Source organism: Taudactylus pleione, unplaced genomic scaffold (assembly GCF_031769625.1).
Source record: "Taudactylus pleione unplaced genomic scaffold, aTauple2 ptg000041l, whole genome shotgun sequence".
NCBI lineage: Eukaryota > Metazoa > Chordata > Amphibia > Anura > Myobatrachidae > Taudactylus > Taudactylus pleione.
In genome coordinates, this window is record NW_028284443.1 from 9,653,151 (window position 1) to 9,725,239 (window position 72,089).

Consider the following 72,089-nt stretch of genomic DNA (forward strand, 5'->3'; position numbering starts at 1 on the left):
CCAGTTTGAAAGGTGCATTTTGTTCTTGGCTCTCTCTTTGATAGACCTAGTCTGGACTTTTGTATTCTTAAACAAGGCATATAGGCAGACAGAGTTACTCTTTAAAGGGGATTTTAAAAGATAATAGTCAATGCAAATAATGGCATGAGAATAGCACTGTTCTGCTGCTCTTTAGAACACAAAACAATCAACTTATAAGAGCTTTGGATTTAAATAGCAAAAATGTTGCACCGTTCTGATTAAACACTAAGTAACCACAATAATGTTTAATATAACAGCACTAACATTATATTCCTCTTTTAATTATGTGTGATTCCTCAATGTGTAAAAACTTCAGTCATTGTCTATTCACTTGTACTGCAGCTGTTAATCCTTTTCTGAGGACTATAGCCAGTGAATTAGAAATTATATAGATTATGTCTTAAAGGTATTTTATAATGTCAGTATCAAAGTAATTACCCAAAAACTTATAAAAGTAAAATATCCACACACTTTTTGATTATATAGCAACTTGCTTTTGCCTACTGTATGTCTTCATTTCAAGGTATGTTCATTTTCAGGCCTCCATCCACTTTAGTAGTGCCACACTGTGAAGAATTTAGACACGGATCATGGAAGACTCATTGAAAATGTTCAATGTAGGTTGAGCTTCTTTGGCACTGAAATAAATTGCCACCTTCACTACACACCAATTGTTTGCAGTTGTGTGAATGGTTCCCGCAGATGGTCTTCCAGGAAGGGGGTATTAAGAGAGGAGGGCGCCCGTGTGCATTCCCCGTCTGGGGCCCCCTACTCTCTCCCCAGCGGCTGGCAGCACACTGACTGTAGAGTAGACTCTGGGCTCTAGTCTGTGTCCAGAGTCTACTTCGCATGCCCAGGTCATGAGAAAATGGCGTGCCCGCCATTTTCGCAGTGATTTCCCTACTACGCATGCACAAAACGATGGGAAAATGGCCGCACGACCATTTTCCAGGAATTTTGTGGAGTTCTGCCACAGCCGATGCGGGACTTCGGAGAGGTAAGTATTAAAAACTATGGGTGCACCGCACACCCTGCACCTATTATAGATAAACCCCTGCTTCCAGGCTACAGATCAAAAGACCTTGGCCTTTCTACAAATAGTGGGCACTAGAGGCAATTTGTAGTTCCAGGGAAGGTACTTATACCTAGTTGCTGCACAAGGAGCCACTGCCGGATTAAGCCTGCCCCAGAATTATAGCACTTGTAGAACCACAAATAGCACCATGCTTGAACATTAAGAGCCTGCTGGCACTTGTAAAAATAAAATTAAAATAAATACATAGACACAGAGTATTGTAATTTTTATTACAAAAAATCCTCCCCCACACAGTCCTTTCCATTCTATCTTAAAGTGTGCTTTCTCAGTTGTTTTGCAGTGGTTTTCGGCAAATAGCAAGACCCTCACCGAACCACCAGGATTTAGAAAATGTTGCTTAGTAACTTTTGCCCTAAGAATCTTCTCTGGAGTGCTGCTTTTTTTCATCAGGTGAAGAGAGTTATGAGGTATGGAGAAAGAATGCAGTGCAACAATTGGAAAAGTGGCAATGATACAGAGGGCCTCATTTATCAACAAGTTTTATCATTCACACAAGTGATAAAACTTGTTTTGTATGATAATGGTGCTCTAGCCAATCAGCTCCTGTCATCTGTTTGAAAAATAACAGTTAGGAGCTGATTGGCTTGAGCACCATTTATCATATGCAACACGTTTTATCACTTGTTTTGAATGACAAAACTCGTCGATAAATGAGGCCAAGAGGTTGGCGGAGAGTTTAAAGAGACCCGCATATAAAGTTGTAAAAGCCACTAGATGAGGAAACTCTGATGCCACTTCTCAAGACTATTTAATGGCCTTGGATTTGGAATATGGTAACCTTGAAGATGACCTTATGTATAAATTACACCATATTTATCAGAAGATAGGTGAGTGACTGTCCACTTCTCTCTCAATTAGATAAGCTCATCTATACTATTGTTTATAAAAGGGGGAATTAAGCCAAGTTTTGTTGATAGTCAACGTATGATGCACCTGCTTTGATGGGCTTTGGATTTGGATCAGTAGCACAAAGCCTGTGGTTCACTGAAGTGAGTGAGGTGTGAATCTCTGTTATTTCAACAATTAATGATAGAGGTGAAGGTGGAAGAGGTTCTGGTAGAAGCACATGATGGAAAAATTAAGAAGATCAATATTGCTATTCCCAAAGTTGATGTGTCTATCTCCATAGAGGCATTGACCAAGTCATTAGGAGAGCTGAGCAAAAAATTGGGGCAGCTGGAAGCTAACCGTAAAATGAGAGGAAAAGATACCCTTAGATATATTAGATACCCTTTGATGCAGACTGGACGAGGATGGAAAAGGAACATTCGATCCCAATAATGTTCTTGGTGTAGAAGACTGGGTCATAGAGCGTTCGAGTGCAGACAGCCACTGAATGTTTCATATTCCAATACTGAGCAGTTTTGTAGAACTTCGGAAAGGTCAGAAAATAGGAGAGGGAGACCAGTGAAGCCCAATCTGGTGCCCTTGAAAACTAAACACCCAAATCTAAGTCACACACAATGCTGAGACTCATGGAGTTGTGATTTTTTGCTACTGCGCATGTGCATCCCTAAAAACTCCTACAGCTCATGCATTCCACTGTGTGTACGTAGAGTCACAGTACCAATTAAAATGCATGGTCTCAGAAATGTATTGAAAATCTACTGGGAGAAGTGACTGGGAGGTAGCCACTTAGATGCACAGAGATGGTCTATCTCATGGCCGTGTTATGGGAGTGTAGCCAGCGTGTTGCTAATTTGTTTGCATACACAAGTGGATGCAAGTGTTCATGGTGCAATCGATGGTGACGTCTAAAGATGCACTATTACAGTGTCTATAGACACTCAAAGTGGGTATCTTAGCCCATGCACATTCATACACATGGATGTACACAATGGAAGGGCTTTGGGCCTGATTCAGACCCAGTCGCTCTGACAGAGCGCTCGCTCTGAATCAGGGCCGGGGTTTTTTTTAGAACGGTCTCCTGGCCGCTCACATAGCTGTGGGTGACCACCCACAGCTACAGCGAGCGGCCATGATGATGGTCGCGATGGTCAAGACCATCGCGACCATCGGGCTTGCAACGAGAACTGTGTGGTAGGGTCTCATGGCCGCAAGCCCCAGAGAGATTTCGGCTCTAACTGACAGGCCTCCATTTGGGCAGCCACCCCCCGGCCCGCCCACCAAAGGGGCGAGCTGTCACTCAACATTGACAGCTCGCCCCCTTTGTTGCAAGACCCGGAGCGATGGAGTGCCCGTCGCTAGCCGGGTTTTGCGCATGCGCACGACGCAGCCGGCTCCGTCGTTCGCATGCGCTGTTGGCCACCATCGACCCGGTTGCGAGCGCTCAGCGCTTGCCACCGGGTCTGAATCAGGCCCTTTGTATTGGAAGGTTTAATGGGACCAGCTCCTTCAGTATCAGCTTCCATTCATGGTAAGTCATGCATTCTTGATAACAGGTCTCAGGTGACCATTCTATTCGAGAACTGGTAACAAAAAATCTGTCTGGTGTTCCCATTTCTTAGTAATTTGGGACATCAGTACCCAAAACTGTCCTATCTTGGTTACATTGAATTCTCTGTCATTTTCTCACAGCAGGTGGCAGGAATAGAGATGCAGATTGCTACCATGGCCCTGATTTGTCCCGAGTCAGGAATTATTATTATCATTTATACGGCGCCAAAAGAGATCCACAGTGCTTTACAAAGTACAGGAACAAAACAAGAAAAGAGTGACTAACCAAACAAAACATAGCAGAACATGGACAAGGTTTATAAACAGTGCTGCAGCAGCATTCATAATACCCAAATAAGCAGCAGGGCGTCCAAACGCAAAGGTTTGGTGCTGTTTTTGGCCTTGAACATGAGATGATGGTACAAGTGAGGGAAGGAAAAGCACATGCGAGGGATGCACTGGTTATAATGGGAACCAATGCAAATTTATTCAAAACCTTAGCACACAAGTGTCAGCAAGTTAAGGAGAGCAACTGTCTTAAAGTATAACAATGCCTTACCTGTGTTGGCTGTTTATTTACAGAGGAAAAGTCACCCTCTACTGATTTGTCTGAGGATGAGTTCCAATTGTGTTTTAGGGTAGTGATATAACTAGGGGTGAGCGGGTTCGGATTTCTGAAATCCGAACCCCCCCGAGCCCCCCCGATCCGAGTCCGATCCGAGTCAGGCTCGACTTTTCCCGCCTGACTCGGATCTGAAATCGAGGCAAAACGTCATCTTCCCGCCTTCCGAGTCTCGCGGGTTTTGGATCCTATATAAGGTACACACGTCGGCGCCATTTTCTCACTCGGCTGTGGACAGTGAAGAGGGAGGGTGGGAGTTAGGGCTGTGTAGTGTAGTGTAGTGTAGTGCTGCTGTTGTCCACTACTTCAAAGTCCATAGGGGCTGGCTGTGTTGTGCTGTGCTGCTGTTGTTAATAGGGGCTGTGTCCACTACTTCAAAGTCCATAGGGGCTGGCTGGACTGTGTTGTGCAGTCAGTTCTCCATAGGGGCTGTGTCCACTCCAAAGTCCTGTGCAGTGTCCCAGTCCTAAAGGAGTGCTGTAGTGTTGTCCAGGGGGTGCTCTGTCCATCAGGGGTGCTCCCCCCAAGTGCTAAAAAAATAATATATTTTCTGTGTTTGTGAATTGTGTGCGCAGTAGTCGCACGTGCATCAACAAAGTAGTGCCAAGCGTGCGCCTGTGTCATAAGTAAAGGGCCGGCTGGCTTGACCGTTAAAGGGTGCTGTAACCCCCAAGTACACTCCAGTCCAAACCAAAAAAAAAATTATTTTCTGTGTTTGTGAATTGTGTGCGCAGTAGCCGCACGTGCATCAACAAAGTAGTGCCAAGCGTGCGCCTGTGTCATAAGTAAAGGGCCGGCTGGCTTGACCGTTAAGGGTGCTGTAACCCCCGAAAGTACACTCCAGTCCAAACCAAAAAAAAAATTATTTTCTGTGTTTGTGAATTGTGTGCGCAGTAGCCGCACGTGCATCAACAAAGTAGTGCCAAGCGTGCGCCTGTGTCATAAGTAAAGGGCCGGCTGGCTTGACCGTTAAAGGGTGCTGTAACCCCCGAAAGTACACTCCAGTCCTAACCAAAAAAAAATTATTTTCTGTGTTTGTGAATTGTGTGCGCAGTAGCCGCACGTGCATCAACAAAGTAGTGCCAAGAGTGCGCCTGTGTCATAAGTAAAGGGCCGGCTGGCTTGACCGTTAAGGGTGCTGTAACCCCCGAAAGTACACTCCAGTCCAAACCAAAAAAAAAATTATTTTCTGTGTTTGTGAATTGTGTGCGCAGTAGCCGCACGTGCATCAACAAAGTAGTGCCAAGCGTGCGCCTGTGTCATAAGTAAAGGGCCGGCTGGCTTGACCGTTAAGGGTGCTGTAACCCCCGAAAGTACACTCCAGTCCAAACCAAAAAAAAATTATTTTCTGTGTTTGTGAATTGTGTGCGCAGTAGCCGCACGTGCATCAACAAAGTAGTGCCAAGCGTGCGCCTGTGTCATAAGTAAAGGGCCGGCTGGCTTGACCGTTAAGGGTGCTGTAACCCCCGAAAGTACACTCCAGTCCAAACCAAAAAAAATATTATTTTCTGTGTTTGTGAATTGTGTGCGCAGTAGTCGCACGTGCATCAACAAAGTAGTGCCAAGCGTGCGCCTGTGTCATAAGTAAAGGGCCGGCTGGCTTGACCGTTAAAGGGTGCTGTAACCCCCAAGTACACTCCAGTCCAAACCAAAAAAAAAATTATTTTCTGTGTTTGTGAATTGTGTGCGCAGTAGCCGCACGTGCATCAACAAAGTAGTGCCAAGCGTGCGCCTGTGTCATAAGTAAAGGGCCGGCTGGCTTGACCGTTAAGGGTGCTGTAACCCCCGAAAGTACACTCCAGTCCAAACCAAAAAAAAAATTATTTTCTGTGTTTGTGAATTGTGTGCGCAGTAGCCGCACGTGCATCAACAAAGTAGTGCCAAGCGTGCGCCTGTGTCATAAGTAAAGGGCCGGCTGGCTTGACCGTTAAGGGTGCTGTAACCCCCGAAAGTACACTCCAGTCCAAACCAAAAAAAAAATTATTTTCTGTGTTTGTGAATTGTGTGCGCAGTAGCCGCACGTGCATCAACAAAGTAGTGCCAAGCGTGCGCCTGTGTCATAAGTAAAGGGCCGGCTGGCTTGACCGTTAAGGGTGCTGTAACCCCCGAAAGTACACTCCAGTCCAAACCAAAAAAAATATTATTTTCTGTGTTTGTGAATTGTGTGCGCAGTAGTCGCACGTGCATCAACAAAGTAGTGCCAAGCGTGCGCCTGTGTCATAAGTAAAGGGCCGGCTGGCTTGACCGTTAAGGGTGCTGTAACCCCCGAAAGTACACTCCAGTCCAAACCAAAAAAAAAATTATTTTCTGTGTTTGTGAATTGTGTGCGCAGTAGCCGCACGTGCATCAACAAAGTAGTGCCAAGCGTGCGCCTGTGTCATAAGTAAAGGGCCGGCTGGCTTGACCGTTAAAGGGTGCTGTAACCCCCGAAAGTACACTCCAGTCCTAACCAAAAAAAAATTATTTTCTGTGTTTGTGAATTGTGTGCGCAGTAGCCGCACGTGCATCAACAAAGTAGTGCCAAGAGTGCGCCTGTGTCATAAGTAAAGGGCCGGCTGGCTTGACCGTTAAGGGTGCTGTAACCCCCGAAAGTACACTCCAGTCCAAACCAAAAAAAAAATTATTTTCTGTGTTTGTGAATTGTGTGCGCAGTAGCCGCACGTGCATCAACAAAGTAGTGCCAAGCGTGCGCCTGTGTCATAAGTAAAGGGCCGGCTGGCTTGACCGTTAAGGGTGCTGTAACCCCCGAAAGTACACTCCAGTCCAAACCAAAAAAAAATTATTTTCTGTGTTTGTGAATTGTGTGCGCAGTAGCCGCACGTGCATCAACAAAGTAGTGCCAAGCGTGCGCCTGTGTCATAAGTAAAGGGCCGGCTGGCTTGACCGTTAAGGGTGCTGTAACCCCCGAAAGTACACTCCAGTCCAAACCAAAAAAAATATTATTTTCTGTGTTTGTGAATTGTGTGCGCAGTAGTCGCACGTGCATCAACAAAGTAGTGCCAAGCGTGCGCCTGTGTCATAAGTAAAGGGCCGGCTGGCTTGACCGTTAAAGGGTGCTGTAACCCCCAAGTACACTCCAGTCCAAACCAAAAAAAAAATTATTTTCTGTGTTTGTGAATTGTGTGCGCAGTAGCCGCACGTGCATCAACAAAGTAGTGCCAAGCGTGCGCCTGTGTCATAAGTAAAGGGCCGGCTGGCTTGACCGTTAAGGGTGCTGTAACCCCCGAAAGTACACTCCAGTCCAAACCAAAAAAAAAATTATTTTCTGTGTTTGTGAATTGTGTGCGCAGTAGCCGCACGTGCATCAACAAAGTAGTGCCAAGCGTGCGCCTGTGTCATAAGTAAAGGGCCGGCTGGCTTGACCGTTAAAGGGTGCTGTAACCCCCGAAAGTACACTCCAGTCCTAACCAAAAAAAAATTATTTTCTGTGTTTGTGAATTGTGTGCGCAGTAGCCGCACGTGCATCAACAAAGTAGTGCCAAGAGTGCGCCTGTGTCATAAGTAAAGGGCCGGCTGGCTTGACCGTTAAGGGTGCTGTAACCCCCGAAAGTACACTCCAGTCCAAACCAAAAAAAAATAATTTTCTGTGTTTGTGAATTGTGTGCGCAGTAGCCGCACGTGCATCAACAAAGTAGTGCCAAGCGTGCGCCTGTGTCATAAGTAAAGGGCCGGCTGGCTTGACCGTTAAGGGTGCTGTAACCCCCGAAAGTACACTCCAGTCCAAACCAAAAAAAATATTATTTTCTGTGTTTGTGAATTGTGTGCGCAGTAGTCGCACGTGCATCAACAAAGTAGTGCCAAGCGTGCGCCTGTGTCATAAGTAAAGGGCCGGCTGGCTTGACCGTTAAAGGGTGCTGTAACCCCCAAGTACACTCCAGTCCAAACCAAAAAAAAAATTATTTTCTGTGTTTGTGAATTGTGTGCGCAGTAGCCGCACGTGCATCAACAAAGTAGTGCCAAGCGTGCGCCTGTGTCATAAGTAAAGGGCCGGCTGGCTTGACCGTTAAAGGGTGCTGTAACCCCCGAAAGTACACTCCAGGCCAAACCAAAAAAAAATTATTTTCTGTGTTTGTGAATTGTGTGCGCAGTAGCCGCACGTGCATCAACAAAGTAGTGCCAAGAGTGCGCCTGTGTCATAAGTAAAGGGCCGGCTGGCTTGACCGTTAAAGGGTGCTGTAACCCACAAAGTACACTCCAGTCCAAACCAAAAAAAAAATTATTTTCTGTGTTTAGCCGCACGTATATATCAAATCGATATAACATAAATGGAGGACCAAACTTTCTCCGATAAAAATAAAATAGAGAAAGATCAAGAACCACTTCCTCCTAGTGCTGAAGCTGCTGCCACTAGTCATGACATAGACGATAACATGCCATCAACGTCGTCTGCCAAGGCCGATGCCCAATGTCATAGTAGAGGGCACATACAATCCCAAATGGCAAAGTTCAGGAAAATGACCTTGAAAAAGACATTTAAATCAGCTGAAGAGAAACGTAAACTTGCCAATATGCCATTTACGACACGGAGTGGCAAGGAACGGCTAAGGTCGATCCCTAGTATGTTCATGACTAGTGGTTCAGCTTCACATGACGATGGAAGCCCTCCTCCCACTAAAAAAATCAAAAGAGTTAAGCTGGCAAAAGCACAGCGAAGAACTGTGCTTTCTAAGAAGATATCACAAATCCCCAAGGAGAGTCCAAGTGTGGTGGTGGTTGCGATGCCTGACCTTCCCAGCACTGGACGGGAAGAGGTGGCTCTTTCCACCATTTGCATGCCCCCTGCAAGTGCTGAAAGGAGCACCCACAGTCCACTTGCTGATATGCAAATTGAAGATGTCACTGTTGAAGTACAACAGGATGAGGATACTGGTGTAGCTGGCGCTGAGGAGGAAGTTGGCGAGGAGGATTCTGATGGTGATGTGGTTTGTTTAAATCAGGCTCCGGGGGAGACAGTTGTTGTCCGTGGGATGAAAAAGCCCATCACGGTCATGCCTGGGCAGAAGACCAAACATTCCACCTCTTTGGTCTGGCAATATTTCTATCCAAATCCGGACAACAACTGTCTTGCCATATGTACCATATGTAAAGGTGAAATAAGTAGGGGTAGGGACGTCAACCACCTAGGAACATCCTCCCTTATACGGCACCTGCAGCGCGTTCATAAAAAGTTACTGTCAAGTTCAGAAACTTTGGCTAAGACCGTAAGCAGTCCAGGGACACCTAAATCCCGTTGTCCTGTTGTATCCAAGCGCCTGCAAACCACACCGTCAACTCCCTCCTCGTCAATTTCCTCCTTAGTCAGGATCGGAAGTAGTCCTGCAGGCCATGTCACTGGCATGACTGACTCTCCTATCCGGGATTCCTCTGGAGGATCCTGCATTGCTACGCCTACTGCTGCCGCTGCTGCTGTTGCTGCTGCTGGGAGTCGTTCATCATCCCAGAGAGGAAGTAGGAACACCACTACTTTTACTAAACAATTGACCCTCCAACAGTCCTTAGCGAGGAGGATGAAGTACGACAGCAGTCATCCTGAAGCAAAACGTATAACTGAGGCCTTGACTGCTATGTTGGTGTTAGACGTGCGTCCGGTATCCGCCATTAGTGCAGTGGGATTTAGACAATTGATGGAGGTAGTGTGTCCCCGGTTCCAAATACCGTCTAGATTCCACTTCACTAGGCAGGCGATACCGAGACTGTACAGAAACGTCAGAAAAAGTGTCCTCAGTGTCCTGAAAAATGCCGTTGTACACAATGTCCACTTAACCACGGACATGTGGACAAGTGGAACAGGGCAGACTAAGGACTATATGACTGTGACAGCCCACTGGGTAGATGTATCACCTTACGCAGCAACAGCAGCAGCGTCACCAGTAGCAGCATCTCAGAAACGCCAGCTCGTTACAAGGCAGGCTACGCTGTGTATCACCGGTTTCAGTAAGAGGCACACCGCCGACAACCTCTTAGAGAAACTGAGGGAAATCATCGCCCAGTGGCTTACCCCACTTAGACTCTCCTGGGGATTTGTGATATCTGACAACGCCACCAATATTGTGCGGGCATTACATCTGGGCAAATTCCAGCACGTCCCATGTTTTGCTCACACAATAAACTTGGTGGTGCAGAATTTTCTGAAAAGCGACAGGGGCGTGCAGGAGACGCTTTGGGTGGCCCGAAAAATTTCTGGCCACTTTCGCCATTCAGCGACTGCGTGCCGAAGACTGGAGCGCCAGCAAACACTCTTGAACCTGCCCCGCCATCACCTGAAGCAAGAGGTTGTGACACGGTGGAACTCAACCCTCTATATGCTTCAGAGGATGGAGGAGCAGCAAAAGGCCATACAAGCCTATACATCCACCTATGACATAGGCAAAGGAGGGGGTATGCACCTGACTCAAGCGCAGTGGAGAATGATTTCCGTGTTGTGCAAGGTTCTCCAGCCCTTCGAACTTGCCACACGTGAAGTCAGTTCAGACACTGCCAGCTTGAGTCAGGTCATTCCCCTCATCAGGCTTTTGCAGAAGCAGCTGGAGAAAGTGAAGGAGGAGCTAAGACGGAGCGATTCCGCTCGGCATGTGGGACTTGTGGATGAAGCCCTTCATTCGCTTTGCCAGGATTCCAGGGTGGTCAATCTGTTGAAATCAGACCACTACATTTTGGCCACCGTGCTCGATCCTAGGTTTAAAGCCTATGTGGTGTCTCTCTTTCCGGCCGACACAAGCCTGCAGAGGTGCAAAGACCTGCTGGTGAACACACTGTCAGCTGAAGCGGAACGTGACACGTCAACAGCTCCTTCTTCATTTTCTCCTGCAACTGGGGCTGCCAGGAAAAAACTTAGGTATCCTAAGCAACCCGCTGGCGGTGATGCAGGACAGGCAGGACCAAGTTTGGACATCTGGTCCGGACTGAAGGACCTGGCAACAATTTCTGACATGTCTACTGTCACTGCATATGATACTGTCACCATTGACAGAATGGTGGAGGATTACATCGGTGACAGCATCCAAGTAGGCATGGCAGACAGTCCATACCTGTACTGGCAGGAAAAAGAGGCAATTTGGAGGCCCCTGTACAAACTGGCTCTATTTTACCTGAGTTGCCCCCCCTCCAGTGTGTACTCCGAAAGAGTGTTTAGTGCAGCCGGGAACCTTGTCAGCGAAAGGTGTAGGAGGTTGCTTCCACAGAATGTGGAGAAGATGATGTTCATCAAAATGAATTATCAGCTCTTCCAGGGAGACCAGCCTCCAGAAGGTACAGAGGGACCTGTGGTGGTGGATTCAAGTGGGGACGAGTTAATACTTTGTGAGGATGAGGATGTACACACTGAAGAGGGTGAGGAATCGGTGGATGAGGAGGATGAGGATGACATCTTGCCTCCATAGAGCCAGTTTGTGCAGGGACACATTAATTGCCAGCTTGTTTTGTGGGGGCCCAAACGAACCAATCATTTCAGCCACAGTTGTGTGGCAGACCCTGGCGCTGAAATGATTGGTTTGTTAAAGTGTGCATGTCCTGTTTATACAACATAAGGGTGGGTGGGAGGGCCCAAGGACAATTCCATCTTGCACCTCTTTTTTTTCTTTGCATTATGTACAGTTTGGGGCCTAGTTTTTCAAACTGCCATCCTGTCTGCCACTGCAGTTTCACGCCTAGATGGGTCACGTGTTTGTGCCGCCCACTCGTGTCGCTTAGCATAGTCATCCAGCTACCTCGGTGCAACGTTTTGGACATAAAAACACTATTGTGAGGTGTGAGGTGTTCAGAATAGACTGGAAATGAGTGGAAATTAAGGTTATTGAGGTTAATAATAGCATAGGAGCAGAAAAACCTACAAATTCTGTGATTTTAGCTGTTTTTATGCTTTTTAAAAAAAAAATACAGATCCAAAACACAAAACCCAGAACCCAAAACACGGAAGGGTGGTTTTGGCAAAACCAATCCAGATCCAAAACACGAAGAAAGATCCAGATCCAAAACCAAAACACAAAACACGAAAAGTGGCCGGTGCACACCCCTAGATATAACTAATACTGCTAAATGTAAGTTGATTATCAATTTGAAAGAACAAAAATCAATTTTCTTCCTCATTGAGGGGGTGATTCAGCAAGGATTGCAATTGCAAAGTTGCGTGCAGACAGCTTTGCAATTGTGATCCTTGCAATAATGCAAATGAGGCAGGAGGTGTATGACACCCCGTGCTGCACTTGCGATCCCAGCACTGCAACAGAGGTTGCAGGCTGGGATCACCATCACAAGCTTCGCGACCATCGGTGGTCGATGGTCACGATGGTGGACGGCGCCGGGCGGCCGGACAGCTGAGTATGCCTCAGCTTACTCAAGCTGGCTGGCTTGCGTACGTCCATGCAGTCTCTGGGCTGGCCACGCTGGGAAATATGGGTGGACATGCCCTGTTTCCGGGAACGCCGGCCGCCCCCGTGCCTGCACTGCCCCTTAACTGCCTCTGAATCTGGCGCTGGTCACGTCTCTCCATGACTGCCTGCCAGTGCACCAGCTGTAATCGGCTGGCAGGCTGGCACCAAATCAACATCACTGACACCAGGGCCTCCTTTGGTAGCCACCTTGGGTGCCTAATTGGGTGCAGGGGGAGCAGTGGGCCATAGAAGCAGCTTGGGCACCATAGCAGCCGCACCCCTTGCACCCACAGTATTTATGCCACTGTTTGCATGCATGTTAGCAAACAATGGGGTCTTTTTCCTGGTCAATGGAATAGGGTTATAGACGAGGACAATGTAAACACATAAAGGCTGCAGGTGTACTTCAGGGTCCCGTCTTCAACCCAGGCTTCACTGGGTATCCCAACTAGTGTTCAATATATGAAATCTCATGAAAATAAGCAACCCATGCTATACAACTAGGGCAGAATCAGAAAGCTCTACATGTGCTAGGTTACAGACAACAATTAAGAGACAATGGGCTAAATGTAATGTTCATTTGGGAAAAATATGTAGGTGAGAGATGCAGATTTCAAGATAACTCTGAAATTCAGCAATATGCTAAACATTCAGAGAGACTAGACAAGTGTGCATGAGCATATATTGTGTGTGTGTGTGTGTGTAATATAACATAGCAAATAAGTTCCCATATGTACTGTATTATGGCTACAACTGCACTATGCCAACAACTAACATAGGCCCTCATTCAGAGCCGCTCGTTAGCGGCAGTACGCTCGTTCCGAGCGATGTTTGCACATCTGCGCATGCGTACGGTTTTTAGTACGCATGCGCGAACCAGTCAGTGCGGCCGAAAATCGTTGGTACGCAATATAGCGAGTGCCTGCTATTTTGAGTGACAGAATGAGGCGTATGTGGGTGGTAACAGGGGAAGGTGCTTGAAAATGGGGAGTGGAGATCCGAACGCAGGCGTGCTTAAAGGTCAAAACGGGCGTTTTATGGGTGTGCATATTTAAAACAGCAGCGTCAGTGACCACGTCACTGGGTTATTTTATAGCCAGAACTGCTCGCAAATTTGTGGTAGCAAACACCAACCACAAGAATAGCGAGCAGTTCATACGCTGGTCGATGTACTCGATTAATCTAATAAATAGCGGACATGACGTAGGATGCGAGCGGCCAGGGGGCGTTTTTAACAAATAAACGAGCGTATGTTTTGCTCGCTCGTTCAGACTTAGAGGTGTGAACAGACTGCAATGTGCGTACGGATCATTTGAATAGCCACCCCTTGTTTTTAAACGAGCGACCACAAATAGCGAACGGCTCTGAATGAGGGCCATAGTGCCTTATTCACTACTGATCGCAATAGCGATTATGCACACAGTTCAACTGCAATAGTATGCTAATCCATTGCGATCGCTATGCTGCCGCAGCACTACATAAGGACGCCCACTTTACCTAACACAGATCTGTAATGTTTAGAAAGACTACAAAACCATCTGTAACATCGAGTACCATCGCAGCCTTGCGCACACTTGCACAAGGTCTGACCTTACTCAGAAATTGATAACTTCAGAGCACACTATGAGTGCTCAGGCTGTGTAGGGCATAGCAGTGGATCATTTCTGCACACCCCTGCAACGGCATTCAAGTGTAATGGCACGCTTGCGTTTCCCTGACCACTCCCCCATCACCACCCACAAACGGCACTTCCTGTCAATCACTCTCCGATGGGTTTGTATGGTCACTGCGATCACAGTCCCAATTTCAGTGGCCGCTTCCGCACTGCGATGCATGTCCATGCGCAGAACGCAACAATCGGCCGATTGCATGCGTATTAGCAACTGCGATCCAAGCTGAATCAGGCCCATAATGCAGTGTAATCCCTCTGTGCACATACATATACATTAACTGTCTACTTGTAACTCAATACAGATAGGTAATAGAGTGAGCAGGTGCATTTTGCATTACAGTAAGTGTGTTTTACAAAATTGTATTTTCTTATTTTTATTGCTGTTTGTATGGAGTACACTTTCAGTCAACAGGTGTCAGCCTTGCAATGTATGTTAATATTTGCACTTATTTTTTCAGTCTGTCTGAAGATTAATAATAAAGTGGATTTAATTAAAAAGTATTCAACCTCTTATATTTCATTTTTCAACATCTTAGACATATTTTGTAGACTGTGATAAATTTAATTATTTTATATCATCTTAAATGTAGTTATAACCAAGAAAATAAAAAGGAAAGTTGTCTCATAATTAATTGGCAAATTAAATTTCCACCATGATTAAAAACATTGAAAGGTCAAATTTTACATACCTACCCTATATTAGTCTGAACAAATTCCCTTAATACGGAAGCATTTTAATTAGCCTTTTCTGCTTTTAGTTATAAAGGATCACTACTGGGCTCCCCAGGTCTACATTTATTATGACTTATTTTTGGAATACTATAAGTATATTAATGTTACAGCTCTATACCTGCGTGGACGGGAGCCACAGGGCACGTGAACAAAGCACACCAAACAGTGCAATTATTGAATTTATTTTTAGGATGACGCAGCTCTATTCCTGCATGGACTGGAGCCACAGGGCCAGGGGCATAGCGAGGGCGGTTCCGGTCGAGCATATGCTCTGGGCACCAGAGTGAACAGGGGGCGCCATCCAGGGTACCGGAATTCGTAGGGGCTGTGTTGAATGGCGGCCGCTTCTTAGTTTAACTGTTTGCTCTATATCCTACATAATGGATCAGAGATCTGCTTCTTTCTACCCTCCATGCTCCCTTTAGCTGCCTCCCCTCTAGTCCAGATTGCCTCCCCATTGGTCCTCCCTCCTCTGTGATCATTTCCTTTCACTTCCCCTTTCCTTTCGGATTGGTTCCATTCACTTCTCTCCACTTTGATTCCCTCCCCTCTCCACCCTGTGATCTACTCTTTGCCCCTCCCCTCTCCTTTCTTATTGGCTTCATACACCTCCCCTCTCCTGTTCGATATCCTCCCCTTCTGCCTTCTCTCTTCATTCATTGTGCTTCAATGGACATGTGACCCATCTGAGGTAAAGTACTAAACTATATGCAACTTCAATTATAAGTTATGATATTAAATAAAAATGTTACTGATATGCTATTTAAACTAAGGAGGTGGTCCCAGGCATTACCACAAAGTGTTATTTGGAGGCTGTGAAACAGACCATTACATACTGTAATAGTGGTGGTGTCACGGCTGCCGACACTTGAGACTCCTGGGAGGAGGCAGGCCTACTAGGCACAATAAACTGGGGTGGCTTTAGGAATGACCTTTTCATGAAATCTCGATAGCACGGAATAAAAGTAAATAGAAGTTATTCACAGGAGAAATATAATAGCAACGTCTCACATAAAGTCTCAACAACACTGAGGTTCACATAAGCAATAACGAGTATGGGAGAAAAACCCCCATATAGTCTTTAAGACAGAAAAGTTTATATGGTAGGGAACCCCGAGTCCAGTATGAGGCTAACACCTCGGGATGGTATAGAGGAGCTTCACCTGGGTGGAACCCTGTAGTGATGGAGATCCGGGACAGGGTTGAGCCCTGTGATGCGATGAGGTCAGAGCAGGGTTGAGCCGTGTGATGCGGTGAGGTCGGAGCAGGGTTGAGCCCTGTGATGCAGTGAGGTCGGAGCAGGGTTGAGCCCTGTGATGCGGTGAGATCGGAGCAGGGTTGAGCCCTGTGGAGCGGTGTGGTTCTGGAACAGGGTTGAGCCCTGCGGTGTGACTAGAATCCGGAACGGGGTTGAGCTCCGCAATGCGGTGATGATAATTGTAACGGTGCAGTTGACAACTGTAACGAAGATGGATTTGATGTCCACAGGAGTGAGAGGCAACAGGCAAAGTAAATAGTGCAGCAAAAGGTGAAACCACAGCAGTGGAGCAGAAAGCAATACTTAGGCAATGGCTATGCTGAGCTCTGTAGTGCGGCTGGTAACTGGCATCAGAAGTTAAGCTGGAACATGAGCGGAGATATAGCAAAGTCCACAGCAACCCACAGGCACAGCAGGGTTCTGGCAGGAGTCCAAGAAAGACCTGAAAGTAACGTTGCACAGACACTGAGACACAGTTAGTAATAGGCTTTATACTAGACATCTGTGATCCATAGGAAGTTCAGAACAAGTGACCCAAATGGAATCAGGTTTGCAATAATGAGAAATCTAGGAATCCCACAACCTGACAACACCTTGGAAACAGATGATCACTTTAACTCTCTATTCCCTGTATGTGAAGAACGCCAGCAAGCAGGATAGCTCCTCCAATGACCACAAAGGAACTTTGGAAAAAGTAATCTATCTTTATGTACTGAAATAGTCGCAATCCTGACAGGTGGGTTAGTATTAGGAGGCAGATAGTGTTTTGGGGAAGAGGCTCAGAGAAAGAAAATAACATAGTATTATAGGTTAATATTAGGAGACAGATAATTTTGGGTTAAAAACTGTAATAGAGATAATTACATAGGGGTATATGTATCAAGCTTTTTTTCATAAAATTACTTAGACACTGCAGTTTCTGCATAATTTTATGAATTATCGCTATGTACTAATCGCCTAATGCAATAGATTTCATAGAAATCTCCGATAAAGTGCCAATTAGCGCTACATATAGCAGTTCCCATCATTATCAATGGGGACTACGATCTGACCCCTATATACCCCTTAGGCATGCGCAGTGTTAGCTTCCCCCGTAGAAGTCTTTCACAAGACTTCTACAAAATGCTGGGGATATAGCTCACAGCAATCACTGGGCCTGATTCAGAGCTGAACTCTCTGACCAGACCACTCGCTCTGAATCAGGGCCCTCCTCCCTGTAAATGGAGTGGCCTCTTGGACGCTCGCATAGCTGTGGGTTACCACCCACAGCTTATGCGAGCATCCATGATGATGACCATCGGGCTTGCGACGAGACCCTGCGGTAGGGTCTCACTGCCGCAAGCCCGGAGTGATTTTAGCTCTATCAGAGCCAAAATCACTCCCACTGACATCACTAGTGATGTCAGTGGGGCCGGCTTTAGACAGTAGGCGTTCCCATGGGAACGCCTCCGTCTGGCAGGCACGCCCACCAAAGGGGGCATGCTGTCAATCAACATCGACAGCACGCCCCCTTTGGTGCGAGACCCAGAGCGATGGAGAGCCCGTCGCTCGCCGGGTCTCGCGCATGTGCACGACGGAGCTCCCTCTGTCGTGCGCATGCACAGTGGGGGAACATTGACCCGCTTGCGAGCATACTGCCGCTCACAAGCGGGTCTGAATGACCCCCACTGTCCCTGCGAGTTTCCCTTAGTTCATAGCGGAGAAACGGATCCTTAATAATCGTGGCATCCTTAATAATCGTGGCAGTTCCATGATTATTAGTACATAAGCCCCATAGTGTGGTGGGTTAGTATTAGGAGACCTAATGATAAAGGTTTGGATGCAGGGAGAGACAGTGACATAGGGGCATATTTATTTATTATCAGGTTCTAGACCCTATAAATATACTGTAACTTGTTGCAGCAGTAAGAAATTAAGTAACGCCCAAATGTATTAATAATCATACGCAGGTATAGGGGCTCCAACAGGCCCCCCATCAGGGGCTGGCTGGCAACTTTTAGCCTGGGGGGCAAATGCATGCAGGCGGCCCTGGCAGCGGAGTAGCGTGTAGCCAGGATGCCCAAAGAACGTGCGTGCTACGGCGGCGCCCCCCCTCAAGTGTTTCAGGGAGGAGGCGGGTCCATATGGGATTAATGTAAGGTAAAAATAAAGATTAGGAGCAGCCCCCTATCGTAGTGCCCATATGCAGTGCCCCCGTGTGCCACAGGAGAGATCACCCTTATGCAGGCCTCCAGTAGTGCCCCCAGTAGTGATCCCCCCTATGCAGTGCCCCTTGTGCCCCCAGTAGTAAGCCCCTTATATAGTGCCCCCAGTAGTGGTCCCCCCTGTGCAGTGCCCCTTGTGCCCCCAGTAGTAAGCCCCTTATATAGTGCCCCCAATAGTGGTACCCCCTATGCAGTGCCCCCAGTAGCAGTCCACCCCCCATGCAGTGCCCCCAATAGTGGTAACCCTTATGCAATGCCCCTTAAATAGTGGCCCCAGTTGTAGTCTCCCCCCTATGCAGTACCCCCAGTATTGCCCTTTATATAGAGCCCCCAGCAGTGGTCCCTCGATGCAGTGCCCCCAGTGGTAGTCCCCTCCCCCTATGTAGTGCCCCTAGTAGTCCCCTCCCCCTTTTACAGTGCCCCTAGTAGTAGTCCCCTCCCCTTGTAGTGCCCCTAGTAGTAGTCCCCCCCTTGTAGTGCCCCCAGTAGTAGTAGTACCCCCTTGTAGTGCCCCCAGTAGTAGCCCCCCTTGTAGTGCCCCCAGTAGTAGTAGTCCCCCCTTTGTAGTGCCCCCAGTAGTAGTAGTCCCCCCCCTTGTAGTGCCCCCAGTAGTAGTAGTCCCCCCTTGTAGTTCCCCCAGTAGTAGTAGTCCCCCCCTTGTAGTGCCCCCAGTAGTAATCCACCCCCCTGGTAGTGCCCCCAGTAGTAATCCCCCCCTGGTAGTGCCCCCATAGTAATCCCCCCCTGGTAGTGCCCCCAGTAGTCCCCCCCAGTAGAGAGAGACTTAATTAAAAAAAAAAACACTTACCTGAAACTCCCGCTCCTGGTCCCGACGCTTCTACCGGCTCCTCCGGCCACTTTGCATCATTGGAGAGACGTCGTCATGACGACGTCTCTCCCATTACCCACTGCGGGAGCCGGAAGATGGCTCCCGCAGTGGGAGCAGCAGCAGCCGATGAGAGTCTGACAGACTCTCAGCGGCTGCTGATTACAGCAAACACACAGCTGCCGGCTCCGGCGGCTGTGTGTTTGTGCTGTGTAGCGCTGACCGAACTCCATCCGGTCAGCGCTACACACGCGGTGCAGTCTTTGTCACAGTGACACAGACTGCCCGCGGCCCGCATTACGCTGCGGCCCGGGGGGCACAAGGCACCCTGCCACCCGGCCCAGCCCACCACTGCCCCCCATCCCTGCAGTGTGTTAAAAGTGAAGTCATCGCTAGTGCTATCACTTCACTTCTTACAGGACCTGAGTGCCATTCTGCAAATGCACTGTCTGTTGACTGCACATATGCGAGTGGAGAATGCCGGGGAGGGACCTGTAATGCTGTGTACAATATCCATCTGCAGATGGTATTAGTTACCGGGGACAAACTCCTGAATGCTTTGCATCCCAGAGCTTGGTAAATTCAGCACTAAAGGAGCCTCCATAGAAACCTATGGGGATCCCATTTGCAATTGAAAACTGGGAGCTGCATATCTGCTGTGGTCCCCTGTACATACATCACGGGGACACTTAATATTGTGGATACTCCCTGAAAATGGATGTTTTCAGTGGATATCCTGCAAATATTACTTTAAAAATCAGCCCCATATTGTGGTTGGTTAGTATTAGGATGCAGATAATGTTTTGGACGAGGAGGGACAATTACATATTATGATGAGCCTGTATTAGGAGGCAGACAGTTTTTGGTTGGAGACAGGGGCGTCGAGAGTGGGGCAGGTACTAATTACCCGGGCCCTGGCTTGCTGGAGGGGCCCGGTGGGGGCCCGGGTCCGATGTTGCTCCACCCTCCTCCCTGTCAGCTGAGCATCCCAGGACACGCTGCTGTGTGCTGGGCTGAAGAGGGAGACTGCTTGCTGCTGCAGAGCAGCAGCAGTCTCCTCTGCCTGTGGGGGAGAGGGATCATTCTGATCGCAACCTCCCTGGATTTGCAGTGGGCTGAGGGGTTCACATAGCCCCCCTCCCCAGCACGCTCTGCGCCGCTTTTCGGCACTGCAACTGTGTATATTTTTTCTTAAGGGGGCGTGGCCATGCCTCCCACGATTAGGTCACGCCCCCTTCACCCAGGCCCGGCCTGGCTCTTGGCAGCCCTGGTTGGAGGTTGGGAGAGTGACAGTGACAGCATGAAAGGTTAATGTAAGGGGGAAGTAGTCACTGAGTTGACATTAATGCTGTCTGCAGTCAAAATGTTGCCAGCATTATGTAGATGGGCCTGTGCTGTGTACTTACCCCCAGCATAGAATTTGAGAGCCATTCATTGTTGCATAAATGCTGTCTTCACTGTGTGCTTTAATGTCTTATTTGGGCTGGCCACACATCCTCTTGCGGCTGGATATCATCCTTCAGTGGCAGCGCACACATACTGTTTTGTGGGCCCCTACCGTTCCATTCCCACCAAAGGGCCATCCATGCCCATGTGTGGTACTGCCACTGTTTCTGTTTTTTACTTCAAAATTCTCCCACATGCTGGCCATGCCCCACTGGCACAGTTCAGTACAAGAGGAAGTTGGGAGCCATGGCTTCACGCTATGCACAGGGATTATATATGCACATGAACAAAGCGCACCAAACAGTACAAACAATACAATTATTAAATTTTTTGATTGCACTCCCCCTATACACATTCACTAAGCAGCAGGGGCGCCGAGAGGGGGGAGGAGCGGGTACAGATTACCCGGGCCCGGGCTTCCTGAGGGGCCCGGGTCCGACGCCGCCCCCCCTCCCTCACAGCAGTCCAGCACACAGCGTGTGCTGAGCTGCAGTTGGAGACTGCTCGTGGCTGCTGAGCAGCAGCCACAGCAGTCTCCTATGCCCAGGGGCTGGCTGGCAACTTTTAGCCTGGGGGGAAAATGCATGCAGGCGGCCCTGGCAAAGGAGTAGCGTGTAGCCAGGGTGTCCGAAGAATATGCGTGCTACGGAGCCACCCCCCTCAAGTGTTCCAGGGAGGAGGCGGGTCCATATGGGATTAATGTAAGGTAAAAATAAAGATTAGGGCAGCCCCCTGTCGTAGTGCCCATATGCAGTGCACCCGTGTGCCACAGGAGAGAACACCCTTATGCAGGCCTCCAGTAGTGCCCCCAGTAGTAGTCCCCCCCCTTGTAGTGGCCCCAGTAGTAGTAGTCCCCCCCCTTTGTAGTGCCCCCAGTAGTAGTAGTCCCCCCCTTTGTAGTGCCCCCATTAGTAGTAGTCCCCCCCTTGTAGTGCCCCCAGTAGTAGTAGTCCCCCTCCTGTAGTGCCCCCAGTAGTAGTCCCCCCTTGTAGTGTCCCCAGTAGTAGTAGTCCCCTCCTTGTAGTGTCCCCAGTAATAGTAGCCCCCAGTAGTAGTAGTCCCCAACCCCCCTTGTAGTGCCCCCAGTAGTAGTAGTAGTCCCCTTATAGTGCCCCCAGTAGTAGTAGTCCCCAGTAGTAGTAGTCCCCTCCCCCTTGTAGTGCCCCCAGTAGTAGTAGTCCCCCCTTGTAGTGTCCCCAGTAGTAGTAGTCCCCCACCCCCCTTGTAGTGCCCCCAGTAGTAGTAGTAGTCTCCTTATAGTGCCCCCAGTAGTAGTAGTCCCCAGTAGTAGTAGTCCCCTCCCCCTTGTAGTGCCCCCAGTAGTAGTCACCACTTGTAGTGCCCCCAGTAGTAGTAGTCCCCCCTTGTAGTGCCCCCAGTAGTTGAATTTCTCCTACCCCCCTTGTAATGCCCCCAGTAGTGCCAGACCCCCCCCAGTAGACACACATAATATAAAAAACAAAATAAAAAGAACACTTACCTGAATCCCCGCTTCCGCCGCCGCCGCCATCTGCTCCTCCGTCTGTCCTCCCGGGCCGGGCCACTCTGCATTATGGGAGAGACATCATATGACATCATGACGTCTCTCCCATTGCCCACTGCGGGAGCCGGAAGATGGAGCGGCTCCCACAGTGGGCGCAGCAGCAGCAGCTAATGAGAGTCTGACAGACACTCATTGGCTGCTGCTTACAACAAACACACAGCTGCCGGAGCCGGCGGCTGTGTGTTTGTCAGTGTAGCGCTGACCAAACTCCGTCCTGTCAGCGCTACACACACGGTGCAGTCTGTGTCACAGTGATACAGACTGCACCGGCCCGCGGCCCGCATGATGCTGCGGCCCGGGGGGCACATGGCACCCTGCCCCCCGGCCCAGCCCGCCACTGCCTATGCCTGTGCGGGGGAGCGATCACACTGATCGCGCCCCCCCTGGCTTTGCGCCGGGCTGAGGGGGCTCAGAGCGCCCCCCTCCCTGGTGCGCTGCGCCACTTTGTGGCGCTGTAAATCTTTTTTGTTTGTTTTTTTCCGGCAAGGGGGCGTGGCCACGTCTGCCGAGATTAGGCCACGCCCCCTATTACCGGGGCCCGCCTTGGCTCTTGGCGGCCCTGCTAGGCAGCACAGGCACTTGTGAGTCTGGACACAGCACAGCCTATACAGCAGAGTTAAGTGAAGCATACATCAGTGTGCCTGATAAAGAAATGGCACTGAGTCTCGTCCGTGGTGCCTTATATAGAATCCAAGACCAGCAAAAAGCGGGTACCGCAAGGATGACATTTTGCCTTGAAGTGGAATCCGAGTCAGGCTGGAAAACGTGAGCCGCTACTTGGATTGACTTGGATTCCCAATGTTCGGGCGAGTTCGGATTCCAAGGATCCGAACCTCTCAACAAAGGTTCTATTAAATATTTTATAAAAAAAGACTGTATGATGTGATTCAGGTATGCAAGAGATGTTTTTTTTTTTACCTATGTCACAGTGTAGTTTTAAAGGCTATAAATTTTTTTTACTTCTATTTTTTAAAAAAATGTCCATCTGTCACTTTTATTGAAGTGTTAAGTTAAATTATGCTTCTCTTTTAGTTCAAATTTACTTTTTATTCTTAACCTTTTCTTTTAATGAATAAGTCCTTGGGGCCTAGCAAGGAATGCAGCAGAGTATCAGTTAATCATTTGAAAAAGAAAAGAGAACCAAGGAGGAAAACTAAAGTATTAATATGAGATGCCTCTAAAACATTTCTCTTTAGGCCCTAAATGCAGTCTATAAATTGGTGAATTCTTGGTTATCCAAGTACTTAATTACTTAAAACAGGAATAATCTTACCAATTTTGAGTTAGCTTCAGAAACCTGCTGTGAACACCAATTGTTGTAAATCTCTAATAAATAATTTACATGTGTATTGTCTATAAGGCTTCATAGTAAATCTATAGAAAGCATGGGTACCATACTTGACAACATTCTGTGCCTGCAGTGCATTAGATGCAGAGGGCCAGGGGCATAACAAGAAATTACTGGTTCCCATAGCAACATTTCTAATGCTTCTAGAGAGAGCCCTCTCCACAGTGTTTGTTCATTTTATGAGCCATAGTAGTGTCCTAGGCTAATTTTGTTCCCCATAATAGTGCCCCCACTTCATATTAGGCCACATTGTAATGCCTCAATTTATCACTGTTTTAACCAGTCTACTAAATGAGTTATCACTGATAAAGCATAGATTTCTGCATTCCCCCTAAAAGAAATTAGGTGAACTGCATTCCCTTTAACAGTGGAAAGTCTAGTTTTACAAAGATGACACTGGCACAAAAAATGAGAAACCACATCAATAACAGTGTGCATTTCACTATTTACTTCTGACACATGATTGATTATACAGTCATTTCCAGTCAACTTTGACAACCTCACCGCTCACAATATTGTTTTCACTAGTATTGGCCAAAGGCTGCAGCGAGCTGGCCAGCTAAACTAAGTGACAGAGCAACGGCACAAACATATGGCAGTTTAAAAGAACATAGTACATCTGTGAAAAATAATTGTAATTAAGTGCAGCTTACTTCAAGTTCACATTTAACAAACATGATACACAAGAGCCTGTTTGCACTGGATTACAGGTGCTACTTACCTACCCTCCAATATGACCCATTCCATTAGATTAGTTGAAAAAAGTAAAAATGTGTGAGACTCATGGGTGCACTCTTGGGTGATTAAGGGAAAAAGCTGGGCTCCATCTATGGGCCTGATACAGAGCCGCTCGTAAGCGGCCGCTCGTTTGTTCCGAGCGATGTTTGCACAACTGCGCATGCGTATGGATCGTAATACGCATGCGCGAACCAGTCAGTGCGGCCGAAAATCGTTTGTTCACTAAATAGCGAATGCCTGCTATTTTGAGTGACAGGAGGAGGCGTATGTGGGTGGTAACAGGGGAAGGTGCTTGAAAACGGGGAGTGGCGATCCGAACGCAGGCGTGCTTAAAGGTCAAAACGGGCGTTTTATGGGTGTGCATAATTAATACAGCAGCGTAATTGACCACGTCACTGGGTTATTTTATAGTCAGAACTGCTCACAAGATTGCGGTAGGAAAAACCAACCACAAGAATAGCGAGCAGTTCATACGCTGGTCGATGTACTCGATTAATCTAATAAATAGCAGACATGACGTAGGATGCGAGCGGCCAGGGGGCGTAGTTTTAAAACAAACGACCGCATGTTTTGTACGCTCGTTCAGACCTAGAGGCGTGAACAGACCGCAAAGAGCGAATGGTTCATTTGAATAGCCACCCCATTTTTCTGAACGAGCGAGCGCAAATAGCGTCCGGCTCTGAATGAGGTCCTATGTTCGTATCACAATAGCATCATAATTTATAAAAAATAACTTATTAATTCATTTAAAAATCAAAACACATAACATATCATAGTTAATTACAATTAAATAAGTGGTATGTAAAGTAAGAAAGGTGTTTGATTAAAAAGTTCCTGATAAGACCGCTGGGTCACTCACTTGTAATCTGAATAAATGTTCTGCATTGAATTAAACACAGGGTATGTATATCCGCTTACTTATTCTAAAGATTAGGTATTAAGGTGCATACACACACATCGATTTTTTGAGCGATTATCGTTAAACGATATCGTTTAACAATAATTGTTTGAAAAAATCGTTCACTTTCTGAGTCAAACGATGAACGATTATTGTTCATGCGCGTTCACGTTTGTAGTTTGTAGTTCAGTCAGACTTGTCAACTCAACGATTTTCATTAAGTTAATATGCAAAAATCGTTTGTAGTTCATAAAAATCGTTCATTACATTTAAATGAACATAGTAAATGAACAACTTTAGTAAACGATTTTAGTTCATTTTTTCAAGATAGAAAATCGTTTACTAAAATCGTTCATTAACTAAATCATTGTGTGTGTATGCACGTTTACTGTTTAGTGGAGCAGAGCTAAGTGACTGTATCATGAGTCAGTGGCAACAATTGTTGCAAACAGTTAACACTGGGCCTCATTCAGAGCCGCTCGTAAGCGGCCGCTCGTTCGCTCCGAGCGATGTTCGCACATCTGCGCATGCGTATGGGTCGTAATGCGCATGCGCCAACCAGTCATTGCGGTCGGAAATCGAGCGCTCGCAAAATAGCGAGTGCCTGCTAATTTGAGTGACAGGATGAGGCGTTTGTGGGTGGTAACAGGGGAAGGTGCTTGAAAACGGGGAGTGGAGATCCGAACGCAGGCGTGCCAAACGGTCAAAACGGGCGTTTTAAGGGTGTGCATAATTAACAAAGCAGCGTCATCGACCACGTCACTTGGTTGTTTCTTAGCCTGAACTGTTCGCATGATTGCGGTAGGAAAATCCAACCACAAGCACTGCGAGCAGTTCAGACGCCTTTCGATGTACTCGATTAATCTAATAAATAGCAGAGATGACGTAGGATGCGAGCGGCCAGGGGGCGTCTTTACAAAATAGCGAGCGCATATTTCGTTCACTCGCTCAGACATAGAGGCATCAACAGACCGCAAAAAGCGAGCGCTCAAATTAAATAGCCGGCCCCTTTTTCTGAACGACCGAGCGCAAATAGAGCCCGGCTCTGAATCAGGCCCACTGTTCCCTGTTGTTCTGTTTTATTCACTGCTGCTGATAACAATACACAGTTAACCCTGTGTAGAATATATTGGCTTGTGGTTAATCTATATTACTAAAAAATATAAACTTAGCGTAATTCTTAATTCATAGCTCCCTTATAGTCCGTTAAATATGCATGTAATTTTGATATTAAATTGAAGCACTGTATTTGCTGTGTCATCTGGTATATTATTCAAGTGTGTTACAGGGCGGTGGCATTCTGTTTCTGTTATCTGTGATTTATACAGAATATTTGTCGCCACAATATTAATCATATATATCCCGCATTAATCATACTGCAGTTGAGATGAAGCTGTGCCTGTATCTCTTATTTCTGTCTGTTGTACTATTCGTTGTGCAGTTCAATTGGTAATTCTCTGCTAGTATATTAATACAGACATGTAGCGGACCTTTATTGATTAAATAGGCGCAACAAGATGCTTTTATCATACAGTGTGCAGTTTCTACACCTAATTTTGTCACCGTAGTGTTAATTATGTGTACTCAACGTTAATCATATATAGTTGGAATAAGGCTGAGCCTGTGTCTCTAGTATCTGTCTGTGAAACCGATCGTTGTGCAGGCTGATTCCTAACTCTCTATTATTGCATAATTACAGATATATAACAGATCTATATTAGCACAACTCGGTTTTGGACTGTAGACAGTGTCGGACTGGGGCATGAAGGGTCCACGGGGAATGCAGTGGAAGGGGCCCATGCTTAAGGGATGTGGTTATCCAGAGGGGGTGTTGCCAGTCACCCAAAATGCTTGGCTAATCAATAAGTCTGGTGTAGATTCTATAGAAGGGAACCAATCACCCATAGTGGTATGGCTCCATCAGATAACTGACCATCTAATAGAGTAACAATGTATAATTTGAGGTCTGGAACCTGACACCTTGAAGAGGGAGTGGGCCCTTAGGCAGTGGGGCCCACCGGGGATTTCCCCTGTACCCCTGTGGGCCAGTCCAACCCTGACTGTAGATATCAGCAATTAATTAGTATAAATCAGTGCTTTAGGCACTTGTATCATGCAATGTTAATTGGACATATATTTTCCTGAATCACTGGTGGTCTCAGGAATTTTTATAAACGGTGTTTATTGCCGAGGCTTTATTGCAGCTTACTCCCTGAGTTTATATCAGTGCAGTGTTTCAACGTATGATGGATCTATTTTATGACATTTAATTAGAGCATCTCAGAGTGGACATATACGTCCTTCTGACCCAGCGGTCTCAGGTACCAATGTGCATTTCGCCAGATGTCCGGCTTACTCAGGGCAAGCTGAGCTCTTAGCCTCATTCAGTTTAAGTAGCTGTTCCTAGACAACCGTTGTTAAGGGGCATGTTTGCCCTGTCTTCAATAATCCTAGCAAAAGTATGTAACATTTTGGCTTAAGTTTGAGGTATAGTCATGTTATTATTAGGGGTGAGCGGGTTCGGATTTCTGAAATCCGAACCCCCCCGAGCCCCCCCGATCCGAGTCCGATCCGAGTCAGGCTCGACTTTTCCCGCCTGACTCGGATCTGACATCGAGGCAAAACGTCATCATCCCGCCTTCCGAGTCTCGCGGGTTTTGGATCCTATATAAGGTACCCGCGTCGGCGCCATTTTCTCACTCGGCTGTGGACAGTGAAGAGGGAGGGTGGGAGTTAGTGCTGTGTAGTGTAGTGTAGTGTAGTGCTGCTGTTGTCCACTACTTCAAAGTCCATAGGGGCTGGCTGTGTTGTGCTGTGCTGCTGTTGTTAATAGGGGCTGTGTCCACTACTTCAAAGTCCATAGGGGCTGGCTGGACTGTGTTGTGCAGTCAGTTCTCCATAGGGGCTGTGTCCACTCCAAAGTCCTGTGCAGTGTCCCAGTCCTAAAGGGGTGCTGTAGTGTTGTCCAGGGGGTGCTCTGTCCATCAGGGGTGCTCCCCCCAAGTGCTAAAAAAATAATATATTTTCTGTGTTTGTGAATTGTGTGCGCAGTAGCCGCACGTGCATCAACAAAGTAGTGCCAAGCGTGCGCCTGTGTCATAAGTAAAGGGCCGGCTGGCTTGACCGTTAAAGGGTGCTGTAACCCCCGAAAGTACACTCCAGTCCAAACCAAAAAAAAATTATTTTCTGTGTTTGTGAATTGTGTGCGCAGTAGCCGCACGTGCATCAACAAAGTAGTGCCAAGCGTGCGCCTGTGTCATAAGTAAAGGGCCGGCTGGCTTGATCGTTAAGGGTGCTGTAACCCCCGAAAGTACACTCCAGTCCAAACCAAAAAAAAAATTATTTTCTGTGTTTGTGAATTGTGTGCGCAGTAGCCGCACGTGCATCAACAAAGTAGTGCCAAACGTGCGCCTGTGTCATAAGTAAAGGGCCGGCTGGCTTGACCGTTAAGGGTGCTGTAACCCCCGAAAGTACACTCCAGTCCAAACCAAAAAAAAAATTATTTTCTGTGTTTGTGAATTGTGTGCGCAGTAGCCGCACGTGCATCAACAAAGTAGTGCCAAACGTGCGCCTGTGTCATAAGTAAAGGGCCGGCTGGCTTGACCGTTAAGGGTGCTGTAACCCCCGAAAGTACACTCCAGTCCAAACCCCCAAAAAAATTATTTTCTGTGTTTGTGAATTGTGTGCGCAGTAGCCGCACGTGCATCAACAAAGTAGTGCCAAGCGTGCGCCTGTGTCATAAGTAAAGGGCCGGCTGGCTTGACCGTTAAGGGTGCTGTAACCCCCGAAAGTACACTCCAGTCCAAACCAAAAAAAAAAATTATTTTCTGTGTTTGTGAATTGTGTGCGCAGTAGCCGCACGTGCATCAACAAAGTAGTGCCAAGCGTGCGCCTGTGTCATAAGTAAAGGGCCGGCTGGCTTGACCGTTAAGGGTGCTGTAACCCCCGAAAGTACACTCCAGTCCAAACCTAAAAAAAAATTATTTTCTGTGTTTGTGAATTGTGTGCGCAGTAGCCGCATGTGCATCAACAAAGTAGTGCCAAGCGTGCGCCTGTGTCATAAGTAAAGGGCCAGCTGGCTTGACCGTTAAAGGGTGCTGTAACCCCCGAAAGTACACTCCAGTCCAAACCAAAAAAAAATTATTTTCTGTGTTTGTGAATTGTGTGCGCAGTAGCCGCACGTGCATCAACAAAGTAGTGCCAAGCGTGCGCCTGTGTCATAAGTAAAGGGCCGGCTGGCTTGACCGTTAAGGGTGCTGTAACCCCTGAAAGTACACTCCAGTCCAAACCTAAAAAAAAATTATTTTCTGTGTTTGTGAATTGTGTGCGCAGTAGCCGCACGTGCATCAACAAAGTAGTGCCAAGCGTGCGCCTGTGTCATAAGTAAAGGGCCGGCTGGCTTGACCGTTAAAGGGTGCTGTAACCCCCGAAAGTACACTCCAGTCCAAACCAAAAAAAAATTATTTTCTGTGTTTGTGAATTGTGTGCGCAGTAGCCGCACGTGCATCAACAAAGTAGTGCCAAGCGTGCGCCTGTGTCATAAGTAAAGGGCCGGCTGGCTTGACCGTTAAAGGGTGCTGTAACCCCCGAAAGTACACTCCAGTCCAAACCAAAAAAAAATTATTTTCTGTGTTTGTGAATTGTGTGCGCAGTAGCCGCACGTGCATCAACAAAGTAGTGCCAAGCGTGCGCCTGTGTCATAAGTAAAGGGCCGGCTGGCTTGACCGTTAAAGGGTGCTGTAACCCCCGAAAGTACACTCCAGTCCAAACCAAAAAAAAAATTATTTTCTGTGTTTGTGAATTGTGTGCGCAGTAGCCGCACGTGCATCAACAAAGTAGTGCCAAGCGTGCGCCTGTGTCATAAGTAAAGGGCCGGCTGGCTTGACCGTTAAGGGTGCTGTAACCCCCGAAAGTACACTCCAGTCCAAACCTAAAAAAAAATTATTTTCTGTGTTTGTGAATTGTGTGCGCAGTAGCCGCACGTGCATCAACAAAGTAGTGCCAAGCGTGCGCCTGTGTCATAAGTAAAGGGCCGGCTGGCTTGACCGTTAAAGGGTGCTGTAACCCCCGAAAGTACACTCCAGTCCAAACCAAAAAAAAATTATTTTCTGTGTTTGTGAATTGTGTGCGCAGTAGCCGCACGTGCATCAACAAAGTAGTGCCAAGCGTGCGCCTGTGTCATAAGTAAAGGGCCGGCTGGCTTGACCGTTAAAGGGTGCTGTAACCCCCGAAAGTACACTCCAGTCCAAACCAAAAAAAAATTATTTTCTGTGTTTGTGAATTGTGTGCGCAGTAGCCGCACGTGCATCAACAAAGTAGTGCCAAGCGTGCGCCTGTGTCATAAGTAAAGGGCCGGCTGGCTTGACCGTTAAAGGGTGCTGTAACCCCCGAAAGTACACTCCAGTCCAAACCAAAAAAAAATTATTTTCTGTGTTTGTGAATTGTGTGCGCAGTAGCCGCACGTGCATCAACAAAGTAGTGCCAAGCGTGCGCCTGTGTCATAAGTAAAGGGCCGGCTGGCTTGACCGTTAAAGGGTGCTGTAACCCCCGAAAGTACACTCCAGTCCAAACCAAAAAAAAAATTATTTTCTGTGTTTGTGAATTGTGTGCGCAGTAGCCGCACGTGCATCAACAAAGTAGTGCCAAGCGTGCGCCTGTGTCATAAGTAAAGGGCCGGCTGGCTTGACCGTTAAAGGGTGCTGTAACCCCCAAAGTACACTCCAGTCCAAACCAAAAAAAAAATAATTTTCTGTGTTTGTGAATTGTGTGCGCAGTAGCCGCACGTGCATCAACAAAGTAGTGCCAAGCGTGCGCCTGTGTCATAAGTAAAGGGCCGGCTGGCTTGACCGTTAAGGGTGCTGTAACCCCCGAAAGTACACTCCAGTCCAAACCAAAAAAAAAATTATTTTCTGTGTTTGTGAATTGTGTGCGCAGTAGCCGCACGTGCATCAACAAAGTAGTGCCAAGCGTGCGCCTGTGTCATAAGTAAAGGGCCGGCTGGCTTGACCGTTAAGGGTGCTGTAACCCCCGAAAGTACACTCCAGTCCAAACCAAAAAAAAAATTATTTTCTGTGTTTAGCCGCACGTATATATCAAATCGATATAACATAAATGGAGGACCAAACTTTCTCCGATAAAAATAAAATAGAGAAAGATCAAGAACCACTTCCTCCTAGTGCTGAAGCTGCTGCCACTAGTCATGACATAGACGATAACATGCCATCAACGTCGTCTGCCAACGCCGATGCCCAATGTCATAGTAGAGGGCACATACAATCCCAAATGGCAAAGTTCAGGAAAATGACCTTGAAAAAGACATTTAAATCAGCTGAAGAGAAACGTAAACTTGCCAATATGCCATTTACGACACGGAGTGGCAAGGAACGGTTAAGGTCGATCCCTAGTATGTTCATGACTAGTGGTTCAGCTTCACATGACGATGGAAGCCCTCCTCCCACTAAAAAAATCAAAAGAGTTAAGCTGGCAAAAGCACAGCGAAGAACTGTGCTTTCTAAGAAGATATCACAAATCCCCAAGGAGAGTCCAAGTGTGGTGGTGGTTGCGATGCCTGACCTTCCCAGCACTGGACGGGAAGAGGTGGCTCTTTCCACCATTTGCACGCCCCCTGCAAGTGCTGAAAGGAGCACCCACAGTCCACTTGCTGATATGCAAATTGAAGATGTCACTGTTGAAGTACAACAGGATGAGGATACTGGTGTAGCTGGCGCTGAGGAGGAAGTTGGCGAGGAGGATTCTGATGGTGATGTGGTTTGTTTAAATCAGGCTCCGGGGGAGACAGTTGTTGTCCGTGGGATGAAAAAGCCCATCACGGTCATGCCTGGGCAGAAGACCAAACATTCCACCTCTTTGGTCTGGCAATATTTCTATCCAAATCCGGACAACAACTGTCTTGCCATATGTACCATATGTAAAGGTGAAATAAGTAGGGGTAGGGACGTCAACCACCTAGGAACATCCTCCCTTATACGGCACCTGCAGCGCGTTCATAAAAAGTTACTGTCAAGTTCAGAAACTTTGGCTAAGACCGTAAGCAGTCCAGGGACACCTAAATCCCGTTGTCCTGTTGTATCCAAGCGCCTGCAAACCACACCGTCAACTCCCTCCTCGTCAATTTCCTCCTTAGTCAGGATCGGAAGTAGTCCTGCAGGCCATGTCACTGGCATGACTGACTCTCCTATCCGGGATTCCTCTGGAGGATCCTGCATTGCTACGCCTACTGCTGCCGCTGCTGCTGTTGCTGCTGCTGGGAGTCGTTCATCATCCCAGAGAGGAAGTAGGAACACCACTACTTTTACTAAACAATTGACCCTCCAACAGTCCTTAGCGAGGAGGATGAAGTACGACAGCAGTCATCCTGAAGCAAAACGTATAACTGAGGCCTTGACTGCTATGTTGGTGTTAGACGTGCGTCCGGTATCCGCCATTAGTGCAGTGGGATTTAGACAATTGATGGAGGTAGTGTGTCCCCGGTTCCAAATCCCGTCTAGATTCCACTTCACTAGGCAGGCGATACCGAGACTGTACAGAAACGTCAGAAAAAGTGTCCTCAGTGTCCTGAAAAATGCCGTTGTACACAATGTCCACTTAACCACGGACATGTGGACAAGTGGAACAGGGCAGACTAAGGACTATATGACTGTGACAGCCCACTGGGTAGATGTATCACCTTACGCAGCAACAGCAGCAGCGTCACCAGTAGCAGCATCTCAGAAATGCCAGCTCGTTACAAGGCAGGCTACGCTGTGTATCACCGGTTTCAGTAAGAGGCACACCGCCGACAACCTCTTAGAGAAACTGAGGGAAATCATCGCCCAGTGGCTTACCCCACTTAGACTCTCCTGGGGATTTGTGATATCTGACAACGCCACCAATATTGTGCGGGCATTACATCTGGGCAAATTCCAGCACGTCCCATGTTTTGCTCACACAATAAACTTGGTGGTGCAGAATTTTCTGAAAAGCGACAGGGGCGTGCAGGAGACGCTTTGGGTGGCCCGAAAAATTTCTGGCCACTTTCGCCATTCAGCGACTGCGTGCCGAAGACTGGAGCGCCAGCAAACACTCTTGAACCTGCCCCGCCATCACCTGAAGCAAGAGGTTGTGACGCGGTGGAACTCAACCCTCTATATGCTTCAGAGGATGGAGGAGCAGCAAAAGGCCATACAAGCCTATACATCCACCTATGACATAGGCAAAGGAGGGGGTATGCACCTGACTCAAGTGCAGTGGAGAATGATTTCCGTGTTGTGCAAGGTTCTCCAGCCCTTCGAACTTGCCACACGTGAAGTCAGTTCAGACACTGCCAGCTTGAGTCAGGTCATTCCCCTCATCAGGCTTTTGCAGAAGCAGCTGGAGAAAGTGAAGGAGGAGCTAAGACGGAGCGATTCCGCTCGGCATGTGGGACTTGTGGATGAAGCCCTTCATTCGCTTTGCCAGGATTCCAGGGTGGTCAATCTGTTGAAATCAGACCACTACGTTTTGGCCACCGTGCTCGATCCTAGGTTTAAAGCCTATGTGGTGTCTCTCTTTCCGGCTGACACAAGCCTGCAGAGGTGCAAAGACCTGCTGGTGAACACACTGTCAGCTGAAGCGGAACGTGACACGTCAACGGCTCCTTCTTCATTTTCTCCTGCAACTGGGGCTGCCAGGAAAAAACTTAGGTATCCTAAGCAACCCGCTGGCGGTGATGCAGGGCAGGCAGGACCAAGTTTGGACATCTGGTCCGGACTGAAGGACCTGGCAACAATTTCTGACATGTCTACTGTCACTGCATATGATACTGTCACCATTGACAGAATGGTGGAGGATTACATCGGTGACAGCATCCAAGTAGGCATGGCAGACAGTCCATACCTGTACTGGCAGGAAAAAGAGGCAATTTGGAGGCCCCTGTACAAACTGGCTCTATTTTACCTGAGTTGCCCCCCCTCCAGTGTGTACTCCGAAAGAGTGTTTAGTGCAGCCGGGAACCTTGTCAGCGAAAGGTGTAGGAGGTTGCTTCCACAGAATGTGGAGAAGATGATGTTCATCAAAATGAATTATCAGCTCTTCCAGGGAGACCAGCCTCCAGAAGGTACAGAGGGACCTGTGGTGGTGGATTCAAGTGGGGACGAGTTAATACTTTGTGAGGATGAGGATGTACACACTGAAGAGGGTGAGGAATCGGTGGATGAGGAGGATGAGGATGACATCTTGCCTCCATAGAGCCAGTTTGTGCAGGGACACATTAATTGCCAGCTTGTTTTGTGGGGGCCCAAACGAACCAATCATTTCAGCCACAGTTGTGTGGCAGACCCTGGCGCTGAAATGATTGGTTTGTTAAAGTGTGCATGTCCTGTTTATACAACATAAGGGTGGGTGGGAGGGCCCAAGGACAATTCCATCTTGCACCTCTTTTTTTTCTTTGCATTATGTACAGTTTGGGGCCTAGTTTTTCAAACTGCCATCCTGTCTGCCACTGCAGTTTCACGCCTAGATGGGTCACGTGTTTGTGCCGCCCACTCGTGTCGCTTAGCATAGTCATCCAGCTACCTCGGTGCAACCTTTTGGACATAAAAACACTATTGTGAGGTGTGAGGTGTTCAGAATAGACTGGAAATGAGTGGAAATTAAGGTTATTGAGGTTAATAATAGCATAGGAGCAGAAAAACCTACAAATTCTGTGATTTTAGCTGTTTTTATGCTTTTTTTCAAAAAAATACAGATCCAAAACACAAAACCCAGAACCCAAAACACGGAAGGGTGGTTTTGGCAAAACCAATCCAGATCCAAAACACGAAGAAAGATCCAGATCCAAAACCAAAACACAAAACACGAAAAGTGGCCGGTGCACACCCCTAGTTATTATCCTCTTGTGTATAGTTATAAAAATGTGGTACATAAACCGCACATTTAGCACCTCTCGCAGTCCTGCATTAGTTGAGCTAGTTAATTGATGAGACAGGTGTTTCAACACAGGTGGCTGCAATTATCAATTAAGAAGGAAGTCCAGGAGCAGAGCATTTTTATCTGATGGAACGGGTCATGTTGGAGGGTTTGTATTTAGTGTTCCCCCACTCCATCTACTTACAACAACTCTCTCTAATGGCGACTAGCACTGTATGTAGTATTGCAGCATGAACTACAGCCCACATCCTCTCCATACACTCTCCTAAATTCATGAGGGAGGGACTTAAGCTGGCCACACACTAGCAGTCAGGGCAGACCATCACTCCCACAATTAGTAATATTTTGCCCAGGATTAAACCTGGTTGATTTATTGCCCTTTGGAAAGTTTGAAAGTCCATGGAGTGCTGTCCTCCTGTACAAACACAAAACACAACTGCACTCATATTAGTTTTTGGGGCATATGTATCAAAGCTTGATGTGAGATAAAATTGGGAGATATATATCACCAACCAATCAGCTTCTAACTTACATTTTGCAGGCTGTGTTTAAGAAATGATAGTTTGGAGCTGATTGGTTGGTGATATATATATTTCCCAATTTTATCTCACATCAAGCTTTGATACAGATGCCCCTTAAAGTGTACAATATATTCTTAATAGTGTTAATTTCAACATGGTATTTCCAAGCAGCATTAATATAAATACTTCACCCCATGAAAAGCCAAAGATTCTGGGGGACTCCAGCCCAATTTTCTCAGCAACAACAAGAGAAAGTGAAGCCAATGTGCTTACCTGAAGAGCACCGCGAAAATCATTACCCACGTGCAGTCACCAGGAAATGGAAGTGAACCCCTGGAGTGACGATACGGGAGCCGACATCTGCATTGCCTAGCAACCGCACCTGGTGTCACCTCAGTGTAAATAGACCCCTATAGAGCAGTGAAAATGTAAAAGTATGCAAGCAAATTAAAGAGAGCTGTTGAAAAAGTGTAATCGAGACTAGAAAAAGAGATAGCAAATGAAGGGCCGAACTAACAGGGATGGGAGGGAATAGCATAATAGAATAGTATTGTTTGCTGGCAGACTTATGAACTGCTAGGTGGGAGGAGATGAGTAGATGAGAAGTAAAGAAAGCGAAGGCATAGATGATTAAGAGAATAATTACATAGAGCACAGGTTCTCAAACTCGGTCCTCAGGACCCCAAACAGTACATGTTTTCCAGGTCTCCTCACAGCATCACAAGTTAAATAATTAGCACTAACTGTGGATCTTTTAAAATGTGTCAGTGAGTAATGAATTCAGGAGGTGCCCATAGCAGCTGCAATTTCTCAAGGTTTTGCAAGTGAAAAAATATGCATATGTCAGTTTGAGCATTCCTCTAGTGTACTGCCGTGCGAAGGACTGAGCTAATCCTAATCCTAAAACTGTGCTGGTGATTCCAATCACTCTACCATCGATGCATCATTGGTTGCAATATTGACTCCTGAAGCAGCCCCTGCCTGGAACGCAGCCTCCCTTGTAAATTTCTCAAAACATGGCCACTGTGGCTGTAGTGTTGTGAAAGAGAACCCAGCGGCATCCCGAAACATGCCCATGACACTCCCATAACACGCCCATACCACCTCCCATTTTATGATCACTTTAGGTCACCTCCCAGTCTCCATCTGAAATGCCCATGGATCGCAGACACCATCTCAAGTCATAGCGATGTCATACACAAATGCATATGCAATCGCACATATCGGTTCACGCATGTGCAGTAAGCATTTTCTATTCTTTTTGTGCATGAATTTTGCTGAAAAGCGCAAACATCGGCACTGCGTGCACCTCTGATTCAGGCCCTTAAACTGTGTATTGTATTTCTATGCATTCTGATTTCACATCAGAACTTGACTTCTCATAATAATCCATGCTATTAAATATTAAGGAAAAAGTTATTGATGAATGCTGTGATTTGCATTCGGCAGCATGGCATCATTATAGATTTCCCCAGATTGGACTGCATGTACAGATGACTGAAGATATCATTAACGACCCGCGGTAAGTGCATACATACTGGACAATTTGAATGATATATTGTTGAAAGATATTGTTATCGTTCATATCGTTCATATCAATCGTCCAGTGTGTATGGGGCTTTAGACTGCCATCACTGGTACTAACTCATAATGAGGCCATAGTCCTGCCTGGGCAAAAGACTAAATAATCCAGAAATATTTTTACTCCAACTCAAAATGTTTGTCAAGGCTACTGTAGTCTTTGTCAAGCCAAAGTAAATATAAGTAGGGATGTTAAATAACAAGCCCCCTCCTCACTGTTACATAATTTCCAATAAGTTCATTTATGTGTTTCATCAAAAGCTGGACGATCGTGTAAAGTAAGAAGAAGACTAGAATCAGCTACCAGCAGCATGGACAAATACCTCATGCAATCAAAAACACCTTCATTATCAAACTCACTGTCACACATCAGGGTCTTAGCCCTAGTTACTGGGTCCAGCGGTGTCACGTCACTGCCCTCTTTACCATTCTTGGTCACTTCTGGCATTCCTGAGACCTGTGCTGGCATCTACCCTCCTGTCAGTTACTGCAGTGTTGGAGTATGGGCATTAGGGTGGGTGGAAAAGTGGGTCAAAAAGGAAAAAATTTACGCATCGATTGCGAGGGTCGAAAAAAAAATTGTGGGACCTCACCAGAAGATAATTGCTGTTCAGTTTTTCAAAATCAGATAATATCTTAGTCGGCCAACTGGCACCTAAAGATTTCATATTTACACCCCATAGGCATGCCCGCAGAACACCACCGCAAAGCGCTCTGGCAGTGCTTTTTTTTTGTACTGTTTTCTGCTAAGTAGCAGAATACAATACTTGTAATACACACCCTGTTCACCGTATCATGTCATATAGTAAGTGCGCTCAACATAGCCGCATCATCTAAAATGCAGTAGTAGGGTATCTGTTGCCCTCAGCTCTCAGCTTGTTGTGAACAAATACATGCAACAACCCAGGACTCACTACTACTTTTAGGAGTGTCCGACAACGCTCGATATTTCTTGTAGTACATCTGAACGCATCCGTCTATGGTTTGCAGGGTGACAGTAGGTAATGATGCTATAGTCCATATAGCTATAATTCTGTTAGCAACAGCCCTACCGACCCCTGTGGTTGACGGGTTACGATGTGTATCTAACAGAATGTCATGTCGAATGAAATGGAATTGAAGAACTCCTTTTTCGTAAGTCGGAAGACCAGTACAATCAAACTCCTGAGGGGTCCTGAAAATAGGACAGTTAGGAGGTGGGGGAGGAGGAGGCGTTGTTTTCTTTCTAGTGGAATAAGCCGGAGCCTTATCTGAATCCATCCTACTGTAATAATGGAAATTATTTGTTGGTGTTCCGTTGGTTGACTCTTTCTTTAATTCCTCAGAGCTGCACTGACCCTGGCTTCTTCCTGGCTGCTGTGCATTTGCATCAGGGGCAATTTGTACTCTTTGGAGGCTGTCTCTAGGAATCAGTCAGCCACAGTCTATAGGCTGCTGCTAGGCAACCAGACTCATTGCTAGCTCTGATTGGTTATCACTGTATAAGTGAGCCAATCAGAGCACAGCCTACCCCTCTCCCCTGCACTGCTGCAGCTTCTACTAGCACAGCCACAGCATGATGAGCAGGGAAGCAGCAGGCAATTGGCAAGTCTTCAATCCCACCATATTACTCAGTGACTGCTGCTGGAGACAGGCTGGACAACAACAACAGAGTATACCACAATATAGCTCTATCAGCACTGCCAGAGCACTTTGCGGTGGTGTTTTGCGGGCATGCCTATAGGGCTTAAATATTAAATCTTAAGGCGCTGGTTGTCCGACTAAGATATTATCTGATTTTGAAAAACTGAACAGCAATCATCTTCTCGAATTGTCCCACAATTTTTTTTAGAATCTCGCAATCGATGCAGATTTTTTTTTTTCAACTCACCGTAATGGGTGTGGTCATGCTAAGATGCTGAAAGTGCCCTATTTGAACCATCTCCTGTGTCCAGGTCATTGCCAGAACAACTCTCTTCTCACTAAGAACAGCCTCCTGGCTGCAGTGGCTTCCAGCTCTGTTCCAGTTTTTGCATTTGACTCAGCTTCCAATGTCCTGCACTTACAAAGTACATCTGCATCTAACTCAACTTTCGGTGTCCTGTGCTTGCAAAGTGCATCTGCATCTGTCTTAGCTTCCAGTGTCCTGAGCTTACAAAGTGCATCTGACTCAGTTTCCAGTGCATACTGATTCTAACACCAGTTACCTCCATATAAGTGCTTCTGCATCCATTCAGTCTACATTCATTCCAAGTATCTACCATCTAGTCTGTTCTGCACTTTACACACATTCCAGCAGGTGTCTAACTACATGCTGGTGCATCCATCTAATATCTATCAGTACTGTGCAGCAATCCGATATCATCATCTCCTGCAGGCTGTCAATACTACTACAGGCAATTTGCTGTGTTCATCTACTGCTTGTCTCTGCTTAAAGTTCTGAGAACAGGATCATCAAGAGACTATTCCTGTTGTGCTCAGAGCCGGCCCTAGGCATAGACAAACTAAGCAAATGCCTAGGGCATTAGGAATGCCTAGGGGCACCCAAGGCTGCTTAGGGCCGGCAGAGGTTTGGGACAAGCATGGCCGAGGCACCTGCTGCTGGCTGGGCAGAGTCTATTACAGCTGCTACTGTCACTGTGCAGCGTCCATGATCGAAGCAAAGCTGACAGCTCCGATCGGGCCTGGCAGTAGCAAACAGTGAGCGGGCAGCAGCAGAACAGCCAGTGGCGGTTTGCGGGGACGGGGCACCTGGACGAAGGCTAGTGGTTAGCGCAGGTGCTGTGCTGGGAGAGGGGTGAGGGGTGCTGTGCTGGGAGAAGTGTGCTATGCTCTGTGCTGGGTGATGGGTATTGTGCTGTGATCTGTGCTGGGAGAAGGGTGCTGTGCTATGATCTGTGAGGGGTGCTGGGAGCACAGCACAATGGGGAAAGGGGACACAACACAGTGAGACCATGCCCCTTCTGTGAGGCCACATGCTTTTTCAGGATCCCAGGGGGGGCACCACACAAAATCTTGCCTAGGGCACTAATTTGGCTAGGGTCGGCTCTGGTTGTGCTTCTGGCATTCTATCCAGTATTTTCGTAAAGACTATAATATACTGTTCCTTCACAAGCACCCATAAATATACTACTAGTAGTGGTCTGATGGGTAGGAGCTTTATCAAGGCATCACACTTCCATTACTCTCTCACACACATAACTAATACCAAGGCTCACGATCTGAATCTACAAAACCCTAGTGATGTGACATTCACCAATTTACGAATGTAAACTGACACTAATAAATGGCATTACTAAAGGAGATTAACCATGCACACATAATATTTGTAGGTCTGTATGATTGAAAAAATAGGTACTGTAATTGAGAATATGATAGAGTTGAGCAGTTCGGTTTTGCTGATAACCGTACACACTCGAACTTTTGGGTCCAGAGTCAAACCGGTTTGGATCACTTCTGAGTAGAACCTGGTACTGACTTGGAATTCTAGCAAAAATTCGGATCTCGGAACTTAAAAATGGATCTTGCATGTTTTGGATTGCATCAAGTCCCTTCCTCATGATTTCAGGTGCCATTTAACACAGGAGAGTGTATGGAAAGGGTGTGGGCTGTAATTCATGCTGCAATGCTACATACTAATCACCATTAGAGAGTGTTGTAAGTAAATTGAGTTGGTGGGAAGCGTGTAAAAGGCTGCAGGCATCTTTGTCACTGTGTATGTTTGTTTGTCAGATACTAACTAGCACCTGCAATACAGTGCAAACAGGCTCCTCTGTATGTTTGTTAGAAGTGAACTTAACTGAGCTGCACTTAATTACAATTATTGTTAATAGATGTGCTATATTCTTTAAACTGCCATATGTTTGTGCCGCTGCTCTTTCGCTTAGTTTATTCTAGTATCTTAGTCTATCTTGAAGATTGGCTTAGTGATTTTCAAAGCCCTATATAACCAACATCCAGATTTTTGGACAAACTGAGTAAATTGCAGCCTAGGGGCCCACTAGCACATTCAAAGGGTACACTCTCCCTATTGTCAGAACCTATTGGTGTATGTGACACTGAAAAGGCCCAGTGACAGGTACTGTAGTTCTCAATATTTCTGCTGGCCATTTTGCAGTGTGGTCTCCTAGTACCCACCATCTGGTATTCCCACGATGTCATAGCCCCTCCCCCAGAAGTCACCGGAAGAAAGGTAGCAGCATTTGTGGCCTCCTGGGTAATCGGCATAGTTACAGCTAGATCCCCTTCAGTTTCTGTACCCAGACATCATCAGTTACTGTCCAACATCATCCCCTACCATCCAAGTGGGCATAGAGGGGGAATATAATCTTGTGGTGAGCGTAGCGAGCCACCGAGCCCGAAGCGTGTCAAGTGAAGTGAGCCCGCGAGGGGACACTTTTTTTTTTTTTTTTGTGAACTGTGTGGACAGGGAACCGCACTTCCGCCCTCACTGCACATCACTTCCAGGTACAAATACAGAAGGGGAAACATACTTTTCCTACTCGGCATGGCCCGTGGCTTCTGGGAGGGGATTGGAAGCCCCAGGAGCACTGGATCAGTGACTGGGAGGACTACACAGGTACTGAACCGCTTACCACTGTTCAGTGTCAGACTAATCAACAAACAGTACCCAGATACTCCTTACCTCAAGAGGCATGCGCATCCACATATCTAGGTACCAAGTAATGTATTGAGGAAGGGGGTGCAGTGGTCACATTCCCCAGAACCCCTCTCTTAAAGGGTACCACCGCTGCCCGCCACTGGTCGGATCGCCAATCTGCAGCAGCAGCGGCTCATTGCCCCTGGCAAGTGGTGTCTCCACATAGCTTGAGAAAGAATCACACTAGATCTAAAACATTGTTCTACAACTAAATAACTAATATGTTTATTGCAATCACCTGAACTGCTATATATATTTAGTTATGAAAAGTAAAATGTGGGACTACATATATGTAGAAAAACTAAAATGGGCATTGTGCAAAACTAAAAGTGCTGGACATCAGCATGTTATGCAGTTCAAAATTAAATGTTTGTTTCATATATTTAAAAATGTAACACATGATTCCGCAATATTTAAAGAATATTATTCCTTTCGTTTCACACCTGCACTGTAGCCCTAAATAGTGTTCATTATATCTGGTACAATTGGGTAAAAATATACATAAGCAATAAGATTTTATTATGTATTCCCACTATGCAGTTCTGTTTTAGAACAAAGAACATATATTTAAAAATATTGTGAGAAAGTGTCTTAAATCTAAAAGATTATCCCTGAACAAGGTTTCAATGACAGCTTGTTGTTCACATAAGGATCTGGAAGCATTCACTTGATCTATGTTAGTCTGTAATCAGTACATTAAATTGTACTTTAATTATGTGCCATAAAATACAGTCTAGCTTTTATGAGTCGAAAAAGTCATGCTGCGGACTTCTTTTTTTGGACACAAATCAGCATTTTGTGAGGAGTCTGTCTCCGTTGTATGCGGAAAGCTAGCATTGAGGAATCACTTATGTTTCAGATAATTATTCAGACTTCACTCTAGGCTGCCTTTCCAAGTCAGTTAGGAGCACTTTCTTTGGCAGCAAATAGGGATTTCTGTTCATACATTTTTGAAGCATGGCTAATTAATAACAATGACCCAAATGTGGTTCACAGGAAAGAAACCTTATTACTAGTGTAGCCAAAGTGACCAATGTCACATCAACTTTATTCCAAAGGCTTCCAGGCTGGGAATCGCTTCATGTTGGGTAAAGTTTAGGCCTGGAATGAAATGATTCCTCACTCAAACAAATCACCTTTGAAAACAATGTAAGTTGCACGATTGGATGCACTTGCTTCAAAGATAGTATTGGAAAATTAATTCATTTTTTCCTCATACCAAAGAACATTTGCACACAGCCTCTTATGATGGAAACAGCTTGTTTGAGATTTTATTTAGTAAACAAAAAGTGGTACCCAGGGGTTATTTTTTACAAAATGTACTCTTTGGACAGCATTATCTAATTGCCCAAATATTTAGGTTAGAAGTAGAAATTAGCAAAACTGCAATGACAGTTAGTGTAAATTGAATTTGAAAGCAGAATGGGCCATTTCGCAGGTGTGTAAAATACTGTCTATCCAATTTTTCTCCTTCAATTTGCTTCAACTTTCCATGGTATACCATTCCACTATGTATTCAGAAATTCAAATTTTCTGGAATTCAAAGCATAAAAATCAAGTTAGGATGAAGACAGTTGATTAATTTTGCCTTTTACAAAACGTTTGTGTATCCTCCAAAATGGCGCTAAATCTCAAGAATAATCACATAAACAGTAAAAAAGGATAATACTTCTCTTATAAGGTGTTTCTCAAATGAGGTTTTCAAACATGTAAGAAAATAAAAGGCAAAATATTGCGTAATATGGTAATAAATATGAACACATTTATTTTCTCATTAGGCCCACACTTGGCCAACAGATAAAAACAACACAATATACAGTATATAGCAAATATATAGTAACTGGCGAATCCAGCTAATAATATTGGATAACCATAGGCTTGCGTACCAGATTCACAATGTAATAGGCATTGTGTGTGCAACGCTGGTAATCCGGATTATACCAGACGGTGTCTAACAATCCCAGGTTTCTGGTCACAAGTCTTAGGGTATCCTTCAGTGATAGTGATAGTCCTGCAGTCCTTAATATGATTCGAGCATAAGCTCACACAACACCTATTACATTGTGAATCTGGTACGCAAGCCTATGGTTACCCTATAATATCAGCTGGATGTGCCAGTTACTATATATTTGCTATATACTGCATATTGTGTTGTTTTTATCTGTTGGCCAAGTGTGGGCCTAATGAGAAAAGAAATGTGTTCATATTTATGACTATATTATGCAATATTTTGCCAATTATTTTCTCTTACGTTTGAAAACCTCATTTGAGAAACACCTCATAAGAGAAGTATTCTCCTTTTTTACTGTTTATGTGATTATTCTTGAGATTTAGTACCATTTTGGAGAATACACAAACTTTTTGTAGATATTTATTTGTTACAATGGTGTAAGGTACCCATGTGTCTCCACCTTAGGCTGCTTCATTTTCTGCGCTAAGGGAGTTGTATTGCTTTACTATATATACATTCTAATTTTGCCTTTTGTTGTAATATAGTAAAACTGGGAACTCTTAAGGCCAAATTCAGCAGACATACATGAAATTTTGTGGCCAAATACGGACAAAGCAAATTTTCCTTTTAACACTTTTGCTTATTTGTTCATATCTAGTTGATGGGTGTTAAAGGACGTGCTATTTGTGTCCTGATAGCAGATAGGGTCTAATAATAGGGCAAATATGCTAATATTTATTTGATATGTATTAAAATCTAATATAACTAAGGAACAATTATACTTATATCATTACAGCCCAGGTACAACTCTTCAGTCACAAATGTAAATGTGATTAAAATTTAGGGGTGAGCGGGTTCGGTTTTACTCTGATCTTTAAACAGCATTTTATTGGCTATCGCCTATCATGTGTTTTGGATAGCCAATATAATAAATCCGAATTTGCGGTAAAGTGGCGATAAGAACCGAGTAAATCCGAGTAAAACCCGAACCCGCTCACCCCTAGATTAAATGCATATGACCAAGTATGGATAGTATCTGTCTACTATGCACCAGCCCCTATGCCTGTTGGCCTGCATTAAAAAATGGGCATACAAAACTCATTGGAATGCACTCATTGGATACAAAAATTACCATAGTATGAAGGCCCATATTGGTGCATTGCATGTAATGATAACATGCTCTCCTAGCTGTAGGATACAATAGCACAACAGTTGCCTTGGCCAACAACATTTGCCAGCTGCAGCCAAACCAGGACTCCACACGATTCTGCGCCATTAACATAACCCAGTGAGGACCAAGGAAGAATGCAGAAGAGGAGTATCCAGAGGATTGTATGAGGAGACTGCCCCTTCTATAAAAGAAAAAGAAAAAAACATCATTTACATCATATGCGGTGCACGTTTCATTACAACATTGTGACAACATAAAACATTTTTTGTTCAGGCATCACATTTTTATTGTTGTTTTGCTAAGTATAGATGAATGTACTGTATGTCTTCTTTGTTGTATACATGTTGTTAACAAACTAATCTTGACATTTAATGTGTATGTAAAAATACTAGGTATGCACACATTTCTAGAAAGAATTAGCATCAGTGTTGCATGATGTAAAGTTGGTTTAGCCATGAGTCTTTAGCGGTGACTATATAATGTACAATTGAAATATACAAACAAAAATACAGGGCTAAGCTCCTAAATATTGGAAAGAAACAACATCTGTTATTTTTACATTAAAGGGCTACAAAAAATTAGCAGACTGAATTACATTAAACCTACATCTTTATAAGCCCCTCTTCACCCTGCTTTCCCCTCTGTAATCTCCACTGGGGCCCCTGTTTCCCCTATGATAGTGTGAGGGGTGGGTGCGGTGCAGTGCCTGCTGCCGTGCAGGTGTACGTCTGTTCTTTACCATGCGTCGCACCCTCTCACCTCCAGGCCGTGTGTTGAGCAGACGGTCCTGGAACTTCCAAATAGAACACCGGCACGATGACCTAGGGGGAAGGAGATGAGGTGAGTACCGTCCTTCCTCACGTCGACCAACGCGCCCTACCGAACCGGGGGATAAATTCAGTTTTTAAGTGAAGATCATCATTGGCACTTTTGGCCTCAGATCCTGAATTTTCACCTATCGGTACTCATGCACCAGGTGAAGATCCGTCCTTGCACCGGGTTGCAAGGTTCACCGTCCGCCCAGAAGGAAGGAGATAGATAGTGACAAACAAACAGGGAGAGACAGTACACACAGATATTTCTCACCGTGTCCACTCTTGCTCTTCGTCCGCTCACTCGCCTACAGGTCCCTGTAAGGAGATACACAACACAGCCGTGCAGGGCCTAAACCTATGTTAAGCAACTACACATACTAAACGGCATCACCCTCAACCTACGGTGTGTGTAGTGCGACAGATATAACAACAACTAAACTTTTGCCCTGCACGGAACACCAATAACAGACTATAAGTATACAAGAGCAAAACACGGTGCTGTCTCTTTAAATGTCTGCTACCTACCTATCCAGAGCTGGCCAGCTCCTCTTCCCAGTGACTGGGGAAACTCTACCTTATTGGTGGGAGCCGTACAGCTCTCCACCACTGCTCACACCTCTGATCATCTATGCGGGGCTACCTAATGGGCTCAGGGCCCTGGGCCTAACGCCCAGGGTCTTACCAGCGGCTCAGGGCTTATGCCTGCCTACTGCAGGGTACTCAAGGGACTTGGGCCTACTGCCCAGAGTCCCGTCTCTATTTTGCAGCTCAGGCCCAGGGGCCTGCCTAACGGTGGGCTCTGGTAGTGGCCTGGGCCTAATGCCCAGACCACCTTTTATGGAGATCAGGCCTATTTGCCTGCCTACCTGTGGGGCTCACTTAGCGGTCTGGGTCTAATGCCCAGACCACCTTATATTTTTGGTGGCTCGGGCAGTTGCCCGCCTACTTGATTATTTAGTGACCTGGGCCTAGTACCCAGGCCACTCACACCTTAATAAGGGCCAATCCTTTTAACAGGGCCTAATGCCCACTACTGTGCCCTGGGCCTTGTGCCCGACTGATTACCCACGGGCCTAGTGCCCGACAACGCAACACGGGCCTAGTGCCCAACAACCCTGGCAGTCTAGGGAGGGGAGTATATGGTGGGCCTCATGGAGGGCCTACCTGCAGCGTTGGAAGAGGCTGCGGGGGGGAACTTCGTGACGCTCTTTCACTTCCCTCCCCCGCAGTCCTCTCCGGTCCTCAGCCGCATTCTTCGGCCGCTGGCCCGTCCTGGCCAGCGGCGCCGCCTCTTCTTCTCTTCTTCCAGCCGGCGCCACCTGTCTTCTTTCTTGACAGTAGCGTCTTCTGGCCTCTTAAGCGGCCACCGCCCCTGTTGACGCGCCAATCTTCTGCTCTTTGGGAGGTCTTCTCTCCTCCCTCTCCGCCGCCAAACTAACTTTTCCCACTCGGCGCCGTCTAATACAAGACGGCATGAGTGGGCGGGGCTATGACATGGCGAGCCGCGATTGGCTCGTCGCGTCCACCTCTGATTGGCTGCTGGCCCGCGAGCCAAACCTCCGCCGCAAGGAACACCGCGCCCAACGCTTGACCGGCACTGGGAGCAGGTACTCTGTCCTAGCGCCGGCTACCCGCCGCTTCTTGGCTGCAGGGCACCAAGCTCCGCTGAGCTTGTGCCCGGAGCCAAGCTTCTCCCGGCGCCAAAGTACCGCCGGCACTGGTGAAAGGGACCAGGTGGTCCCTTCACCAGGTGCCCGCGGTGTCTGCACCGACGCTAGGGACATTACTGTCCCAGCGCTGGCAACGGATGTGTCCCGCAGAGGACACATCCCCTCTGCCTGCCCCTGCACCTCTGGTGATGCTGGGATCAAACACTTGATCCCAGCACAGCCTTCCACGTTTCCCCCCCCCTTTTTCCTTTGTAGTCCCTACAAAGTCTTCTTCCATCTCTATCGTCCGCGTGTCAGGGTATTCTATGGTCCCTCCAGTGAGGATCTGTTCAAGGGCCCAGCCAGGACCGACCATGACCCCACATTCCTTCTCCACTGGCTCCGGGCTCTCCATCTTCGTACCTCCTGACTTCACTCTGCGGATCCTCTGTGGGAGTGGCAACTCGGAAGTGCCACTCACGATGGGCCACCATGGGGAATTATCTTCTAAGGGTGATGCAGCCACCCACTCTTCTTCCAACTTGTCTGGGGCATCTTCACTGCATTCAGGGTGTGGCACTAACCACCACCCAATAGTCGATTCCTCCGGGGCATCCTCTTCTTCCCGGGTCTCTGCCGACATTTTACAAGAATCTGGACTCTTCTCCACAGACTCCTGCAGCAGGCGACATTTTCCTTCTTCAGCGTACTCCATCTCTTCCGCTGACATCTCCGGGTATCCAGGTCGCAGACTCTTCCAGCATGGGGAGATCCTAGACTTCTTTGCCACTGGGTCTTCACGCTCTTCCTTATAGCGCGGTATCTTCACCTCCCAGTCATCCACATCCGTCCTCTGCGGGCAAGGATTCTTCTTCACTGGGACCTCTTCGGGGCATAACAGTGCCACTGCATCTTCCCAGGGACACTCATGGGCCAAGTGTCCCTGCCGCCGACACTTCCAGCACGGGGGTGCTGTTGCCATCTTCATCACAAAGGGGTCTATGCCCTTCGGCTCCTGCTCAGGAACAATGGGCACCTGCGAACGTACTTCCAGCAGGCCCTTCTGCTCCACTTCCCTGGCTTCTTCTATCCACTTCTGGGCTCGGCCATCCAAGATCATCCGGTCTTTGTCCCACGGACAATCTTGAAGCTCATGCTCTGGATCTCCACATCCTTCACACCGGAATTCTTCGTCCTCCTGGTGCCACTCTTCATCACGTGGACAGCTATTATGCTCATGCCCGTAGGTTCCGCAGAGCATACACCAGAGTCTCTTCTTCAAAGAGTTCTTCTGACCACATCTCTGGACCGCTTGCTGGGACATCTGTGTGATCTCCAACGGGGACATTTCTTCCTCTTCTGTCGCCCTAAATTCACATCAGGGACATTCACTGGCATCATGTCCCAGCCGCTGACACGTCTTGCAGGGGGTCACAGCGGATTTCTTGCGCCCCTTCTCCCGGTGCTCTTCCTTACCGCGCTGTACCGACCGCTGCACCATCTTCATGATGTCTTCTCCCAACACCGTAATCCAGCCACTCTTGTCCTCATACGCCCGGGGATGGTTCCACTCCGGAGCTGTCCGTACGGGGGTCCTCTTGCCGGTGGTCCACATCGTGTCCGTGATCCTGCCGACTACGCCAAAATGTGAGGGGTGGGTGCGGTGCAGTGCCTGCTGCCGTGCAGGTGTACGTCTGTTCCTTACCTTGCGTCGCACCCTCTCACCTTCAGGCCGTGTGTTGAGCAGACGGTCCTGGAACTTCCAAATAGAACACGGACACGATGACCTAGGGGGAAGGAGACGAGGTGAGTACCGTCCTTCCTCACGTCGACTGACGCGCCCTACCGAACCGGGGGATAAATTCAGATTTTAAGTGAAGATCATCATTGGCACTTTTGGCCTCAGATCCTGAATTTTTACCTATCGGTACTCATGCACCAGGTGAAGATCCGTCCTTGCACCGGGTTGCAAGGTTCGCCGTCCGCCCAGAAGGAAGGAGATAGATAGTGACAAACAAACAGGGAGAGACAGTACACACAGATATTTCTCACCGTGTCCACTCTTGCTCTTCGTCCACTCACTCGCCTACAGGTCCCTGTAAGGAGATACACAACACAGCCGTGCAGGGCCTAAACCTATGTCAAGCAACTACACATACTAAACGGCATCACCCTCAACCTACGGTGTGTGTAGTGCGACAGATATAACAACAACTAAACTTTTGCCCTGCACGGAACACCAATCACAGACTATAAGTATACAAGAGCAAAACATGGTGCTGTCTCTTTAAATGTCTGCTACCTACCTATCCAGAGCTGGCCAGCTCCTCTTCCCAGTGACTGGGGAAACTCTACCTTATTGGTGGGAGCCGTACAGCTCTCCACCACTGCTCACACCTCTGATCATCTATGCGGGGCTACCTAATGGGCTCAGGGCCCTGGGCCTAACGCCCAAGGTCTTACCAGCGGCTCAGGGCTTATGCCTGCAGGGTACTCAAGGGACTTGGGCCTACTGCCCAGAGTCCCATCTCTATTTTGCAGCTCAGGCCCAGGGGCCTGCCTAACGGTGGGCTCTGGTAGTGGCCTGGGCCTAATGCCCAGACCACTTTTTATGGGGCTCAGGCCTATTTGCCTGCCTACCTGTGGGGCTCACTTAGCGGTCTGGGCCTAATGCCCAGACCACCTTATATTTTTGGTGGCTCGGGCAGTTGCCCGCCTACTTGATTATTTAGTGACCTGGGCCTAGTACCCAGGCCACTCACACCTTATTAAGGGCCAATCCTTTTAACAGGACCTAATGCCCGCTACTGTGCCCCGGGCCTTGTGCCCGACTGATTACCCACGGGCCTAGTGCCCGACAACGCTCCACGGGCCTAGCGCCCGACAACCCTGGCGGTCTAGGGAGGGGGGTATACGGTGGGCCTCACGGAGGGCCTACCTGCGACATTGGAAGAGGCTGCGGGGGGAAACTTCGTGACGCTCTTTCACTTCCCTCCCCCGCAGTCCTCTCCGGTCCTCAGCCACATTCTTCGGCCGCTGGCCCGTCCTGGCCAGCGGCGCCGCCTCTTCTTCTCTTCTTCCAGCTGGCACCGCCTGTCTTCTTTCTTCACAGCGGCATCTTCTGGCCTCTTCCGCGGCCGCCGCCCTTGTTGATGCGCCGATCTTCTGATCTTCGGGAGGTCTTCTCTCCTCCCTCTCCGCCGCCGAACTAACTTTTCACGCTCGGCGCCGTCTAATATAAGACAGCGCGAGTGGGCTTCCGCCTCTGATTGGCTGCTGGCCCGCGAGCCAAACCTCCGCCGCAAGGAACGCCACGCCCAACGCTTGACCGGCGCTGGGAGCAGGTACTCTGTCCCAGCGCCGGCTACCCGCCGCTTCTTGGCTGCCGGGCGCCAAGCTCCGCTGAGCTAGCGCCCGGAGCCAAGCTTCTCCCGGCGCCAAAGTACCGCCGGCACTGGTGAAAGGGACCAGGCGGTCCCTTCACCAGGTGCCCGCGGTGTCTGCACCGACGCTAGGGACATTACTATCCCAGCGCCGGCAACAGATGTGTCCCGCAGAGGACACATCCCCTCTGCCTGCCCCTGCACCTCTGCTGATGCTGGGATCAAACCCTTGATCCCAGCACAGCCTTCCACAATAGTCCTCGTGTTAGGCCTACTTTGATGTAACACAATATTGTGCTGCATATAACAATAATTCCCAATGTCCTACAACTTTTCAGGGGCTTAAAGGAGTACCCCACACAATTTGCTAAGGCACCTGGACCTGGTCTTCAATAGCCCAATGATACACTCCTTCATACTCTAGTGGATATGTGTGCCTCATTATATTTGTAATGAGCAGGAGTCTGTAGATACAACATAGGAAACAGTAACCAGAAGTTACATCTATATCCTGAATCATCTGAAATGACACACTACAGACATGTTGACACCAATAAAGCTGATTTGCATTTAGCACATGTACTGCATAGGCCAAAGAAAAAAGAAAAACACTAAACAATATTTCTGGTCAATACACCAGACAATGTAATTGGTTGACAGATTTAAATGGTCGGCACACAAATGATCGAAACAAAAAAGGTTGTTTTTAAGGTTAGGGTTAGGATGAGGCACTTAGGGGAGAGTTAGGGTCAGGCTGTCTGTAGGATTAGGCACTATGGGGAGAGTTAGGGTCAGGCTGTCTGTAGGATTAGGTACTATGGGAAGGGTTAGGATTAGGCTAGATGTACAGTAAGTTTATGCACTAGGGTGAGGGTTAGGGTTAGGCACCAGTGGAGGGTTAGGGTTAGGCACTAGGTTGAGGGTTAGGATTAGAGTTACATTTTCAAAAAAACATTTTTGTGTCAACCATTAGTTTGTCGACCATTTGAACATGTTCACATTTTAACCATGTGGACCATTTGACCATGTCACCTTATTGCATGTCAGCCACCTGGTGTCAACATATTGACTGTCTATCTAAGTACTGTTGATCCATTATACCAAACCCGTACGCATCACAGACCTCAGACACATTGAGAGAGTGATAATAAAGTCAGCTGTCATAAACCTCTGCCCTGAAGTCTGATGCTCTCAGCACAATATAAAAACAATCCACGACCTTAGCCAATTAGCGTTTCCCCATTCATTTCTGTGGAGTGAACACAAGTAACCGGTCACTCTGCGACAGGACCTTTCACGGGTGATAGTGCAATGTTTTTATGTTTTGAAAAGAATCATGGATACTTCATGGATTGAAAAGGATGTGATCCCTTCAGTTTGTAAGTAGTAAAGTGGTGAAAGAGTGAGGTAGTGTTTTTCTAATAAAAATACTTCATTAAAAACAATAAGATAAAATAATTAAATTCTATAATGTTGATGCCCCTGCATTGTTAAATTCCTCCATTTTCTATAATAACAAGTGAATAGTCATCTGTATGCCCAGTTGTCATTTACATTAGTTAAAAAAATTAATTTAAATAATAAAAACTAAAAATGAGTTTCATTCAAATGCACCCCCCTTTATACATTGCAGGTATTTTACAGTCTACAGTTAGCATTTGGAATCTTGGAATATGGTAGAAGTAGGAAAACTCGAACATCTGCTAATTAAACACTTTTAAATCAGCATATAAAGGGCACTCTTAGTTACTGGGGAATGGGGGATTGTTCTGTAACCAGTTCATGTCTTTTATTCTTCAAATTTTGTCCATCAATACGCAGTCTTATGCTAAACAAAGAGCCTTCCATGCAGGTGTGTATATATAATGGGTGCAGAGTGTGCAGTGCAGACGGGCTCCTGGGTCCAGGGGGGCCCACACAACACACCCTGCACCCATTTATTCAATACTCACCTCTCTGGAGTACTAGTACCGCATCGGCCACTGCGGCCATTTTCCTGCCATTTTGCACATGCGCAGGAGGAAAATCACTGCCCGCCATTTCCCCTGTGACTTGCGCATGTGCAGTAGTCTCTGGCATAGTGCCCAGAGATTACTGCTGTGCTCATTGCACTGCCGGCTGCTGGGTAGAGAGAAGGCGGCACCGGATTGAGACTGTACAGGGCCCTCACCTCTATTTAATATGCTTCCATGTGTTTATCCAATCAGCTCCTAACTGCCATCTCACAGGCTGTGTTTGAAAAATGACAGTTGGGAGCTGATTGGCTGGTACCTTATCACTTTTCACTCTGTCTCCTAACACTGCTTAGTAAATAGACCCCAAAGGGGTAAATGTAAAGGGTGCAGAGTTCTGACACCGGCGAGTCCCGTGCGAGACTGCCCGGTGTTTTAAAATAGCAGTTATTTAATAGGTAAAATCAACCTGGTTTTGTCTGTTAACTGGCTACTAGTTTAAATCATTGGGCAGTCTCGCACGGGACTCGCTGATGTCAGAACTCCGCACCCTTTTACATTTACCCGTAAGAGGCAGATCAACCGCCCCAACATAGAGAGAAGTGAGACCTCAATGAGAATAAAAGAGACTAAAAGAACCAGGACTTACCAATAGCATTCAATAGTGAAGGAGTGTCACAAACCGGACTAATAAAACCTGTTTATGCGTCAAGCGTTACCACTTCATACATCACTCACCTGTAGCTGCAGGACATGTTTCTAGTTTCAAGAAGCACTTAGGCTGTTGGTTATTTTCATCTGGAGCTGGCATGGCCGGGACATGGGTGCAGCCATCCTGCCCAGACTCAGCTGATCGTGGTTCCTCCAATCCTGGTTCTGAGCTCCAGCACGTACTGTAACTCCTGTCTCCAATCCACAGCCAGGGCGTCCTATTTAAGACTCTCCCTGCTCACCTCTTATTGCCAGTACTACTTCTGATGTTACCTGCCTGTTGTTTCTGACTTCAGATTCCAGAAATTGGTTCCACAGTGGCACTCCCATCTGCTGCTGTGCTTATTCAGTTCCAGCATGTAATTTCTGCTCTCGGCTGGGAACTATTCTAATTATCACCAGAGTATTGGACCGGATCCAGCTATTTCCCCTGTATGTGGGTATTCACCATCTGCTCAGCATAGCAGTCTTCAGTACCTACAGTATCCAATTTTCCGTTATTGTTCCATCAATTGAGCCATCTGTTCTGCAGTGCTATATCCTGAAGTACCTGCCAGCCTTCTAAGCACTGCTCCTACTCCTGGGTATCCTACAGTACTATTGGGTCACCTGTTCTGCTGTTCATCATCTTCCTCCATCAATGGACAATACTAAGTCACTGTACCAATCATATTCTCCAGCCCTGCTGGTAATCAGAGACTTTGGCTGTGTCTTTAAATTTATATTCTGCTACTAATAAATACCTCTCAGTTTTCTCCACACACCCTCCAAGCTTAATCATACCTTGGTCCCTGCCACTAAACCAAACAAACCAGAAATCCTGACTGTGAGTATGAGCTGGTTTGAACTGGTTTTGGGGAATGGTACATATTATTTATGAAGTAAAAATATAATATAATATACACAGGTCTACACAACACAATGCTGACATGATATATCACCAATAATAGTGCACCAAACAAGGATAATGGGCCCCAGTTGCTGAAGATACATGACAGTTCTGGTAGTTGTTTAATGATAGTAGTAGGTGTAGGCTACTGTAGAATGGCCTTAAAATATAGGCTTGGCACAAGCAGAATCTGGACTGAATAAGTAAAGTATCATAGTTAATACCTAAAAGTGAGATGTTCTTGGAACCTCGGGAGTAAACTGTGGCATAAGTGAAGACCACAGCCGAAGGTCTGGTACACAGTAAGGAATGAATTTAAAGCAGTGGGAATCAGGGCCAAGTTGGTGTCTACTATACAATAACTGAGGCTGAATAGGGGTGGTCAAAGGCAAGGAGTCTGGTACATGGATAAGTATTATGTGGGCAGTCGCACAGTAATGGTTACACCCAAAGCAGGAGACAATTTAAAAGTGGAGAAGACAGAGTACAGTATGTGGTCACTGGAAAGCCATTGGGCCTGATTCAGACCCACTCGCAAGTGGGCGAACGTACGTTAGGCGTACGTACAAAAATATTTAAATTCAAGGGCTCGCTCGTATTTTCGAACGCATCTAAAAATCCTCCCCAAACTCAGACGACCCCTCCTCTAACTAACGAGCATGCGAAATAGCGAGCGTACATCCCCAAAATGGCTTGAAGGGAACGCACGCACAAGTATAAACCGGAAGTGGCCTTGTCAGATGTCGATTACCTGCTCCTTTATTCTGCCTACCTCCATCAATCGTATCATGCCAATCAATGTATCAATTAGCTTAATTGTTTTTTTTTTTTCAACACAATGCAAGAAACTTTACTCTTGTCCATGTTTGTGTTTTCACGCAGAATACGTACGGCTTAAACATTCGCTTTTATTGTTCAAAAAACATGTTACCCACAATTAAACAATTGTTCTATTGCTTTGGATCCCCGCATATTTCCCGGGGTTCATTTCTTTATTTAAATTTGCTTACGCATGTCACTGCATCAAGTCTTTCATAACTCTCCAGAGATTTCTGGCCCTGTCGAACACATGACTCATACACTAACCAATAGAATTGCTCCTGTTAATTTCCCAAATACATTAGCCAATCAGAATTTTTTTGGCCACTTTATCAAAAATGAATTTTAGGAAAAACACCATTGCCATCATGAGAGCCTCCGCATTCACCAAGCGCGAACTGCTGGTGCTAACGGAGGTGATAGATAGGCGTATCACCAGCCAGCCTCCACCCATCACCAACCGGCAGAAGCGTTCCGCATATGCGGAGGCACGGGCCCGCCTGCGCTCCTTCGGCTCACGCCACAACATCGGCCAGCTGGAGCGCAGGTGGTCGGACCTGCAACGGCGAACGCCCCGCTTGCTGGCATGCTTTCGCATGCAGATTTCAGAAAGTAAGTTTTATTTATTTTGTTTATCATGTTTGTCTTTGTGGCCCAAACTGCGTGTGCATGTTTTCATGTCTGTCCGATTTATTCATTCTCATCATATTTGCCTGGCCATGTTTTCCCTCTATTTCATAATTAGTCATTCTACTCATATTTGCATGGCCATGTTTTCCCTCTATTTCATAATTATTCATTCTACTCATATTTGCCTGGCCATGTTTTCCCTCTATTTCATAATTATTCATTCTCCTCATATTTGCATGGCCATGTTTTCCCTCTATTTCATAATTATTCATTCTCCTCATATTTGCCTGGCCATGTTTTCCCTCTATTTCATAATTATTCATTCTACTCATATTTGCATGTTTTTTGTTGTTGGGGGGTGTTTTTAAATTGTTTTTTGGCCAGGATTTGTGCTGAAACTAACCACAATTTGTTTGACATCTTTTAGGGGGACAGCCAAGACTACGCCGTCACCGTCCGGCCAGACGGCGGTCACGCCCACTCTCCCCAACCCCCAGCCAACACTCCACCCCCAATAATTCCCCTATTCCCCACTCCTCCCCAGCCTTCCAAGACCCTCTCCAGGAAATGTCGGGCCTCCTTCCCCTCCGTCCCACTTCCCCCTCTCCTCCAACCACCCCTCTTCCAATTACCCCCTCCCCGGAGTCCGTAATAACCCCGCCCCGATCTTTGGGGAATGGAGGGTCCTCCGAGGAGGACGATGGTGGGACTTCTGGAGCTGCCGTTTTGTCACCCGGTATGTTTTTCTTTCGCCTTTTTTTTAAGCACAAACTGTTTGTATGTAATCATGTGTCGTTCCTTTATTCGGGGTTTTTGGGTCGACTTTTGTGGATTTAGCAGATTGCCTTTAACTGTTCCTGCTGATTTCAACATACACATATCACACCTGGGGGAATTTGTACATAGGCCTTGTATTTTTGGCACCCCCCATTTTTTTTTTTTTGGTTATTTTTGGAGTGATTTCGTTGTATTTTAAAATTTTTAATGTGGTTGCCCTATTGTATTAATCCACACACTTTTCTCACCCACAGAGGAACAGAGGCGTCATGACGAAGTACAAGTTTGTGTGGCCCAGATGCGCCAACATATAATTGGGGTGCTCGTGGCCCTTGATCGTCTGTCTGGCATCCTTCGCCAATAGTTTGTTTTTTGGTTGTTTTTTTTCAAATTAAATGTTATTTTTCAAACATACGTTCCGGCTAATTCGTTTTTGCAAACCCAAAGATTGTTAACCCTGACATAAGTAGACTGTTCCTGCAAGGATTTCCATTTTTTTAAAGTAAGATTGTGTTTTGTATTTGTATGTAAAACAGCCACAAGAAACACATAACAGTCACAATGTCATTTCCCTTTTTGGGTGTAGTGTCAATTAGATATTTCAACATTTTACAGGTTCCTAGTTGGTGTGCAAGCTGCTTAGGCCAATCTTACAAAGCCAAATGATTGTACAGGCTTCCTCTTGGTGTGGGTTTTGAACCAGAAAACATATTTCATTTTAGCTCAACTGGCGACAGTACTGGATTACCCCTTAGTCAAATGTACCATGTGTGAACCTGGTTACACTTGCTGGTAACGTCCAAAAAAAGGAAGAACATTTCACTCTAAAAACATTTATTCACAACATAACTGATAAATCAAAGTGGTCACTCACAAAAAAAACACACAGTGATAATCTCAAATACAACACATACCAAACTAAAACAAACCAAAAACAACAAATCAAGAACTGGTTGACGAAGGAACATGCCAACATGATTCCACAAACATGGCATTGCGATATGGGTTCCATAATATATTCCCAAAATGTCCAGATCCAGGTTTGGTAAGGGTAGCAGGAAGTAGTGAGCGTTGGATTGCCAAAGATTATGTGAACAAACAGAAGATGGTGAAACAAAAAACAAAAAATTAGAGGTTCGCAAACAAACCAAAACACATTAGGTATAAACACTGTTGTTTTGTAAAAACTTACCTAAAAGATCTGGCCACCACATCATCGCGTATGGCCCCCCCACATACTGACCTCCGACCAACCTCGGGGGGGCCATCCTCAGGTAAGGCATCCTCTGGCTGCATTGGGACACCACTCCTTATGGCGATGTTGTGAAATATCCCACACAGGACCACAATTTTCGACACCATATCCGGCAAATACATGAGCTCGCCACCAGAGCGGTGGAGGCATCGGAATCGGCCTTTTAAAAGGCCGATACAGCGCTCCACCACTTGCCTGGTGGCTGTAAGTGCGGAATTATACGCACTTTGTGGGCCTGGTGTGGGAGCCAAATAAGGAGTGAGCAGCCAGGACATGCAAGGATATCCACTGTCTCCTGTGGAAAAGAATAGACAACATCAGGAACACTGTGTATCAAGCTTAACATTGTTATGTACTAAAGGTCTCCACTTACCCAGAAGCCACACATCACCAGCTTGTAGGTTGTTTAATTTGTGCCATATCCCTGATTGCCGGATGACGAAGGAGTCATGTGCACTTCCGGGTAATTTAGCATTCAGGGACAGGATCTGGAGGGAGGCATCACAAACCACCATTACATTGAGGGAGTGATAGTGTTTCCTGTTTCGAAATATGGCCTCCAGCCGTGCTGGAGGCTGAAGTGGTATGTGAGTACCATCCACAACCCCTATGATGTGTGGGAAGGCAGCTATTTGGTAAAAATTGGCCTTGGACACACTAAGGGCACCCATATCCAAAGGCATTTGAATAAAATGATGGAGGTGCTTGAAAAGTGCCTCCATCACTGCCCTCAGGATCCTGGAAAAGGAGGATTGGGAGATGCCCACCACTATTGCCACCGTTGTTTGAAACGATCCTGAGGCACAGAAATGTAACACCGCCATAAATTGCGTAAGTGGTGGTATTGCTGTTGGACTGTCAATTTGCCGCTCAAGATCACTTTCTATTAATGAGAGAGTGTCTATGATGATTTTGGGAGGTAGACGGTAGCGTCTTAAAACCTCATCATCGGGCATTCCAAAAAGGGTGACACGTGTTCGAAATATCTGGGGCCTTGCATGCCTACGATGCCTACGCCTGGGACGAGATTGAGGTTGGTCGGCTTCCGGGAGCATGGCCAGAACAATCCGCCCCAGATCTACCTGAAATTCAAAGATTTCAATGTAAGGCTTTTGACCCACCCCAAAAGTAAATTAAAACAACTTAGCTTGATGATACCATCCATTGCTGCTTACATGCCGGGGTATTGTCATGATACGTCCAAACTGAAATTAAACACCAAAATTATTTGACACATTTCACTCTGTGCATTTTTGTTTATAAATTTTGTGCTAGACCAAAGTTAAAATATGCGAAACACACATTTTGCAAAACAGCAAAACGACATTTCACACAGTACATCAAAATGGGTTGAAATGTTTGCACAAAAAGCGAAAGAGAAACCTCAAAAAAGTTACAATGATTATTAAGCATTTAAAAATGCGCTAATTAGTTCGCAAATACAAGTCACAAGAGTAAGTACTAAAAATGCGCTAATTAGGTCGCAAATACAAGTCACAAGAGTAAGTACTAAAAATGCGCTAATTAGTTCGCAAATACAAGATAAAAAATGGACTTACCAAGAGCAAATATATAAGAGTCCAAATCAAAAGGTCTTTTGGTTCGAAAATAATCAAAAAGTAAAATAGAAGAAATGATGGATCCAAAATTAAAAAAAAAGAAGAAACACAATGAAACAACAATTGATCAAAAGTTAGACTTCACAAAACTTACCAAATCAAGAAACGAGGTCCCAAAAATATAAACCAACAAAGAGAACGGAAAATAAATACGCAAATCTAACCAACAAAAGAATCTCCAACCGCCAACTCCTTTATACGCAATCAATAAACTCCAGCCAAGGTAACCTCCAACAATCCAAAAACGCCACCTCGACTAGAGACACACCAAGCCATAAATAGTGTTTCGTTTCCCGCACAAATTAAGGAGGGATCATAGGGATGCACAATCAATGATGCGGCCGCAAAATAAGGACGCATGTATAAATACGTCACGAAAACACATTAAAATTCTGGTGTATTTCTTGTTTGGACCTCAGACATGGCGACAGACCAGGGAAACAATGCCCAAGAGTCAGGCGGTAAGTCTTTCATGCATTTTGTATCAATGATTAATTTGAAACATAAGATTGGGCAAGTTGTGATTTTGTGAATTCTGAAAATTTACACAAAGGTGAGGAGGATGACATGGAAGAGGCTGCTGGGCCCAGTATTCCGGCCAAAGCGGCCAAAAAAAAAAGGCAGCCACATTTCACAAGAAAGGAGATGGAGGTTTTGATCCAGAAGTGTGTGGACATCCTGCCACAGGCAGACAGGAATATGAGTCTAAGCCAGAAGTGGAGAATGTGGGAAGAGGTAGCCGTTGCTGTCAATAGGGTGGGTGATTATGTCCGTCTAGCCCGGGATGTCAAACGGCGGTAAGTAAACCCTTGCCCCCCTAAAAACAAACCCCATTTTAAACCAAAGGATAATGGCTTCCATTTTTTCCCACAGATGGGGCGACTTCAAATATCGCCTAAAGCAAAAACTCGCGGACAGGGCTAGGCATGCAAGGGGGACAGGTGGGGGTCCCACCCCTGTGTCATTGGAGTTGACGGATTCAGAAGAGCTGGCACATGGGTGTGTGCAGCCTGTGGAGGTGTTTGGCGTGTCCAACATGGATACGGACATGCCAGACTTTGCGGCTCCTCATGTTGTCCCAGGTAAATCTTTGGATGTCATCAACTCTGAAATGTTATTGTGCCAATATGTAGATTCTAATGTGAGGGTTTCTCTTTTTTCCTAACAGAGACACAGGCGGATGAGTCTGCTCCAGAGGGGAGCCTTGGCCGCCGAATTTCTGCTGGCTCTGCAGGGGAGGAACCAGTACATCCGGCTGTGGACCCTGCAGAAGCCAGTCCAGGGCAATCCCCCTCGCAGGCAGTGGCCTTCCTCACAGAACTCAATTTCAAATTGGATTCCCATACGGAGATTCTGCAGAGGATGGACGCCAGTCTGCTACGGGTGGCTGAGGCCCTGGAGCAAAATGCTGCGGCCAACGTGACCATTGGTCAGGCCCTGGCGGAAAATACCAGGGCCAACATCCGCATCGCCATTGCCCTGGAGCAGCTCGTTCGCCAGCACATGGTGGAGCCGACCTCCCTTCCTGCCGGAACATCAGGATCCTCCACCTCTGGCACAACATCAGCCAATCCTCCAAATGTGCCTAGCCCTGTGCCTAGTCCAGAGGCCACAACATCTGCCTCTGGACAGACCAGCCCGATGACATCCCGGACTCGGTCTGGCGCCCTCCCTCCCCCATCCAAACGGGTGAAAAAACGGTGACAGCAATGGTGACTTTTCCCACAATCCTTCTGTGCTTGGCTCATATTCCTTTCTGGTCAAAACTTCCCTCTCCTATCTTGTGAAATGTTTTTATTTTTTTGTTGTATGTTTATGTCAACAGTTATGTTGGGCCAATTTGTTTGATTTTGGAACATATCTTTGGGCAAAAAAGATGTCCCCAATATTTTTTAATTTTGTTTTTTGGATTGAGCAATAAATTGAAAAAAAAAACCTGACATTGGATTGTGAAATTATTGTACAAATGGGTTACATTTAATCCTGGACCAAAAGGCAAAAACTCGCCCAAAAAAAATAAAAAAAAAAAATGGGCTCTTTAAGGAACGTTTAAAAATTCATATAACGAGGCAAATTCAAGAGGCACAAATAAAATGGTGCGAAACTTAAAACATGATGACATTATTGTTACAATAGGCCCTAACCACCAAATTGAGAGCAAAATAAACCCCCACAAATGTATGCAAATTGATTGTGTCACCCTGACATTAGCAGCTCTGAGTTCCACCTGCGTACGGTTTTGTGCTATCCCAAAAAACTGATTTCAAAACACATACCAAGCCGGTTCTCAATCCAACACTAATTGCTTTTCTGCCCTCCCGCGATTAATCGCAACAACATCGTGGAGTCCCGGGACGGAGGAGAAGGCCATCGCCAATGTGGTCGAGTAATCCAGACCCTAAGCTGTGCGAGCATTTTGAAGTGAAAGAGGATCATCCAGTGACGTATGAGTCGGTCCGAACACATTTTACGCTCGCATCTGCTAATGTATGGACGCCCCAAAAACGCCTCGCCACGCCTGCGTTTTTCCATCTCCACCCCCGTCAACACCCTAAAACGCCCTGTTCTGCCAATCACATTTGACATTTCACTTCCTGTACGCTATTTTAGGAACGAGTCAAAAAAAACTCGCAATCTGCCGTACGCACATGCGCAGTGTTACACCGACGCATGCGTGGTTAGTCAACATCGGAACGCAACGAGCGTACTGCTGTTAACGAGCGGCTCTGAATGAGGGCCATAGTCGGCAACATGAACAGAGAGACAAGTGCCATATGCTAGTATACGATTTCAATAATGGTGAACTGCATTGCTGGATATACAGTATATGATACTTCCGCAGGTTCACCTACGTAAGTAAACCTTCTTATGAATGTTGCATCAGGCTCAATAGAGACCCCTTTAGAATCCCCATGAGATTTTTCCTGCCGTCACTCTGAATGGTCAAACCAGCTTCCTCTGGGAACCAGGAAATAGCCTTCCACACTTTCCATATTTCAAACTGGACACCAGACAATAAAAAACATATGAGTGATATTTGACAGAGAGTTCTTTATACAGACTAATTCTGATTGCAATGTTGCAAAATAATTTTGAGACATAGGGGTATATTACAATAGTGCCAGATTATAGAAGTAGAGGTGTTGTCTATAGCAACCAATCAGATTCTAATATACTTATTTATGTAGCACCATCTAGAAGATAATAACTTAAATCTGATTGGTTGCTTTGGGCAACACCTCCACTTCTATAAACCCTCACTTTAGTAAATATATCCAATTAGGGTTAATTTACGAAGCAGTGACTGTAAGCTGCGGATTCCGGCGGTTGCAGGTGAAAATATAAAATGGCGCCCGCAGTCAGTGTAAAGCAGGACAGACTTTAAATTGACTGCAAGTGCGGTTTTACATTTTCGCCTGCAACCCACCGGGAAGCAGTAGCTTAAAAAAAGCTGCCGCTTCGTAAATTAAACCTACAGAGACTGATCTGGTTAATACTGCAATTTATGACAGAAGCCTTGTTCTGCTCATTACCTATTCCACTAAGTGAACAAGTTAAAAAATTCAAAACAGCTTTTAATTTCCCAGTAATTTAAATACTAAATCATAAATCCTTTAACCAGTCAAATATGATGCAGCAAATCCAAAAATACTGTGTATACTACGTAAATACTAAGTGAAACTTTAACAGTTATACAGTTTTAAAAAAATGGATTTTTGAATCAATGTAGAGCAGAAGATGACATTATCACTGCAGGAAGCAGCTGGATAATAACCTTCAGTGTCTTGTGGAAGATGCTATTTGGGGTCCCTTCCTTATGCCTAGCAGGTACTGTCTAAATATGTAAGGAAACTATATCTGACCAGGACTTATTAATCCTTAGTACAATTTTGTGAGTGTAATTTGCATTGCTAAGATTGTGGTAGTTGGTACAGTAGTTTGGTTAAAAGCAGCCCAGGCTGTCTAGTGCTAAAGTTGGCTCTGGTGGGAGCACATGGCTTAATATAAAATTATTTGTCTATATATTTGTAATACATAGTGCATTGAGTAAAGGAAGTGCTTTGACTCATTAGATGTATATTACAAAACCCGTTCGTAGTAATCTCTGAGCTAGAACAAATGGCCCTGCTGCAGAGAGCAAGTGAATGTGTTCTATTACGAAAGGAACACCCTTTAAAATGCTCTGTCTACATCCATTTCCACCTATTTTGCTCTGCAGAATTGAATATCCCTTCTGCTGTTCTCCAAATAACACATGAAATCTATGAAACATTTACATTTCTTTCCTAAATGACTATTTGTTTTAGTATTGTTACAATGCTAAGAGTGTGACTGGAATTACACTTCTCCAACAAATATGGAGGCACAAAACAGTTCCCATTAAAAGTATACAGTATGCTATGAGCTGGAGTAATATTGCAGTACCATTGCAGAGTGGGAATTGCCTCGTGCCCCTCTAAACAGCAATGGATGTTTTGTCAATATGCTCTATCCACTTATTTCACCACAGTAATCTTGCTTAACAAAATGAAATCTTTTTCTCTACTGCTCAGCAAAACAAGGACTTTATTCTCTACTGCTTAGTGTCCCCTCTACACTTTACTAGGGATGCCTTCACTGCGCCCAATTCGTCCAGTTTGACTCAGTAAACTATTACTGCTCTGCAAATGCAGAGAAAATGGGGCCTATTCATCATCGGAGGCCGTATGGCTTCCGATGATTAAGTATTGTTTTCGCTGTGAGGGATACTTAAGTATCCAGCTCGCAGCGGGGGATAGTTTACACCAGAGCATTGTTCCAGTGCGGGGACAGTTGCTCCGAAAAGCAGCTGTCCCCTCGGTTAGTATTGCATGCGCACAGCCACCAGAGAGTCCGTGAGAAGGCGGCGAAGAGATCCACTCAGATCCCTCTTCACATCCCCTGAACTCCTTCCCATAGGAAAGAGTGGGGCTACAAAAACAAGCGTTGTCTGAAGATGGCGCTTGTTCTTGTGAGCAAACTCAGAGAAATTCAGTTTTCAGAGTTTGTTGAATATCAGGGGGTCTTAATGGACCCCTGATGATGAATGGCCTGGTAACTAAAATATGTGGAAACTAGTGTTTCTGTAGGGTTACCGGGCCATTTATCGATGGCACCAATGAAAGGTGATATCCAGCCCAAAGCTGCTCTGTACTGTGGAGTCTCATTTGCACTTCGCAAATAATATCCATAATCCCCTAAAATAATAATTCAGATACTGCAGAGAGTTGCTGTAGTGGTCAGTTTATTTTGTTAAAGATTATTATATTATTCCTTGTAAGCTGAGAAGTCTGGGCATGCAAGCGTTAAAGCTGGTAACTTTTTCAGTGTTTAATAAATTATTGGATTCGCACTGCATGCAGAGGTGGCTTAAGAGAGGAGAGGGCCCATGTACAGGCTCCATGAGGACCCCCTCTTCTCTGGCAGCACAGTAGACTCTAGCTTTGAGCCAGAGTCTACTGCCCATACGCAGGACTACAAGAACATGGCGCCTGTAACACATTTCTGGTGACTTCTCGATGCCCAAAACATCCGCCACTTAATTTTCTCAGTGATTTCTGCTGTTCTACAGTACCAGAACATTTGCTTGATTCACAGATTACAATAGTATTATAAATGCTAAGGATGGACTTTTTGAAATGTCTTGTAGGAGCTTTTCTATTTTATTCTTCTGTTTTAGCCTTTTCTTTTTTTCTCTATGTGCTGTTTGTAATATGGGAACTCTTAAGGGCTTTTTGTGAGTTTTTAGAAGGCTGGGTTTCTGCTGTTCTACAATGCCAGCCATCGTGGCACTCCGGGGAGGTAAGTATAATTATAGGTGCAGTGCAGGGTGTGCAGTGTGGGGCCCCCCTGTAAATTTCTACTGCACCAGCTTCTGAGAGATTACACCTATTATTTCTATAGGCCACTATTAGAGACTGTTCATTAATGGATTCACATGTTTACTAAACTATTTGCCAGAACATTTGCCTGATTCACAGAGTACAATCGTATTATAAATGCTATGGATGGACTTTTTGAAATGTCTTGTAGGAGCTTTTCTATTTTATTCCTCTGTTTTAGCCTTTCTATTTTCTCTACGTGCTGTTTGTAATATGGGAACTCTTAAGGGCTCTTTGTGAGTTTCTAGAAGGCTGGATTTGAATGATGGCAAATAGCATAGAGAAGAAGAGAAAAAATTCTGCCACTTGTTCTTGAGAGTGTGAAAAAGACTTGAAAGAGCAGCTGCTGAAAAGTACATTGAACTCTGGGCAACATGCTTGGATAAACATTGCCACACAGTAACAGCACTAATCTGTACCAAGGACAGACTGCTGGGAAAGAAGAGGAATATTTCAATTGATAGAGAGGTTACATTGTCCTAACTGTAACTAAATAAATATATATTTATGACAAAAGAATGGTGCTTTGAGCTTGGTGGAATGTAACATTACATTTGTATCCCCCAGTGGCAGTGTGTATACGTCCTTCTTATTTCACCTATGGAACAAACTTCTGGATAAATCTTTTTCTGATTATTTAGGATACGTTTTCAGTCTGGAATTCTCATTTTCATTTTTTGTTGCTGCCTGAAATTTCTCTATTAATTTTCTATTGGCAGATTTCTCACTTATACCCAAGCATACTACAAAGCAGAATGAATTGACATTATCATTGTTGCTGCTGTGTGCAATGTGGGAATTTTAAATACAGTGCAGAATACTATTCCAATGAATGGCACAACAAAAGCAGAACTGTATTGCCTGAACTTCACACCCCTGCAGAAGGACCTGTTCTGCCACAAACTTCAACTTTCTGGAGATTTCTAATACTTTACTAGACAAGCTGTTTTGTGTATTGAAGAATATTGTGTCCATCACTGTCACATGAAAGCATGCACAGACACGTGGGAAATCAAAAGAGATCATGCTACCACAGGGCCTCACACGCCATGGGTGAATCAATGCCGTTCCACAATTGTGCTCACTTAGAGGTGGGCCATTTTTTAAGTAACTGCATATGCACAGACCAAAAAATTAGAATACATATGTCTTTATCACAATTTTTGGATATATCTGACTTGTGTCTCCTTATGCCTAGCGACGGAATCTATTTATCAAGCAGTGAAAAGTGTGGAGATGTAAACTAGTGGAGAAGTTGTCCATAGCAACCAATCTGTTCCTATCTATTATTTTATAGACTGTACTTGATAAATGCTACTTGAAAGCTGATTGGTTGCTATGGGCAACTTCTCCACTGGTTCACTTCTCCACACTTTTCACTGCTTGATAAATAGACCCCACAGAACTGTGGAGAGGAGGAGAATACAAGCATAGACCGAGTGCAGTTTGAGCATGTTTACATAGAAGCTACTCATTCAGACGTGAATGCATCCACTGGAGGAGTATGTCTTATAGTTACTTTCCTGCCAGACCTTTGCAGTAATATAAATTACATTCACAACAAGCACTAGACAAGGGGCTTGATTCAGAGTACCCAGTTGATGTGCGAAAATATGCAAATGTCACAGACGCTGAGGAATGTATTGAGACGCCCATTTCTGGGTTTGCAAATCCAAGCATCTGACCAAGACCTGGCGGCAAAGGTATTTTTTTGCAAAATATGATACTGGACTTCTTACTGTCCAGGTGAAGCCCATTGTGAGACAAGCAGCAGGCAAGAGGTAAGCTGACTAAGGGCCTGATTCAGCACACGACGGAATAGCAAAGCTACACACAAGCAGCTTTGCAATAATGTTAATGTTAATGCAGCAGTAGGCGTACCACCTCCTGCATACATTAATGATCCGAGCTGTTTCCATGGATGCAGCATTGGATCATCTGCGTGATTCTCGGCCAGCTGAGTGACCATGGGTTCACACAAGCGGAAATCACAGTTCAGGAAAAGTGACCAGGATATCTCCATCAGCCGACGGAGATCCTGTCCTCTCCCCCTACCCCCCACTCCCCCGACAGCGGCGATACGCCTCCGTTTTGGGAAATGAAGGTCGTTGTTGCCCTTCCCCCCCAGAAACAGCAGCGGACTGTCAATCACTGGCAACCTGCTGCTGAACTGCACATGCGCATTATGCACTGCTGAATCAGCCACTAAGCTCAGCAATTGCGCAATGTGGACCACTGTGGGGTAGAGCCAGCACAGAGGTTACGCTTCTTTGCCCTCACAGGTCGACTGAGAAGGTAAAACCTAAATGAAACACCTTTACTGACTACACCTTAGACCACCAGGGTATTAGATTGGCATATAATATTGGGTACTATATATCTGTTGGTATGATATTGTTAGACACAAGGCCTGTGGCTGAAGGGCATCTGAGTAGGGCACTAGGCCTGCATTACTTATTATATCCAGGAACTAGGCCTCCTAAACAACCAGATCTCTGGGCACTAGTCCACATATATCCAGACACTCCACATATAGCCAGACACCAGGTCCCCTTGATAGAGAGAGCTCTAGGCCCAAGGCATATACTGCATATTTGGGCCACCGGTGCAGGGATTAAATAGGCCCCAATGTTCATCAATTTTGGCATTAGGCCCTGTAGGTTATCTGCCACCACTAGGATTGAGTAAGCATGTGGGTTTTGCATGCCCTTTTCTGTACTCTGGGCCTGACTGAGACCCGCTCATGAGCGGGTCGATGTTTGGCCACTGCGTACGCCGGAGCCGGCTCCGACGTGCGCATGCGTGAGACCCTGTTAGCAATGGGCGCTCTGTCGCTACGGGTCTCGCACCAAAGCGGGGCAGCTGTCGATGGTGATTGACAGCTTGCCCCATTTTGGAGGTGGGCAGAGGGGGTGGCTGGGCAAATGGAGGCGTTCCTGCAGGAACGCCTGCCGTTTGTGGGCGGCCCTACTGACATCACTCGTGATGTCAGTAGGTGGACTTCCTGCTCTATTAGAGCAGAAAGTCCACTGGGGCTTGCGTCCATGAGACCCTACCACAAGGGTCTCGTCGCAAGCCCAATGGTCGCGATGGTCAAGACCATCGCGACCATCACCTGGCCGCTCGCATAAGCTGTGGGTGGTCACCCACAGCTATGCGAGCGGCCAGGAGGCTGTCTTTAAAAAAAAAAAAGGGACACTCTGATTCAGAGCGAGCGCTCTCAAGGAGCATGCTGCTCTGAATCAGGCCCACTGTATTAGGCACAGTGAGCCCCTAATATCCAGGATACACTTTGTCATCCAGTCACTGGTCCTTCTAGCAGTTATGCCCCAATTAAATATACTGATAATGTGATAATAATATTAGTGAGCTATTTAAGATTGTATTTTAATCTGCATTGTACTGTGTTAGAATAGTTCTGCCTGTAATTTGTGTTCCATACTAGGAGCTCAGTTGTGGGGTCTGTGTGTTAGTTAGGCTAATGTGGGTGGGATACACCATCTTGTTAGGCAGTATAGTGCAGCCATTAGAATGAGTTGTGTATGTGTTGTGTGCAGACTTGAATGACACGTCCAAGTTGCCTTGTTGAGAAGTCTTTTGTGTGGTGTTTGTCCTTTTGTAGGCCAGGTCTGTCTGACGCACGTGGGTTCAAGGATGGACCATCTGTGTACCTCTGTTTGTTTCTTCAACTTTAGGCCAAGTCTGTCTGACACATGTAGATTCTATAGCAGACACAGGGCATACCCATAGGCTGGTCAGGTTGTCCGTCACTCACGATTGTTTGTCTTTTTATCTATAACCCAACAAAGGAATTTATAATTTTTTTCATTAAAATAAGTTCAACAGTATCTTAGTATAATCCCCATAAACTACAAAATGTGCTGATGCCGAAAATCCTATTTAAACTGGACTGGCACTGTTTTACAATTTTACATCACTTTTCACATCCCATAGTGTGCATAATGGGCAGCTATTTGTTGGCTATTATTCCAGCTGCTGTGAGCACTTTACATAATATAAAACTACATTTGCCTTGAAATAAAGAAACCTTAGGTAACCTTTTTTTTACTAACTTAATAATTATTTTATTCAGGAAAACATAAAAGGCACTGTAGTAGAGGATGTAAATAAAAAAAACATGGGTAGGCAAGTTAATATGCAGTAATTAAAAGCTTATCAAATATAAATCAATTAAACATTATTAAAAAAAATTACAATATTAACATTAACTTTAGATTTAGGATCAACAACAAAAGTTGCAAATGATCTCTGAATAATCCTATGTTAATCAAGGATAGACAACAAAATAATAATGCAAAATAAAGCATTAAATAAAGATACATGGTACAGTTTTTTAGTTGCAATTAAATAAATGGACTCCATTTTCTGTATTTTCACAACTAATTTGAGATATTTTTAATCATAATTTTTCATCATCTTCAGCATTATGTGAGGGGATTTGCTTTATTTTGGTCTTTGACTGAATAGTCCATATGTAAAAAAGTCAAAATCTCAGTCCAGATATGGGACTAATAGGGTACGACGTGCAGCCGCTGTGGGAAGTCCTGCAAGTCTTCCCGTATTTTTAAAGGGGCAATCATTTTTAAGCAAAACCAAGCTTGTTTTGCCTTTAACGTGATTGCCACTTTAAAAATACGGGAAGACTCGCAGGAGTTCCTGCAGTGGATGCACGTCGTACCCTATTACATAAGCCACAAGGTTTTATAATTTCTTTTAATGATTTGAGTTTTTTTCTCAATACTACTCATTTGAATCTCATTTATCTACATAATAAGTAAGAAACCGTGTCTGTTTGTCTGTGCTTTATGCATGGCCAGAGTTTTTGACCTAGCTCCACCAAATTTGGCATGGTGGTGTAGTTTGACCAGGATTAGGTTTTTGCCTAAGTTTGAACTTCGTCAGGGCTATATACTGTCAAACGGTCCCTAAAAATGGGGACACTTAAATTACACAGGTTCCAGGGCTGGTTCAAGTGGAAATTGGCAGTCTGCCAAAAATCTGTGTGAAAGCTACAAAAGTATCCTTTTAACCTCACAGAGCAAGAGTCAAACTTTATGACTCATGGAAGCTCATATTAAATCCAGAGTTATTCCTTTTTAAAGTGACCATATATATTAGCCTGTCTTCTATTTTTGCATGCAAGGGCATAACTAGAACTTTGGGGGCCACATAGCAAGATCTTAACCCCCCCCCCCCAAGGTAAAAAAAACACATACATTTTCACCCACACAGAACCCATTCAGATTATGCCACACAGTAGTATATCTTATACATATTATGCCATGCAGCAGTGGTTCAGCTTATACATTATGCAACACAGTAATGCCCCTTACACTACACAGTAATGCCACTTACACATTATACCACACAGTTATGCCCTTACAGATTATGCCACATAGTAGTAGTGCCCCATATAACACATTATTACACACAATAGTAATGCCCCTTAAACATTATGCCCCCCCAGCAACTCTCCTACCTGTGTCCCTCCAGCATCCTCTCACCTCCCCTGTGTGCCATTAGCAGCCAGCAGGTGTGGATTTGGTGCAGGGCCACCAGCTAATTACAGCTGATGCACCAGCAGGCAGTGGCAGACATGGACAACCAGCACTAGTGTAATTTGAATGTGGTACCGATCACGAGCCAATCAGAGCTCACAGACCAGCAGCCAATTGGGAGCCTCCACTGCTGATTGGTTGCCGGTCCACAAGCTCTGATTGCCTCACGACCGGCGGCACTGTCTCTACATGTCTGGCAGCTGGTGGGCTGGCACCAACTTAACACCGCTGACACCTGGGCCCCCTCAGCGATCCTGACTAGACTGGCCCACCTTGTGTGCATGACTGGGTGTAGGAGGAGCGGCGAGTCACAGAGGCAACTCGGACTCTATAGCAGCCACACCCATTGCACCCACGGTAGTGACGTCACTTGTTGCATGCATGTTAGCAAATAGTAGGGTCGTTTTCAGGATCAATAGAATGGGGTTATAGGTGAGGACAATGTAAACAAATAAAAGCTTCAGGTGTACTTCAGGGTCCAATCTTCAACCCGGGCTGTGCCCAGCTAGTGTATAATATATTGTAACTTTTGACAGCATGGGGATATTGGAACTGTCTTAATTTCAGCATTTTTATATTGGTTGTGATTTAAAGTACAGATGTGTGGGATCGGTTTTACTCGGATATGTTCGGATCTCAAAATCAGCATCTTATTGGCTTATTATCAACTATCACGTGTTTTGGATAGCCAATAAAATAAATCCGAACTTACCATTATTTTGGTGAAAAGAACCGAGTAAAACCGAACATCTCTAATTTACAGCATTAAAGAACATATGACATAAAATGCAAGTGTCCAAATTAAATTAGAGGTCAAATTGCATTTGCTACCATTCCTGGGCTGATGTAAATATCCAATGTAGCATCTTGCGGTATAAATGGGAAAAAAAATAGAAAATGTTTTTTGTAAGCAGTTCCTTTGTTTTTGTACTGTATATCTTCTGTGGAGGGGTGGAGAGTAAAGGGCCTGTGTGCAACCTCCATGAGTGCCCCCTTCTCTCTCACCAGTGCATGTGCAGCAGATTCAAACACTGTGCCAGAGTCTACTGTGCATGCTTTGCACTTCGGGAATATGGCACCCATGCCAGGTTCCCAGTGATCGTTATACTGCGGATGTGCAGATCTTCAGGAATATTTCCCAATGATTTCTGTGGTGCTATCAAATAGGTTAG

General features: G+C 46.0%; 1 long non-coding RNA gene across 1 annotated transcript; it reads right to left on the reverse strand.

Moving 5' to 3' along the window:
* Nucleotides 1–43,055: 43,055 nt before the first annotated feature.
* Nucleotides 43,056–45,968, reverse strand: LOC148537965 (uncharacterized). Its single transcript, XR_015872458.1, has 3 exons — nucleotides 45,699–45,968; nucleotides 44,901–45,120; nucleotides 43,056–43,350 (listed from the first exon to the last, which is right to left on the reverse strand). It is a non-coding gene; the product is annotated as an uncharacterized LOC148537965 (long non-coding RNA).
* Between the last annotated feature and the right edge of the window lie 26,121 nt (nucleotides 45,969–72,089).